This window comes from Nicotiana tomentosiformis, chromosome 11, assembly GCF_000390325.3.
Source record: "Nicotiana tomentosiformis chromosome 11, ASM39032v3, whole genome shotgun sequence".
Lineage (NCBI taxonomy): Eukaryota > Viridiplantae > Streptophyta > Magnoliopsida > Solanales > Solanaceae > Nicotiana > Nicotiana tomentosiformis.
In genome coordinates, this window is record NC_090822.1 from 109,106,623 (window position 1) to 109,178,711 (window position 72,089).

The following is a 72,089-nucleotide window of genomic DNA, read 5'->3' on the forward strand; positions in this document are numbered from 1 at the left end:
GGAAAATGGATAGTGGAACCTTCAAAAGTTGAACAAAAATGCTCCAGCTCATATGATTCATCATGCAAACTCTCATCCACTATATGCTACAGTCCCAAGATCAACCAATTTGGACACCTACAGTGACAAGGCAATTCACTTGTGCTTCTGCATGGGAAGTGATAAGGAACAAGAAGCAACCCAACTTCACCAACAAAGTGACCTGGCACAAAAGGACCGCATTCAAGTGGTCCTTTTGCTTGTGGAGGGACCTCAAAAATAAGTTGCTAACAAATGACAAGGTAATATCATTTGGTAACCCCACTGTTACCAGATGTGTATGTTGTATCAGACCTGCAGCTGAAATAATTGATCATATTTTTAGTAGAGGCAACTTTGCAACATTTGTCTGGAAGAAATATGGAGGGCCAGCTGGAATCAAAACTGAAAATATGCCACTAAGACTGCTTCTTATGAACTGGTGGCTACAGAAAAGATGAGGTTCAGAAGGTAATCCCAGATACAGTTCCTATCATCATTTGTTGGAACTTGTGGAAGAATAGATGCTCTGCAAAGTATGGAGGAAATAAGTCTTCTATAAATAGAGCCCCTTTTCCCATTAATTCTGACATTCACCTGTTGCTTCATGCAACTTACCCTGCTATTAGATGGCCTAAAATATGGGTGGATCTTTATTCTATCATTGAGGATATCAAGCATTGCACTACCACTCAACAGGTTGTTTGGACTAAACCAAATTCCAATTTTGTTAAAGTCAACTCTAATGGTAGTGCACTGACTAATCCAGGAAAGATAGGTGGTGGGGCCATCATTAGAAATCACCTAGGGGAGTTTCTTCAGAAACAGAAGCTGCTTGTTCTTTTGTGTAGGTTCTCTAAGACACTTCTAGCAATCCAATGTTATGAAAAGTGTTGTACTTTGATCCTCTCACACCTAATAGTCACCCAACCCATATACTTTAACCTACCACACCTACATCCACCAGTACACTACTCCAACAATAACACGCAGCCTTCATTTCATCCTCATCCCTTCCAGTCTTATAAGTTCAACTACAAAAGTAGTAGAGACCATTTCCTTCTTCCAGACTCCCCCCTTCCCTTATTTTTAAAAACCCCTTACAGAATCCAAAGAAAAATGCAAACATATAGCCATCACCACAAAAACATTTTTTTTAATAACTTTGCTTCATTTTTTGCAGGTACAATCCACTATGGTATACTCAATCATTTGACTTACACTCAGTGTCTGGTATTAGCAATCTCAAGGCTCATCCTACTGAGTGTTAGTCAAAGGTTCACAATATTCCATAAACCTCGTGCAATTTGGAAGAGAGGATTCTATAGCATCTATCTGCATAAGAAACTATCTCATCCTACCAACTATAACTCCACTAGACAAGCCTTTAGATGCCACAAGAACCTGAGATCAACACTCCATACTCATACACACAGGAACAACAACAACAACAACAATGGTCATAGAATACAATAATCCTCCTATACTGTCAGCAATGCCACATCCATTCATTGGAAGCAAGACAATGGTGCCCCTTTACTACTAATCTGTTTGTCGATTTTTGCAGGTACAATCAATAGGTCCATATCACTGATGCAGTTCCAAGGTATGGTATTAGCATCCTAGATGCTCAATCTATTAGAAATACATCAGTCTTTTAGGGTCTGTCTTGGTAATCCTTCCAATGCCACACACATATTTGGGTACAACAGGTCCACTCTCAGGCTTCAAATGTTAGGGACTCATAAGAACACAACTAGGGGCTCAAACCTTGGCCATCATACCACTATTATTACCAGAGTTCAGCTCCAGAAGTCTACATACTGCATCAATCTATCTTACATTGGAGAATGAAGTGTCTGGTTTCTACACTAATTATCATCTGTTACAAGTCCATTTCCTCTCCACTATTTTCTGGATAAAGACACCAAGGATAAGCTCAATCTCTTCTGTCAGTTGCATTCTTCAGAGGCAGCAAGATCAATCAACTACAAAGATTTCAGTCATCACTGTCTTCAAATTGGCTTTCTTTGCTCTCATTGTCAAAGCTAAATTGAAGACAGATTGTACCATACACATCTGGGTTTTGTCATGTTTCAAAGGGAGAATATATTTACCTTCTTGATGTAGGTTCTTTTGTTTCTGGAAGATGTATTCCCAAACTGCTTACATAATTGCCTTGGAATCAATTATTTGTATAGTTGACCTAGATTCATTTCACACTGTTTTTGTATACCCAATTGTCTGCCAACTATGGATAGGCAATTGGCATTTCATTATAGGTCTAACTTCACTCATTGTACATGATTCAATTGATTGTCTCTTTTGGATAATCAATTGTTTATCCACCATATATTTGGAGGTAAGGTCAATGTCCCCCTCCTTTGTTGTTCTAGTTGTTATTTTATTTATAAAAACTACTTCTAGGCACAAGGCTTAGTGGATTTGACCAAAAAACAACCCCTTTGATCTGCTTACAGGAACCTCTAGTAGACAGTGGTAAAATGGATAGATACATAAGAAAACTAGGCATGAATCATGGTCTTTTCAACTGATCAAACAAAATATGGATACTCTAGACTACTGAAGTGGATGTTACTATAATCCAAGTGTCACGGCCCAAATTTCCCTCCATGGGATATCGTGATGACATCTAGTCTCTAAGACTAGGTAAGCCTAACACTTACTGAATTAATAGAAGAATTTAACCAATAATTAATAATGATAAAATAGAACCTTATTACACAACTTACAATTCCCATAATCGGTAGTACAAGTCATAAGCTCTAATGAGTTTACTAGGAAAATCCCTAAATATAACTGTTTGAAATGGAAGTTAAACAGTACAAATACAAAATCAGAGGGTGACTCCAAGGCATGCGAATGCGACAACAGGTTTACCTTTAGTCTCCACAGCTCGACCAGCCAGCTAATAATCAACAACAACCATGGCACCTGGATCTGCACAAAAATGTGCAGAAGCGTAGTATGAGTACACCACAGCGGTAACCAGTAAGTATCAAGACTAACCTCGGTGAAGTAGTGACGAGGGACAGTCAAGACACCTACCGGACTAAATATCCTAAACAAGTGTGAAGGTGAACTAGCAGAGAAACAATATTAATATAAAGCTAAGCAGGACAAGAAACACAAAACAATACTTGCAATGATACACTAATAACAATAATATTTAACGGGAAGCAGTCAAGTAGTAATACCGTAGAGTAAGATGGACACAATCTAAGTCAAGTGAAACCAAATAAAGGAAACCCAGCAACAACTCAATAAGAACAACCGCTTTCTCATCATATATGTTCGAGCATTTCCACGAGGTACCAGACCTCAAAATCACAGCTCACGGATCCCAATTCTTGAACCCTAATCATTTGGCATCTTGTGTCCACATTCTAATTCATAACCACATGGATGACTCACGTGCCAAGAGAACAACTCTCACGCAGAAGGCAAATAGACGAGAGTACATACAACGGTCAACAACGTCAGGAATCCTCTTCTTAAATCGATAGGGCGATTTAACTACGTGTATGCTTGTGCAAGTGTGCTACCACAGTTCAAGTCAACCGATAGGAGTAGAGACAATGAATGGCACATGAGAAACGATCACCACAAAATGTACAGAGTACTAAAAGCAGCAATGAAGTTGAAACAACGACTAGCACAACAAAGTTAGCTACACAGAACCAAACAAATAATGTAACACGGAGCAAGACAATTAATAGTATGCTAAGAAAACAATAAACAAATACAAGTGCACAGAAAAAGGGGAAATGAAAATAGAGCCCTCCCAAGGTACCGTCTCATAGTTTCAAATCGTAAATGAATCACAACGGCACAGCAGAAACCTCGTGCAAACAATAATAACTGCACGGCAGAAACCTCGTCCCACAATAACATTCGCATGATAGAAACCTCATGCCACAATAACATTCGCACGGCAGAAACCTCGTGCCACAACAATATTCGCACGGCGGTAACCTTGTGCCACAATAACATCCGCACGGCCGAAACCTCGTGCCACAATAACATCCGCACGGCCGAAACCTCGTGCCACAATAACTTCCGTACGGCAGTAACCTCGTGCCACAATAACATCCGCACGACAGAAACCTCATGCCATAATAACATCCGCACGGCAGAAACCTCGTGCCACACAACACTGAATACCACAACAATAACAATAATAACACAAGCGTACAACAAGTAATTCAACTCAGGAACTCCAAAACACAAAAAGATGGAAGAACGAACTCACAAGGAAAGACACAACAGGAGATAATGATACAACATAGCAATAGCTCAACAAGGAAGAGTTAATGTGTAGCAATGATCCCACATAAGTACAATTCAACGATAATAGGGATAACATGAATCAATGACTTCAATTAAGGGTAAGTCAACAATGATAAGGAATAACAAATCTTCACTTGGGGTGGAGCAATTACGGAAGAGATTCAGCAAATTCAATTAAGGATAAGCATATTATGAAAAAGATAATAATAACTTCAATCAAGGATAAACAATTACGAGAAGGATAGCATAGCACTAAAAGAGGCAACAATTTCAGTCAAGGCACATAAGAGTTTAATCGGCAATAAGGGTAAAACATGGAGCAATTAATTCCAATTAAGACACATAAAGGGTGAATTTAGTAAATGGGGGATTTAACATAACAAAACAACTTCATATCTAATGAACATAAGAACCTAAGGGCCCTAAACGATCAAATTTCCACAAATAAGCCCGAGCACGTACTCGTCACCTCGCGTACGCGGACTTCACATGACACAATTATCACCAAAGACTCAAATCCTAAGGGGTAGTTTCTCCCACACAACGTTAGGGAATATACATACCTCGAAGAAAATAGACCGTTACTCTAAAAGACCTGCTCGAGTGAAAAATCTTCGGACGGCTCAAATCTAGCCAAAATAACTTTAATTCATAAATAAAACTCATAGAAAACAATTCTGAATAATAAAGCTTCAATCTTTAACAAGATCTAAAAGTCGAACTCCGAGCCTGCACCTTGGAAAACGATAAAATTTACAAAACCCGAACACCCATTCCGATACGAGTTCAACCATACCATAGTTATAAATTTCCGACATCAATTCATCCTTTAAATCATCAATTTATATTTTGAAAGATTTCTTCAAAAATTTCCATTTTTCTCAACCCAAAACACTAATTATAAGATAAAAATAAAGATGGAATCATGGAATATAATAAAATATGGGTAAAAAATACTTACCCCAATGATTGGCTTGAAAAACCTACGGAGAATCTCTCAAAACCAAGGTCTACAACTCAAAATATGGTGAAAATAGCCAAACCCTCGACTTATATAATTCTGCCCAGAACTTCCGCATTTGCGGACAAGGAAGCGCAACTGCGCTCTCGCATTTGCGAGAAAATGTTTGCATCCGCGAACTCAACTGGACAGCCCAGTGGCCGCACCTGCGCAAAAGAAAGCCGCACATGCGACTCCGCAAAAGCGCCCAAGCAGCTGCAGAAACGGACATCTTCGCATTTGCGATCGCTGGGCCGCAAAAGCGGCCATCGCACCTGCGTCAATTACTCCGCAAAAGCGAAGTTCCCCCAAGGCCTCAACATCGCAGAAGCGACAAAAACTTTGCATAAGCGACTCCGCATCTGCAATCAAACCTCCGCAGATGCGGATACACCAGAACACTGCCCAGCACCAAGATTGACCAAAATTGCCAAAACGATCTGAACCTCATCCAAAACTCATCCGAGCTACTTGAAACCCCGTCCGAATATACCATCAAGTCCCATAACATAACGCGGACCTACTCGGGGACTCAAATCATATCAAGCAACGTCGGAACTACGAATCACACCATGAATCGAACTTATGAAATTTCGAATATTCTAACTTCTAAAACTAGTGCTGAAACATATAAAAACAACCTGGAATGACGTCAAATTTTGCATGCAAATTCCAAATGACATAACGGAGCTAATCCAATGCTCAGAATAGCATTTCGAATCAGATAGCACCAAAGTCAACTCTCGGTCAAACGTAAGGTTGGCAAGTAGGCCGATCCAGTCCCGGGACCGGCCCGGGACCGCGGGCCAAACGGGCCAGGACCATTAAGATCGGATTTAATGGTCCTGGGCCGGTCTCGTGGGCTGGTCCTATGCTTTGGGCCCGCCAGGACCGGGACCATTTGGCCCGCCAGGGCTCGGGACCGAACCGGTCCTTTCGCGGGCCAAACGGTTCCAACGTTCAACTTAAAAAAAAAAATAGCCGTTTAAAATATATATATATATATATATATATATATATATATATATATATATATATATATATATATATATATATATATATATGTATGTGTGTGTGTGTGTGTGTGTGTGTGTGTGTATTTTTTTTAATTAGTTATATATGTGTGTATGTATTTTTTTAATTACTTATAATAATATAATAATATAACCCCTTTATTCTCCATTACTTCTTGTCCCCTTTATATAATATATAATAAAATAACCCCTTTATTCTCCATTACTCCTTGTCCCCTTTATATAATAAAATAACCCCTTTATTCTTCATTACTTTTTGTCCCCTATATATAATAATATAATAATATAATAAGATAACCCATATTTAATTTTTTTTTTAAATCTGGTGGGCCCACTTAGCCCATTTAGCCCGCGGGCCGGGACCGTTTAGCCCGGGACCAAACGGGCCCGGTCCCGGGCCGGTCTCTACAAAAAGACCGTTTAGTCTGTGCCCGTTTAATTTGGGACCGGCCCGGAACCGGGCCCGAGACCGTTTGGCCCGGCCCGTTTGGCCCGTTTAGGCCCGGGACCGGCCCACTTGTCACCCATAGTCAAACCCCTCAACCTCCCAAAACTTTAACTTTCCAATTTTTCGCCGAAATGCTTCAAGTTACCCTATGGACCTCCAAATCCAAATCAGGACGCACGCATAAGTCCAAAATCGCCATAAGAGGCTATTGAAACCGTAAAAATCCCATTCCGGAGTTATTTACACAAAATTCAAATTCCGGTCAACTCTTACCGCTTAAGCTTCTAAAATAAGAATCCTTCTTCCAAATTGACCCCGAATCATCCCAAAACTAAACTCGGCCGTACATGAAAGTTATAACATATAATACGAAACTTTTCGAGACCTTATGCCTCCGAACGGGACTTTAATTCTTAAAATGACCGGTCTGGTTGTTACACCAAGATAAGGAGCAACATGTCCTAATTAGTGCAAAACATTTCGACCACCCTTCTATCTTCTTAGTAGTTATCTATGCTAAATGCACTGAGGAAAGTAGAAGAGAGATATGGAAAGACCTGAAGAATATATCCAATAACATTCAAGGAGCTTGGGGTGTCATTGGCGACTTTAATGTTAGCACCTCCAATGAAGAAAAAAAGGGGTAGAAGCTACAAATTGGAGGAAAGCCTAGACTTCATTGAATGCCTTAATGAGTGTGGTCTTCAAGATGCAAGTTTCTTAGGATCAATATATACATAGTGTGATAACAGAGACCCTCACATAACTATCTAGAAGAGACTGGATAGACTTGTCTACAATAGTACATGGTTTGATACTATCTCCAGTACTTCAGTTACTCACCTGTCAAGAGCCTGCTCAGGCCATGCCCCTATTTTTGTCAAAATGAGTAAATGAGGTTACCAACCATATCAAATATTTCAAATTCCTTAATTTTTGGACTGAACACCAAGACTATATCCAGTACTTCAATAGAAGAAACTGGATAGACTTGTCTACAATAGTGCATGGTTTGATACTATCTCCAGTACTTTAGTTACTCACCTGTCAAGAGCCTGCTCAGGCATGCCTCTCTTCTTGTCAAAATGAGTAATGAGGTTACCAACCATATCAAATATTTCAAATTCCTTAATTTTTGGACTGAAACCAAGACTATATCAAGACAGTGAAGGATGCTTGGGAAGAGGAAGTGTATGGGAACCCTCTGTATACACTCCATCAGAAAATCAAACATGTGTGTAAAGCTCTTAGTGTATGGTCCAGATAGGTATTTGGTGATATCTATGGGAACCCTCTGTATCAAGATAGTGAAGGATGCTTAGGAAGAGGAAGTGTATGGGAATCCTTTGTATACACTCTATCAGAAAATCAAACGTGTGTGTAAAGCTCTTAGTGTGTGGTTCAGATAGGTATTTGGTGATATCTATGAGGTTCCCAAAAGTTTGGAAGCAGAAATGAGAATACTGGAGGATAACTGTGTTAGTGATAACTCATCTGAAAACAGAAGTTCTCTCTCTAGATATAGAGCTGAATTCACAGGATACCTCAAGATTCAAGAGAGTATTCTGAGACAAAAAGCTAGAGACAAGTGGTTTAAAGAGGGTGATACCAACACAGCCTATTTTCAAAGTGTTATAAAGGAAATGAGAAGAAGATTGACCATTACTAAGATTATAGATGACCAAAATCAATGGTTGGAAGGAAATGATAGTATTGCAGAAGCAGTTGTGAGACACTTTCAAGGGATGCTCACTCAGAAATCTTAGACCACTAATTTCAGTGCTCTTAACTGTATAGAGAGGTGTATCACTAATGAACACAACAATATGCTTATTGTCATCCCTACTATTCATGAAATTAAAGAAGTTATTTTTATTATGGACAAGGGCAGTGCTCCAGGACCTAATGGACTAAGTGACTATTTCTATCAATCTACCTAGGATATTATATGCAATGATCTTCATAGAAAATGAAATTTTTCTTTCAAGGTGCTAAACTGCCTAAGTTTTTCACACACACATGCTTGGTGATGATTCCCAAAATAGACCACCCTAAAATATTATCTGATCTCAAGTGTATTAGTCTTTGCAACTCCTATAGTAAAATCATCTCCAAAATCCTCAATAGTAGAATATCAAACATCCTTCCCAAACTTATCTCCAGAAATCAGTCTGGTTTTATAAATGGGAGAGCTATTATAGAAAATATTCTTTTGGCACAAAAAATTATCAATGATATTAAGAAGCCCTCTAGAGGTGAAAATATTATAATTAAGCTAGATATGGATAAAGCTTATGACAGAGTCTCTTAGGACTTCTTATGCATGGCTCTTAAGACTTTTGGTTTCTCTGAGTGGTGGATACATCTTATTCACAACTACATATCCAACAATTAGTACTCTGTTATTGTAAATGGAAGAAGGTATAGTTTCTTTAAATCTAGTAGGGATCTGAGACAAGGAGACCCTATCTCACCATCTCTTTTTATCATCAATGTTGAACTCATATTCAAGATGCTGAATAATCTTCATGACAGATAAGGGTACAAAGGTTTCTACATGAGTGTCAATGGTCCCAAAAAAAATTACCTTCATTTGCTGATGACACCATCCTCTTTTGTAATGGTAGTAAAAAGCATCTTGAAATGATCTTAAAAACTCTTGAAATCTATGAGGAAGTCTCTCGCCAACTCATCAATAAGGAAAAAAATTGCTTTGATGTAGCTGACAATACTAATGCTACTACGATTAATAAACTAAAGACCATCACATGAACCATCAATATTTTTCTATCAAATATCTTGGGTGCCCTCTTATTACCGAAAGGAAGAAAATATGCTACTACTCTGATATTGTCAACAAGATTATCAATAAAATAAGAGGTTGGCAAATAAATTTTCTATCTACAGGAGGAAGAGCCATTTTGATTAGAAGTGTGTTACTTACCTTACCTGTACATCTTCTTGCTGCCACAAACTCTCCCAAAGGTACCATTGATATCATAGAAAAATATATTGCAAGGTATTTTTTTGTCAAGGAATGATACAGGTGGTAAACACTATTGGACCTCTTGGAACAAATTGTGCTATCCTTATAATAAAGGAGGTACCAACTTCAGGTGTCTATCTGACATTTGCCATGCTTTTTAGAGCAAGCAATGGTAGACACTGAGAACTACAAACTCACTATGGAAAGATTTCATGCAAGGAATTTTTTTTACAATACTCATCCATCTATTGCTCAATGGACTTCTGACCAATCTCAGACCTGGAAAACTCTGTGCAGTATTAAAGAGGAGGTGGATAACAACATCTTACGGAGCATTAGTGTAGGAGAGGTGTCCTTTTGGTACGACAAGTGGTCAAACTTAGGTCCTCTCTATCTACCCCTTCAAGACAGGAATACACAAAACTATATCAGAGTAAATGAAGTCCTCATTAATGGGACTTAGGACTAGAGCAGATTTCAAGAGCAGCCTGATGAAGAAACTAAAAGGGTGATCAAGAATATGTACATCAAGCTATGCAGAAATAGGATGGACAAAGCCATATGGATGCCAAGCAATACATGACAATTTACAGTTAGCTCTGCCCGGGAGACCTTTAGACAGAGAAAGGAATTGAACATATATATCAGTGGGGTATGGCACAAAAAAGTTCCTTTCAAGATCTCTTTCCTCACTTGGACAACTATCTAAGATAAACTGTCTACAGAGGATAGATTTGCAAGATTTGGGGTTGATATTGATCCTATAAGCCACTGTTGCAACAATAACAATCAAAATTCTATTACTGAGAATGTTGATCATCTCTTCTGATTAGGAGAACATGCTAAGAAGATACGTAGATTCTTTGCTGGTCCTCTGTGAATTGACTATAATAACATGAACCTCAAAATGCTCTTTCTCAAATGGTGGAACTTCAAGGCTCGCAATTGTACTGCAAAACTCATTACTAGAATTCTTCCTCTGATTATTTGCTAGGAGTTATGGAAGTCAAGATGTAGCAAAAAATTTGAGAACATTAGACCCTCTTTTTATAGAACCAAAACTATATTTTTGTTTACTCTTGTGCAAATACTAAACAACAGTTTTGGTAGAGCAAGACTAAGAGAATATTGGCAAACAATATGTGTGGCGTGTGAAGCAGTGATAAAGCAGAGGATATCAAACATTGTCAAGTGGAACAAACCCCAACTCCAAGTTGTTAAACTTAATAGAGATGGGAGTTGTATTCAAGAAATGTGTGGTGGAGGAGGCTTGGTCAATGATAATCAGGAAATAGTTATTTTTGCCTACTCTATTCCTTTAGGACCAGGGACTAGCAACTTAGCAGAAGCAACGTTAATAATCTTTGGAATCAAATGGTGTGCTGCAAATGGTTATAGGCTAGCCTTGAGAGAGATTGACTTAATGCTCATCACTAGATGCATTAGAAGAAAATGGAAAGTCCCTCAGAAGATTAAGAGCATCATCACTGAGATCCAGAATATAGTTGAAGAGCATGGATTTGTTATCAACCATTGTTTAAGTGAAGCGAACAGACATGCTGATAAACTAGCAAGTCTCAGCCATAGTAGTGATATGATCCATGACTTCAACTCTTTTGTTGATCTCCTAATCAAGTCAAAGGACTCGTCAACATGAATAGATGGGATCTACCATCATTTAGGATTAAAAAAAGCCATATGAGGGCATGCCATATATGACCCACCATAGATTTTGTAAAATCATATACAATTTTAGTTAGGACTAACAACAGTTGTGTCATCTCAATGATCATGTACAAAGTTTGGGATGCCAAACTCAATATGTAACTTTTTGCATATAAATGATCAATGGGGACAATGTTTTAACCAAAAAAAGAAGCAAATCTAGTTAATCCTTTCTATTAGGAGTATACTCCTAATTTGATTTTAAACTTGTTGGTTGCTGATTCAGCCTTAGAAAAGTTTTTATTTGAATTTCTTTTTTAAAAAAAAAGAATTGACTCCGTATAATTTGTAAGAAAACTTTTTTAATATTATTTTTAGCTATACGAAAGATTGTACTTGGTATCATGTGAAGTATTTTTAATGTATATATAAAATATGTAAGAAAACTTTGCAGATATTTTGGAGAAGTAAAATTAGACAGCTACTATTACGGAATCATGTGAACTCTATCAAAATAGTAGGCTTTGCGTGGTAAATTGAAAGCCTTACCTGGCTCCTATTTAGTTGTGGCAAAATAATGTCCAATTTCTCAAAAAGAAAAAAGGTTTCCAAAAATATATATTCACAAAAAACATTCACATGAGATCTACTTTACCGTTTTTCTACTTTAGTTTTTTCTCTTTTTATTCCTAAAATAATATTTAGGTATAGTCTCATATGTTATGCCAACAAATGGCAAACAATTCGGAATTTTCAACTATTGACTAAACTCCGAGCAAACTCAAAAGGCGATGATCATAAATGTTGGATGCTAAAATCTTGATTAGGTGATAAAGTCAACTTTTTTCTTAAATCATGATTAAAGTGAAGCGTATTATTAAATCATGTTTAGGTGATAATATATAAATAAAATATATGTATTTCGTATTTGTTGGTTTGATATAAATATGGTGGATATGATGATGGATAGTTCGATTAAACAAAGTTTAGCTTTCCAATTTATTTATTTTTGTCCATAATGAGTAACATATTTGTTGACAATAAAATTGCATCAAGAAAATAAGATCAACACCGAAAAATATTTCAACAATCGTAGTATTTTATTTCAAATAATATGAGTGTACAATCTCTATGAATCATCAGATTCTTCTTTCTAATAGTAAATAAAAAAGCATTCGAGCTTAATCTTGAATTTTATTTTATTTTAATCTAAGTGCTTGAAGCTTGATCTTGACGTATTTTTAATTCAAGGGCTTGCAGCTTGTTCTTGAATCTTCATCTCGATCTTTTAATCCTTAGAATACTTGCGTGTTTGTAGCTTTTAGAGAAATCTACAGTGTTTGATCCACGAGATCTCTCTTGCTTCTTGTTATAAGTTCTGGTGTCTTTTCTGGGTTATGAATACCCCTATTTATAGTTGTGGGAGGGAAGAGTTATGATAAGAACAAACTCTTTCCGACCAATCAAATTGAAGTGTGACATGACCGTATTTGATTGGCCAGAATGTCACTTGCACACGTGGCGTGGTTTCATTGGCCTTTTGATTTGGCTTTGCATGCCTTGTCACTTTGACACGTGGCACCAAACTAGGCCTATAGAAAGAAGACATGTTGAGCTTAATGAAGTAGGCTCCTCATTTGTAGCTCAATTAAATGGGTTAGCCCAACACATTTGGACTTATTTATTAAATTCATATTTATTAGATTTGAATAATTAATCTAATTATATTAACCCAATAAATTTATTTGGATTAATATATTTTGAATTTAAAATGTAGTCCAAATTAATTTACGAATTTAATTCATAAATTAATTTTATAAGCCTACAAATACCCCTATTTCAAGACTTATCGGGGTGTAGACCTGTCGAGCTTTTAAGACGAGACTTGAAGTATGTAAAAGACAATTACTACTCCATTTGATTGAATTCTTACAATTGCTCAGTTATTCTCCTCACATGTACTTGTTCTATAACGTAACTTGAGAAGAATGGGAATTTAAAAAGATTTGAGCTTTTAAGTGAAATTTCAGTGAAAACAGCCGAAGATAAGCCTACAATCCATAGTGACGATTCCTTTGTATTTCACTTGGACTTTTCACAAATCTTACTGGAATCAAACTGCTTCGATTGATTGGATAATAGCTTGTCCAACTCCAAATGGGTTTGGAAAACTATGCACCGCCTTTACCAAATTGAATCTTTCAAGGAGTTCAGCTATTGCAGTTGTCCCACATCGACATTGGCTCTCAAAAGCCACGACATCTATAAATACCGTACACCCTTCATTACATTAGTATCAATTACATCGCTTGCAAATTACTTTGAGTCTATTTTTGACGACTTGGAGATATTGATGCGAAGATAATTTTTTTTTTTTTGTGCTTTTTTTTACTATGTTATCTCCTTTTTTCTCTTTAGTCTTTTTATTTGACTTTGATTCTGCTGGAACTGGCTGGCTTCTGTTTTTGATGGCGTAACTTTGTCAAACTACGAAGTGCTTTAAAGTTCGAGACGAAGATCTTTAAAAGTTTGCGATGACAACCTTTAAATTTGCGGCGAAGACTCATAAAAGTTTGCGATGAAAACCTTTAAATTTTGTGAAGAAGACCTATAAAAATTCACGCAAAGATCCTTAAAAGCTCGCGGTCATGATCTTTAAAAGTTCACAGTGAAGACCTTTAAAAGTTCGCGGTGAAAACTTTTAAAAGCATGCGATGAATATTGATGATAGACTATAATTACGCATTTTAGTCGCTTATTATACTCTAATTTACTACACTTTAATTGAGTTTGAACTTTAATCGCTAGTGTTTTGCACTAATTGTGTGTTTTATGCCTTGTAGGAGTGATTCCGAGCTTTGTAGATATTATGGAATGAATTCAAGTAATTTGGAGTTTTGAAGTCTGAGTAAAACCCCAAAATAATTAAGTCGGGATCGTATTCGGGGATCAACGGATGATAGTTAAGAACGAACGAAGAATCGAGTAGGCATATTGCGCACTGTCTAGTAAAATACATATAACTTTTCTCTCAGAACTCCATTTGAGCTCCACAATATATGGTTGGAAAGCTAATTCAAAGTTCTACAACTTTCATGTTTTACGTTTTTCCAAATTCTAAACAGAACAGGGTAAAAATCGCGGTCGAATCTGCGGCCGCGGATCTAGCCGCAGATGTGAGGCAGAACACTGGGTAAAATCCGCGGCCGCGGACGTCCTGACCTAGAAAAGTGTCCTTTAAAAGTTCACAGTGAAGATCTTTAAAAGTTTGCGGTGCAGCCTTTTAAAAGCACGCGATGAAGACCTTAAAAATTCGTGGTGAAGACCCTTAAAAGTTCGCGATGACGACCTTTAAATTTGCGGTGAAGACCCATAAAAGTTTGCGATGAATACCTTTAAAATTTGTGGAGAAGACCTGTATAAATTCGCGCAAAGATTCATAAAAGCACACGGTAGAAATCTTTAAAAGTCGGTAATGAGGACCCTTTAAAGTTCACCACGAGTACCTTTAAAAGTTCGAGACGAACACCTTTAAATATTTGCAACGAAAATCTTTTTTAAAAAAATAAACTGACACGTTGATAGTTTTAGATTTGTGCAGCTTCACCAAAAATTTTGTATCTTGAGGTAGAAATGTTGAAATCGTGAACAGCTTGATATTATGGAAACTAGACTTCAAGATCTAAAAGATGTCCAAAATGTAGGATTTAATACTTTAAGGATAGTTTCACATAATATTTCGAAGTTAACATAAAATACCGATACGCTGACGATTTCAAACTTGCGCGACTTCACAAAAACTTTTATATCTTGATGTAAGAATGTCGAAATCACGAACCGTTTGATTTTTTGAAAAAAAAAACTTCCAAATCTAAAACATGTCTAAAATGTAGGATTTAATACCTTAAGGAAAGTTTCAGATAGTATTTTGAAATTAACATCAGATTTTGATATACCGACATTTCTGAATTGGCGCGACTTCTTCAAAATCTTTATGTTTTGGTATGGAAGCCTCAGGATCAAAAGACATTTTTCTTGCTATCAATAGAATTCAAGAGCTCCATTCTCACAAATATATTGGGTTCAAGTCTCACTGAACTTAAAATGTTATTCCAAGCTGTCACGACCCGATTTCTCCCTCTGTGAACCGTCGTGATGGCACCTAGTTTCTACGACTAGGTAAGCCTAATACTTTGCGAAAATAAAATAAAAGCATGAACATTAACTACTAACAGTAACAAATATCTAATAAGCAACTGAATGCCACTCGGCATATACAATTATCACCTCTGAAAAGTACGAAAAATATTTTTCAAAACCCGGAAACCCGCAAGTCACAAGCTACTGAGAAGTCTTAACTATTCTATACATCATTTCTACAGAAGGAAGGAAAAATGAACATAGGTGAATAGAGGGGGACTCCGAGGATCTGCGGGCGCAGGCAGATGTACCTTGAAGTCTCCAATAAGCAGCAACGACTGCAACTAGCGATGAGGCTGGTAAGATGAACCTGGATCTGCACACAAAAAATATGTGCAGTAAAGGGCGTGAGTACACTACAACGGTACCCAATAAGTACCAAGCCTAATCTCGGTCGAGTAGTGACGAGATCAGGTCAGGGCTCAACTGGTATAAATATAATAAAATAAGACATAATGAAATATCGCAATAAAAATAAATACGGATATCTAACAGGAATAGAATCAATGAAAGACAACAGCTCAGAACACAGTGATAACAATAGGGGATCTCCCAGAATACCGTCTCGTAGTCCCAAACGTAAATGTGCAGGGGGGATCTATCGGAATATCGTTCCGTAGTCCCAAAGTAAATATGCAAGACAGGAGGATCTACCGGAATACCGTTTCGTAGTCCCAAAGTAAATATGCTAGACAAGGGGATCTACTGGAATACCGTTCCGTAGTCTCAAAGTAAATATGCAATACAGGGGGGACCTACCGGAATACAGTTTCGTAGTCCCAAAGTAAATATGCAGTGCAAACAATAGAAATACAACTACATCACGAATTCTTACGATTTAGACTAAGTACAAGTCAAGGAAGAAGCAGGAAATTCACTAAGCATGCTGCACAAAGTTCACATAAACAATTAAGACACGTAGACATGTTGTTCTAAACTAAACAAGATAATTACATATGCTAGTGTAGCTCAGTTAAGGAAGACATGTATTTTACTAAATAAAAATGGAGTTTTGCAATAATAGCCCGTGTACGCACTCGTCACCTCACGTACACGGCGCTCATATATCAAAAACAGTACCAAATCCTAAGGGGAGTTCCCCCACACAAGGTTAGGCAAGCCACTTACCTCAAACCAAGCTCAAATCAAATCCGAAATCACGTTCTTGCCACAGGTATCCAACTCCTAGTGGCCCAAATCTAATCAAATCAATTACATAATGTAAATATAGCTACAAGTAACTAATCTAGCTAATGAAATCAAAGCTAAGACAAGAAAATAGAAAAACGCCCAAAAAGCCTCCCCGGGCCCACGTCTCGGAATCGGGTGAAAGTTACCAAATATGAACACCCATTCACTCACTAGTTTAACCATACCAAATTCACTCAAATCCGATACCAAAATTTCGATCAAAACCCCAAAATTTGGTCTAAGAACCTTTCTCAATGTTTTCCAATTTTTCATCCCAAATCTGAAATTAAATGATGAAATCAAGCATAGATTTGTGGGATTTAATCATAAAGGAGTTAGAAATCATTACCCAATATCTTCCTCCGAAAATCTCTCCAAATTTCGCCTTCTACCGAGCTCTCAATCAAATTTTGTGATATGAACCTAAACCCTCATTTTTGAACTTTAAATTCTGCCCAATGGTTCCTTAATCGCGATCGCGAAGAACAACTTCGCTCCCTCAGAAATTTACTCTACGCGAACGCGTAACACCTCACGCGAATGCCATGCACTAGCTTCTCACACCTACGCGATCGCAATAGTCCTCACGCGACCGCGAAGAGTAACACTCAAACTCCACTGCTGCTTCACTTCTTCGCGAATGCGGCCTAGCCTACGCGTTCGCTGTGCACTGCCTGATAACCTTACGCGATCGCGTCTTCAGCTTCGCGAACACGAAGAGTAATTTTAGTTGACCTCTCAGATGACCTACGCAATCGCGAGATCTCCCTCGCGAACGCGATGAAGAAAAATGTCTGCAATAACACCAGAAAATCTACCAACTCCCTAAGTCCAAAAATGACCCGTTGAGCATCCGAAACACGCCCGAGGCCCCCGGGATCTAAACTAAATATACCAACCAATCCTAAAATACCATACGAGTCGAGCCTTCAAATCACGTCGAACAACATCAAAAACACGGATTATGCACGGATTCAAGCCTAATAAACTTTAAAATTTCTAAATTCTACAAATGACGTCGAAACATACCAAATCTCATCTGAATGACCTCAAATTTTGCACACAAGTTATATTCAACACTACGGATCTACTCCAACTTCTGGAATCAGAATCCGACCCCGATATCAAAATTTTCACTACCGGTCCAAATCTCTAAAAATTTGACTTTCGTCATTTCAAGTCTAAATGAGCTACGGACCTCCAAAACCCAATTCGGATACGCTCCTAAGTCCAAAATCACCCAATAGAGCTAACGGAACCAACAAAATTCCATTCTGGAGCCGTCTTCACACAGTTCCGACTACGATCCAAATCCTAAGGCTTAAACCTCCATTTAGGGACTAAGTGTCCCAAAACACTCTGAAACCAAAAATAAAACCTCCCGGCAAGTCATCTAAGTAGAAAAAGGTATGAGAAAAATAGTAAATAAGGGATTGGGGCTATTATTTTCAAAACGACCGGTCGGGTCATTACACAAGCAATCTTTCTTCTTATATTTGTGTTCCCTTTTGATGTCTCTCTTCTCTTCCCCTTTTTTTAGGGCAGTGAGCGGATATGAATACCAATAAACTTAAAGGTTATGCGAACCTGAAGACATAGAGAATCCCCATAATTCAATATAAATACGTTGTAGCCTCCTAAAAGACTGTCATCATTTCATTGAAGACACCAATTTACTATAGCGGCTTGCCCCTTTTAAATCAAATGGGATCCAAAGTTTAATAGAAGAATGGTATCTCAGCTCGATTTTCAAGTGCTGATTGAATAGATTACATTCCATCGTACTTCCTTCGAATAACGATTGGGGCACTATGTATCTTTTGAACTCATACGACTGAACTCAGAATGAAACTCTAAGCTGCCTACGTACCTCGGTGAAGAGGATCAAGTCATACTGTAGTTCAGAATGGGTGTATTTTTATATTTTATTTTTTTATTTTTTATGTCCTAACTTTTGCCTAGGCCGCCTCTTTCGAGGTTTTCAACCTAGCACTCTTTTGTTTTGGTAGGCCTTACACTATTTAGACTCATGCGGGCTAGGAGTGTAGGAACATGCAGTTTAGGCTCATGTGTCAAGGAGAGTTTCCACTTCAAGGATAATACTTCTTAAAAAACTTGCCATTGATAGAGCCGATTCTCATGCCATCTGCATCAACCAACTTATAAGCCCCACTTGAATAAGCTTCTTGCATGACATATGGCCCATCCCATTTTGAAGTGAACTTCCCTACAGGTTTATGGGAAGTAATAATGGGTCCTCGTATGGCAAGGACTTGATCTCCTACTTGAAAGGAACTTGGGTGAACTCTTTTATTGAAGGCGCAAGACAATCGAGCTTGATAAAATTCAAGACTTTGTTGATCTTCCAACCTCTTCTCATCAAGAGCCTCTAACTATGTTAGTCAAAGTCGAGCATTCTCTTCATCAGTGATCCCTTCTTGAATAGCTAATCGTAATTAAGGTATTTAACGCTCGAGTGGCAAGACGGATTCGACTCCATAAACGAAGGGGTCGCTTGTGTTGGCATGCGATGAGTTGTCCTATATGCCCACAAAGCTTCTTCCATACGGTCATGCCAATCTCGTTTGGATTTGGAGATGAATTTCTTTAACAAGTTGCATAGAGTCTTGTTGAATGCCTCAGCTAGGCCATTGGCGGCAGCATTATACATAGAAGAGTTACGTTGCTTAAAGCCAAAGAGATCACAAATCTTGTTCATTAACCTATTGTCAAATGGCTTGCCATTATCCGTTATTATATAAAGAGGAATGCCAAAGCGATAGATTATGTTTACTCGGATGAAACTTGTAACATTTTTCTTATTTACTTCCTTAAGAGCAATGACTTCAGCCCATTTTGAGAAGTAGTCAGTTGCAGCCAAGATATATAAGTGTCCACTAAAGGATTTTGGTAATGGTGCAACAACATCCAGTCCCCAAGCGCCAAATGGACATGATACAACAGTTAGATGTAGCACTTCAGGAGGTTGATGAATAAAATTTGCGTGGAACTGGCAAGCCTTGCATCTTCGAGCATAGTCCAAACAATCTTTTACCATCGTTGGCTAATAATATCTCATCCTTTTTATATGGAAGTGGAGCTTTGATCCAGACTGATGTAATCCACATACCCCAGAATGTGCTTCTTGCAAAGCTTGGAGTGCTTCATCTTCCCCTAAGCATCGCAAGAGTACTACCTCAAATGATCTTTGTATAGGGTATCTTTGTAGTAAAGAAATCGTGGTGCACGACGGCGGATTTCAGTCTTTCTCCTCGGATTTTCTAGAAGTATCCCATAGCTCAAGTAATCGATAATGGGTTGTCTCCATTCTTCCTTCTCAATTTCAGAAATAGCGACAAAATGCCCGAGTTTATTTTTTTCACTTTCACCCTTATTTGGCGGCGGTACTATCCATTTTTGGCAGATAGTAACTTGCGCTTGATCTGGCAGGGTTAACGATAAAGTTAGGGCAGCTAAAGCATCAACCTTCTTGTTTTCCTTCCTAGGCACATGTTGAATAGTTACGTCACCGAGCCACCCCATTAATTTTTTAGCGTAATCATGATATGGGCGTAGTTTAGGTTTCTTAACCTCGTAACTGCCTAAAAGCTGGTTGATCGGTAACTGAGAGTCACCCAAATACTTGCAATTGCAACCACTTCATTTCGACAGCCATTTCAAGCCCAAGTATTAATGCTTGATACTCAGCAACATTGTTAGAGCAGAGTTGTGTCAACGTAAAAGAGTAGGGCAGAACTTCGCCTTGAGAGGCGACAAATACTACGCTAGTACCAATCCTTCGCGATGTGCAGCACCATCAAAGTACATCTTCCATGGAGGTAGTATTTCAATGACCATTGCGTCTTTGTCAGGTAGTTCATCAGTTAGTTCCCAGTTATTAAGTATCAGATGATCTGCTAAGAAGTCTACCAATACTTGTCCTTTTACAGCCTTTTGAGGGACGTACACAATCTCGAATTGTTGAATTTGGGGGTACCATCTTGCTAGTCGATCACTAAGAACAGGTTTTGACATCACGAACTTGATGGGATTTGCTTTAGAAACAAGACGAACAACATGAGCTTGAAAGTAGAGCTTCAAATTTTGAATCGAGAAGACTAACGCCAAACACAACTTTTTAATTGGTGAATAATTCATCTCGTTTGGTATCTTCATCCTGCTCAAGTAGTAAAGAGAGTTCTCTTTTCCCTCACTATTTTCTTGGGCCAACAGTGCTCCAACAGACATTTCTTGTGCTGCAATAGTATCAATGGCTTTACAGGTATAGGGGTTGTTAAAATTGGAGGCTTCATCAAGTAGGATTTAATGCTCTCAAAGGCATTGCTACATGCTTGGTCCCACTTGAAAGGGACACCTTTCTTCATAAGGCGACTGAATGGTTGGTATCTCCCAGATATATTCGATATGAAACTCCTAAGATAAGCTAGCTTTCCTTGCAAGCTTTTCAATTCATGAATATCTCGAGGCTCAGGCATTTTCAAAATTGCATCAACTTTGGCTTGATCAATTTCCATCCCTCGATGTCGGATAATAAAACCAAGGAATTTTCCAGAAGTAACTCCAAAGGTACATTTCAATGGATTCATCCTAAGTTGGTACCTCAGGAGTAACTCAAATACCATTCTCAAGTCTTTTAAGTGGTCGCTCCTCTTTCTCGATTTTACCACCAAGTCGTCAACATAGCATTCAACGTTCTTGTGGAAAAGGTCATCAAAGATATTTTGCATAGCCCTTTGGTAAGTAGCGCCAGCGTTCTTCAAGCCAAAAGGCATTACCTTGTAGCAATAAATACCCTTAGGGGTGCGGAATACAGGAAACTCTTTATCTTTTAGTGCCATGCAAATTTGGTTATAGCCCGATGAATCGTCCATGAAAGACATTGCCTCATAACCAGTAGTAGCGCTGATCATCATCTCTGGAATAGAAAGCGGGAATTCATCTTTGGGACACGCATTGTTGAGGTCCCTGAAGTCAACACACACTCAAATCTGGCTATTCTTCTTCCTTACAGGGACAATACTTGAGACCCACACTTGAGACCCATGTTGGGTATTTAACTTCACGAATAAAGCCAGCTTTAATGAGTTTATTAACTTCACTTTTAATCAAGGGAACCAAGTCCGGCCTAAAGCGCCTTTGAGCTTGCTTAACAGGACGAGCGTCATTCTTGACTGCAAGGTGAACGACTGCTACTTTAGGGTCCAAGCCAGGCATCTCTTTGTAACTCTAAGCAAAGACATTTTTAAACTCCTTGAGTAACTCAATATAAGTGCTTTCTTCATCGGCTACTAGTAAAGCACTTAGATAAGTGGGCCTCGGTTCTTTATTAGTGCCAAGGTTTACTTCTTTCAAAGCGTCCATTGTTGTCTTTACCCCTTCTTCAAGTTCAGGTAGAGCATCTTTTACATCTTCATCTTCTTGAGGGTCCCCATCATTGAAGGATATATGATAACACGGTGATACATCCTCCAATTTTGCATCATCATCCATTGGAGATGGAACACCATTCTCGCCTTGTATAGTAACATCATACGAAGAACCCATGCTTTCTTTATCTTCCTCACGTTCCTTAGTGTAGACCATAGTATATGGCTTTACCTTCAGTACTTCTTTACATAAAATCACAAGTTTTGTTTGTCACCTCATCCTAGAATGAACCAAACTTTGGAAATCCTTAGAGATCTTTTGGATTCTGGGCGAAGCGGGTGTTTTTATGCTTTGATAATTTTTCTGGAACTTGTTCCCCTTCTTTAATGGACCCAATATCTCAAATACTGAAGTACTCACAGTTGATTTTCCAAGTCGATCAAAGACTGAAGGTCTGTTAGAAGCGGTAGATTCATCTTCTATAGTGATATAATTATTGCTTGCCCTTCTTATGGAGATGCGAACTGGTGATGGTTTCTTGTACCCCAAACCTCCACATGGTTGCCTTGCTTCTGATGGGAGCTTCCCTAATTTTGATGGCTCATTGGGATTGTATCCAGCTTTTGCAAATAGCATGTAAGCATTAGGATCAAAGCCTTCATTTGTACGCTTCGTAGGGAGTGCCACATTCTGCGAAGGATTTTGGGCCACAAACCCTGTAAGTAGCGTTGAGGGCAACTTTACTGCCTCAATTCGTTTGATCGGAAGAGTTAACTTCCTTAGCATATTGGTTTGGAGGTTGGCCTATTCTTCATCATCTTTCTTCTTTTTAGGTACATAGCAAAACACAGGAGTTACTTTCTCACCGTGAGACACAATGTTCCCTTTATGAGATTTATTTGAGCTAGGGTACACCTCCTCAGCAACATCTTTGGCTTTGTCGGCAACCACCTCAGCTCTCTTAATTGTGGAAGCATCATTCTTGCCATTCATGACATCATCAACTTTTAGCTCTTTCACAATGCAGTTCTTTAGGTAGAACTTTTCATCGGTAAAGTGTGATTCAGCCTCGGTGAATGGCTCGTCATCAACAACTATCTTCTTCTCGACTCCTCCCTCGTAGTACTTCAAACATTGATGGTAGGTAGATGGAACCACTTTATTCTTATGTATCCAAGGCCTTCCAAGAAAGACATTATATGAAGTCTTTGTATTGATCATATGCAGCCATGCACTTAATTGCATATCTTCAATGGTGATTCCCAACCTGATCGCACCTATGGCTCTTTGCCCCCCTTGGTTCAGTTGAATCCTTGAATCATGACATGACTTTTCAAAAGTTCGTTCATAGGGATACCAAGTTCTTTCATAGTACGAATTGGAAAGATGTTCACTAAGGATCCTCCATCAACTAAAATTCGATTTACCCTTTCATCGCGCATATAGCCAACCAGGTACATCGGTCGGTTATGAGTAGTGTCACCTAGTAGAAGATCATCATTTGTGAACTTAACTTTTTTATCGTAAGAATTAACTTCTTGAGGAATAGACTCGATGAGCTTTTTTGAATACTGTGCCAACAATAGGTCATCACTATTTTCTTCCCTTTTATCAGCATTGCAACAAGAGGCCTCAATACCATAATGGGAAATCTTCATGCGGAACCAACTTGGTAAGAACTCCTCCAAGTTCACTGGATGTCGTGGCTTTTGAGGGTGGTAAACCTCCACTTTTGCCTTTTTCAAATGCTTAACGGGATTCCATTTTCTTGTTATTTTTACCATCATTTTCCTTGTTGGTTGTTCTATCGATTCTTTACGTAGGCTCCTTTTGTGGCGTCTACGACGAGTCACCAACATTCAACCTTTATCATCATCAGGATGATCAACTTCAACTTTAATGTTCTCCAATAATTCTTCATTTTTACTTTTTTTAAAATTACATAATTCATCTGGACTGAATGAGCCAAAGGTGATAGAGACTTGGTTTGTGCTTGCTTTCTCATCTTCAAGCACGATCTTCTTTTCACGAGTCAAGTCCATAACTTGTCCTTGAAGACAAAGCACTTCTCCAGAGAGTGGCTTACAAATCGATGGTATTTGCAGTAATTTGGGTCATTCGTTTTCCCAGCTTCATTTGGATGCTTCATTTTCGGAAGCTCAATGAGATTTAACTCGAAGAGATCTTCAAAAATTGCGGGCACATCAGAATCCACAAATGGGTACTCCTTATCTTGCATTCCTTTTGGAGTCAAATTTCTACTTGGCTTATCTTGAAAAGAAGTGGATTTCATATTCTGCTTCTTGCTCACCTTCGTCGTGAACTTCGCAGGTGATGTATTCACATTCATAGCTTCTTTGCTTTCAGACTTGGGTAAGAACTTGCTCCATTTTCTGACTTCTTGCTTGTTGTTCCCCTTGCAAGGCTTATAGATGGGCAGCCTTTTATTTCCAGCAGAGGCCATGCTTAATTCCATGTTATGGGCACGAGTTGCAAGTTCTTCGAATGTGCTAGGCTTGATACCTTGCAAGATGTAGCGCAGTCCCAAATGCATGCCTTGGATGCACATCTCTATGCCAGAAGCTTCACTAAGCATGTCTTTGCAGTTGAGGCTTGCATTCCTCTAACGATTGATAAAGTCGATAACTGGTTCACCCTTCCGTTGGCGAGTATTTGTAAGTTCCACCATGCTTACAATGCGCATTGTGCTATAAAAGCGATTGAGGAACTCTTACTCTAGTTGATCCCAGCTATCAATAGATCCCGCCTCGAGGTCTGTATATCAACCAAAAGCATTTCCTGTTAGCGAGCGGACAAACTGCTTGACAAGGTAATCTCCATAAGTCCCAGCATTGTTGCACGTCTCAACGAAGTGCGCCACATGTTGTTTTGGATTACCTTTACCATCAAACCGTTGAAACTTTGGAGGTTGATAGCCAGCAGGCATCTTCAACATATCGATCCTTGTAGTATACGGCTTTGCGTATGTAAGAGAGGACTTGGTAGCAACTTCATACTTATTTTTAATAGTTCCTTCATTGAACTCCTTCAATTGATCGATTGGAATCATCCCTTCAGATGAGACAGAGATAGCCTTAGCAGATGCAACTTGTCTTGGGGGAAAATCACTCTCTAGAACTTCTGGGAGCTTGTCAGGTGCATGGGTGGGTTCTTTTTCTATCAAGATTCCCACCCTATCTGTTAACTTATCAATTCTAGAATCTTGATTTTGCATGCACTTGGTCAAGCCAACGATTGCTTCCATCAAGTTTTCCAACTGCTCCTCCACAAATGAAGCGTTTGTCACCATGGCTTGCATGATTGTTGTGGCTGATGGAGAGTAGCACAGATTATCACACATATTGATTCTCGATAGGCTCACGTTATGCGGTGTAAGTAGAGAGGAACCACAGCTTAAAATATCATCATCTTCCTTCACATCAAAGTTCTTGGATCCGGAGAGATCAAGCAGAGCAAGAGTTTTCTTAATCTTTTCAGCAACATTGCTTCCTCCTTCAGGTGCGTTCGTGGAGGATCTTGCTCCTTTTGAGGATGAAGATCCAAAAACAGGGGTTGGTGCGGACGACACTTGGATTACTTGTTGTCCTGAAGAGCTTGCTTTGCTCCTCGTAACTGGTCTGAAGCTTCCAAAGGTAACATCGAGGATGTTTTCCACATCAGCACAAAACCTAGAGTTAGCAGCCTTAGTGGATGTTGATCTGGAGTTGATTTTCTTTGAAGCCATTTCGACGTTCGTGAACTTTGGTGATTGAAAAGTTGAGATGAGAGGTAGAGATTGTCCACTGGGCGTGCCAGAATTTGTAGACAATAAAATTGCATCAAGAAAATAAAAATCAAGACCGAAAAATATTGCAACAATTATAGTATTTTATTTCAAATAATATGAGTGTACAATCTTTATGAATCCTCTGATTCTTCTTTCCAATAGTAAATAAAAGAGCCTTCGAATTTAATCTTGAATTTTATTTTATTTTAATCCAAGTGCTTGATCTTGACGTATTTTTAATCCAAGAGCTTGCAGCTTGTTCTTGAATCTTCGTCTCGATCTTTTAATCCTTAGAACACTTGCATACTTGTAGCTTTTAGAGAAATCTGCGGCGTTTGATCCACGAGCTGTCTCTTTCTTCTTGTTATAACTTCTGGTGTCTTTTCTGGGTTATGAAGACCTCTATTTATAATTGTGGGAGGGAAGAGTTATGTAAGAACAAACTCTTTCCGGCCAATCAAATTGAAGCGTGACATGGCCGCATTTGATTGGCCAGAACATGTCACTTGCACACGTGGCGTGATTTCATTGGCCTTTTGATTTGGCTTTGCATGCCTTGTCATGTTGACACGTGGCGCGAACCTATTGGTTCTTTTGTTTGACTTGGCGTGCCACGTCATTTGACACGTGGCACCAAACTGGGCCTATAGGAAGAAGACATGTTGGGCTTAATGAAGTGGACTTATCATTTGTAGCCCAATTAAATTTGACTTATTTATTAAATCCATATTTATTGGATTTGAATAATTAATCCAATTATATTAACCAATAAATTTTTTTAGACTAATATATCTTGAATTTAAAATATAATTCAAATTAATTTATGAACTTAATTCATACAAGCTTTATATGCCTACAATATTTAACAAAAAAATAATAGATATTTCTCTCTCCGATTGGCACTATTTGCTAATTAATTTCATTTGGCAAAAGAGAATGCTATCGTACAACGTTTAGAAATAAATTAATTTTAGTTCTTTATTTCATGCTTAATGATATATTTTTATAATCATTAAAATAGTATGACAAATTTAATTTCGTACCTAGTTAAATTCTGTCATATAAGCTAAAACAAAAATAGCACATTTTTTAAACCTTAATCAATTCTGTATCCTTATGGGGCAATTAATATAATAATCTTAGCATCTTCCATTAAAAACGCGAACATCCTCATACTAGGAAGTTGGAATGGAGATTTTACCAGCTCACGTGTCTATCTGCATCTAGTCAGATGTTTATCTTGTAGTATTCCCAATAATTTAATCTTTAGTGTAAAATTGTATATTATTCCTTATTACTTATAAAATAATATATTGACATTCGGTGTAAAATAGTGTATAATTAATAGTAGGATTATTATCTAAAATAATGTTGTTAATTTCGTAATAACTTATACAATAATATATGTATTATTTATTATGAATAGAAGGTAAGAAAGAATATCTCGTTTTAGCAATACATCAAGATGAGTTTCTAAACATAATATGCTACATAATAATTCATGTATAATCTTTCATTATTATTTATTACATAATAAGTCTTGCTAGTATATTATTTTTTGTGTATAAAAATTTCTGCCTAAATCAAACGACCTCATAAAGTCTAAAAAACGATCTCTTAATCAAAGTCAAATATATTATTATTCAGTATTAAACAAATCCAATCTACCTAAGTCCAAATAAAATACCTAAAGTTTAAATAATTACATAATAATTTTTACTAGTAAATTATTTACTCTATATAAATAATTTCAACCTAAATCAAACGACCTCGTAAATTTTTAAAAAAAAAGAACGATCTCTTGATCAAAGTCAAAATATATTATTATTCACTATATAAACAATTCCTATCTGTCTAACTCTAAATCAAACACCTTAAGTCTAAAAAAATGCATAATAATTTTTACTAGTATATTAATTTTGTTGTATAAATAGTTTATGCTTAACAACCTCGAAAAGTTAAAAAAAAAAAAAGAAGAACGATCTGTTATTAGAGTCAAAGTATATTATTATTCACTATATAAACAATTTCTGTCTACCTAACTCTAAATCAAACACCTAAAGTCTAAAAAATTACATAATAATTCTTATTAGTATATTACTTTTCCTGTATAAATATTTATGCTTAAATTAAACAACCTCGTAATATCTAAAAAAGAATAATTTTTTATTGGAGTCAAAGTATATTATTATTCACTATATAAACAATTCCTATCTACGTAACTCTAAATCAAACATCTAAAGTCTAAAAAATTACATAATAATTCTTATTAGTATATTATTTTTCATGTTTAAATATTTTATGCTTAGAAGGGAGTCTAGGAACAAACGGTAAAGTCATCTGTGTGACCTATACGTTACGGGTTCGAGCCGTGAAAACATTCACTAATGCTTATATTATGTAGTCTATCAACATCACTCTATTGGGTGCGGCCCTTCCCGAACACCGAATTGCCCAAATAATTTAGTCTTAGAGTCAAAGCATATTATTATTCACTAAATAATTTCTGACTAACTCTAAATCAAACACCTAAATTCAAAAAAACACGGCCTCTTAAAAGTCCTAGTGAAATTAATTAGTACCTTTTTAGGGACAAAGAAAGGCCCCAACTCTAATGTATATCTTACCAGAATTTGCATAATTGCAGTTGCGTCCACAATTTGGATAGTCCAACCACCATAGTTTTTCTTTTGTCAAGTACACATAATCTGGAACTATAAATAAGCATCATTTAGTCATCTTTTTTCCAATTGTTCTCCATTTTCAAGAAACTGTGTGACAATACATACACATAAATAAAAGATATGCATAAATTGTTTGCGGCGAGGTCTTTGACATCTGCTTTGTGCAGAACCAAAAAGCAGCAACAGCTTGCTGCGTTTTCTACTTCATTACTCTTCGATGATACACAAAAACAGGTCCTAACCCATTTATCTATTAATGAAGTTACAATTACTTTGCATGTAATTATAGTTGCCTATCAACTGTGCTTTAATCTCCTCTATATTTTTTTTCCTTTTTTATATGATGGTGGTGTTCGGGCCTGAAGAAATTAGGCTAGCCATTAATATAGTACAATTTCTCTTTTTTGATTATAAATATAGTTGCCTATTTATGGTTTTTACAACTGGGTTGGTAATTCCAGGCTCTGTGATTTGTGTATGACTCTATGTAAGTATTTGGTTTAGGTAATTAATGATTTAATGCTGAATGGGTAGTCTTGTTTTAAATTTTAATGAAGACCCATTTACCTTTACACTCTTCTTTCTGATTTTCTCTCCCTTTTGTGGGCCCCTTCTGTAGCAATTTTGATTGAATTGCTTTTTGTCTTTGATCTCTGTCACTCTTGGTTTGCATCAGTGAAGGAGCCATGAATTCTGACAAGAGGATTCAAAAAGAATAAAAAATGCGGCACCTGGAATTTAAATATGTATTTCTCTTATATTAAGGGGATTCGAAATTCTATTTATGTATAAAAAAATGTTTTTACTCCATTTATGCAGTATTACTTTTCGGCAAAGGGGATTTCAATCGAATACCCTTGATTGCATGTGTCCCCGCCGCTGGTTCACATAGTCATATGTGATGCTCTATAATCTGATTTTTTTATAACCCTAAAATATGAATTATTTGTGAAAGGTGTTATCAAGGTTTTGGATGATTCTTGAAAGATGTCTGCTGAGACTGGGAATTGATAAATTGCTAATTTTATGTGTTCATTCTCTGTGCAAGCTGCATTATGGCTTCAGCAGTAGTCAATCTGCTGAATTGTCAATGAAATTGTGCAACTTTACTGAATCTTTATGAAAGAAAGCTCTTTCATCCTATATACTGTAAAAGGGGTGCTAAAAGGCCTAATTTCTATAAGCTATGCTAATGAGCCATTCCTCTTGCAGTAGGTTCAAAATCTCGCCTCCTATCAGTTGGGGGGGGGGGGGGGGAGGGTTCATGTCACATGGATAAGTTGGAACCAGTTGTGGAGCCAGAAGTTCATCCAAGGGGTTTCAAAATATACAGAATGTCAAACCTAAGATTTGAACCTATGACCAAAAGTAATTTTTGAACCCCCTTTGCCACAACACCAGAATCTTTCCTTATATCAAGGGGATTCAATAGTTTATATATAACCAAAAAAAATCATTTTTACCCTATTTGCGTGGTACAATTTTTCCGCGAAGGGGATTAATTGAACCCCCTTCCCTCCCCCTAGTTCCACCCCTCGTTGGAACCACTATAGAGGTCTGGGAATGGGATTAGAAATTGGTTTAGCATTTTCCTGTGCAATTCAGCGGTTAGTACATCACTGCTGAAAACTTTTCCTATTTACTTAAACCAGTTAAGAATATGTATTACTTTAAGGCAATAGTTTTAGTTGCATCACATGTGAATTTAATCTTTTTCGAATGCAGTATGGCAGTTTTCTAATTCTTCCGTATGCAAATTTACAGTTTAAAGAAAGCGTGGCACAATTTGCTCAAGAGAATATTGCCCCTCATGCTGAAAAGATAGATAAAACAAATTATTTCCCTCAGGTACATGCAATATCTGCTCTTTTTCTCAGGAGTATTCTATTAACAAGAAATGATATTTAAACCTTGATTCTTCTTGCGATATCAGGATGTTAATTTGTGGAAACTAATGGGGGATTTTAATCTCCATGGTATTACAGTGCCAGGTAAGCCTTTGATCATATTCTCTCTATTGATTTTGATGTGATATTATAGGGACAAGAGAGGGCGGAGAAGAAAACTATTAACACTCCTCTAGAGAGCTATATTTTAAAGAAGAACCCAGACACTGATATAGACACCATAGTGTAACCTTCTTGATGTTAAAAGCCGTACTTGCTTTTATACTCTTTCTTGACTTGCATTATTTTCCTGGATTCTGAGAATAAAAAAAGTAACTTAATACTTCATATTATCTTAATTGATTTTTTGTGCACTTACATACACTGTATTGGAGATATTCTGGCTAAACAGTTATCTGTCGGAGGGCTTAATCTGTTCATTAAGATGGACATTTATGCATGGACATTATATCAGCCGAAGCTGTGATAGGGCTAAACAAAATTATTTCATTGAACACTTTTTCCCCAAGTGAATCAACATACTACCAGCTGACAATTACACTCTTTAATAATTGGGCGTGCAAACTTGGAAACAGTATCTCAGCTCTTACTTTTGTATACCTTACATTATCGAAAGTCTGGATCAGTCTATTGTCCACCAGCCTTTCTCTTGTATGGTGTTTGAAACCACTATGTTCGCTGCCTTCAGCACAAATGATCAGCTTGCCATGAAATGGCAAGGACCAATACCGAAAGGGAAATCTCACTTAACTGGGGATGAAGCTGTCACGCGTCAGTTCTTTTATTTCATATAACTAGATCAACCTGTCTTTGCTCTAGGGAAACCTGGTATGGAGGCAGTCATATAGTAAAAGGATTTGTAAAGTAACCTATTTGTAGTTCCAGCTAAAAAAAGGGGAAGATGTAAAATATGATAACTTTCAATGTCTCTCTTATTTTGCTCTTTAGTCTCCCTCTTTTAAGGTTTCACTCCAATATGTGTTTAGCCGTGTGACTAGGAAATGGATTTGCCCTTGAATTGAATTGATGAGGCATCCTCGTTAGCGTGCATCCAATTAGGAACTGAACTACTAATTTATTAATTATGAATTGGGTGCTTCAGCCACTTGCCATGGTGGAAATTGGTTGAAGATAGTATAATGCAAGTGAATGTGTACGAAGAAGCTGTTGTACGATTTCTTTGTTTGCTTCGTTGTGGATCAATCTAGCACTCCATCACTGGCCCTATGATCTTTACAGATTGAGAATAGGGTTTTATCAGTTGCCAATGTAATTTGAAGCTTCAAATTCAGATTAGAGTATAATGTTTTAGTGATCATGAACTTCAATATTCTTAACATGTGTAACAGGAGTTAGGTTCACATAGAGGAAGCGGAAATCGGAATCTCCTGATGTCTTGAATAAAGCGTTAATCAGGATATCTTTTTCTGGTGGTATTGTTTATCTCTGCTGAAGCCCATACTTCTGAGGGACGTTATCTTGTGGGAATTGATTTCATTTGTTGACTTGCGTTAAACAAAGACAGGAGTCTATCCTACTCTTCCTTTGGGTTGCAGAAGCATATAGCTAATAGTATGCTTCATTTCGCTCAAGAGATACTGTTCTTTGCCTTTTGAATTAAGAAATTAACATCCCGTGTCCAAAATATGTTTATGAAAGCAGTTATTTGTAGGGAATGAGTAACCGTGTAGCCCGACTTCTTTCACTTTAGAGCTCTCTTTCTTTTTGTTTTCTTTCCTTTCTTTTTCCTGCTCATAACATTTTACGCATTATGACCTTCAGATTTTCTTCTTCCTTTAGCTATAAATTTCTTTACATACTGGAACTTGTGACAGTGGAGAAAGTTGTATGTCTGAGATTGCTCCTTGCGTCTGTGTAGAGGAATATGGAGGACTTGGCCTTGGTTATCTGTATCACTGCATAGCCATGGAAGAGATTAGTCGAGCATCAGGGTCAGTTGGCCTTTCTTATGGTGCCCACACGAACCTATGCATTAATCAGTTGGTAACTGTTTTACCACTCGTGTTTTTATATATAGGTGGTCTATCTGCGTTGCATGCCACATATTTAACAATTACTGATGATTTTGTAGGTTAGAAATGGATCGCATGAGCAGAAGCAAAAGTATCTACCAAAGGTTATCTTCCATCATCACATTTTGTTTACAGTAGTATATTTACATTTCCTGCGAACTACTGTTTTTTCCAGTATAGGTGATTTACATCCGTGGTCTTTCAATAGACCACCCTTCATATTCAATGAACCAAAAATTACATCATCTCTTTCAGAAAATCACCTGATAATTGAAAGAGGAAATTATTCATGTTAAAAACTCTCCTTTATATCATGTATGTTTTACCATTCGGTCTACTCCTGCCCTGCACAAATTCTATTAAATTTATTGGTTCAGACATGCTATTTTTAGTACAATGGTTGGAGTCTCATGAAAGTTCCTCTTTAGTTTTGTATTCCTTAAGGATATCATGATTCACCAAAATATATCTCATACGTGCTTCAAATCTTTGATGGTGGATCCACAGTCTAGATTACTTGAAACTGTTGGAGTTGATGTTTTATCAGGAAAAAAGGTAAAGAAAGAAAGAAAAGGAAAAAATAAAAAAGACTGTTGGAGCGAGTATTCCATTTGCCCAGGGTAGGCCATAGTTTTATGCACTCAACAACTTCACATAGTAATGGCACAAGCTCGATTCACAAAGAACTAGGTATGAATATACCGACTTACTGAAGATTCAAATACTTAGTCTATTATTTCTTACAAGTCATCAACAACATCCACAACTTAGATAAGTCTTCTCTAGAAATTTTCTGAACTGGATTAGCTCAAATGATCAATGGCAGAAATCACGTGGTACCAAATGTATAATACCAATAAATTACAATTATGAGCTCTAGACTTTTATAGCAAGCAGCTGATATGGATTTATAACTCAGAATATTAGGAAAGATGTAGGCTTCGAGTTATAGATGAAGGTTATTCATATGGTTGGATTTTGTAAATTACTAATATTCTCTTTAAGAAGTTATACGGAGAGCAAGTTGAGCTATGGTTTGCTCAAACATAGCCCAAATTTCTTCTGGCTTTTAATTGGCAAGGATTTGGCTTTAAATATAGGGGGCAAGAAAAGTGGGACATTTGTTATTTTTATTTTTAATATCCTTGTTCAGTTAATTTTAATCCCTTCTTTTTAAAATAAAATGTCTGAATGGCTGACATAGTGGCTAACTCTTTTATGACTTGATTGGATGTAGCTAATCACGGGTGAACATGTGGGGGCTCTAGCTATGAGTGAACCTAATGGTAACTACTGTTAATTCCTTTTTATTTTATTTTTACTTTGGTTATACATAAGAGAAAGGGGACTGGGCATGGGGAAGGGGGGTACATATGGGGATTTGAACCCACACCTACATGGTGGAGGTTGGATAGCTCACCAAGTGAGCTACCCTGAATCCCCAAATACTGTTAATTCAATTTTCATTTTGTGTCTCTCGTCATCATATTAATTTGGTTGTTAAATCTCCATTTCCTTTTTTCATTGAGTGGAGTGGTGGTCAGCTATTACGAGAGAGCGAAAGGCTTGTGAATTTTTATGTGTTGAGTGTCCCTGAATAGTTTCATTTCCTGGTTCAGCTGGGTCAGATGTTGTTAGCATGAAGTGCAAAGCTGATCGTGTTGAGGGTGGTTATGTTCTGAATGGAAATAAAATGTGGTGCACAAATGGTCCAACTGCTCAGACACTGGTACTTTTCTTGAATATCATCTCCTTACTTTTCGATTTTATTACCCAGACCCCACTCATGGGATTACATTGGGTTTGTTGTTGTTGTTGTACTTTTTGATTTTTTTTTTTGGTAACAATGTGAATATTACCATTGACATCACCAAATGATTACACTTATAGAGGACCTAAATCTGACCACAAACTTTTAGGCCTCCAACAACAGAAAAACAACTAATTACAGATAATTTGTCTAACTAAACTCCTACATTTTTGTGCTTTCTTAGACTTCTGAAGTAATTCTATCCTTTCTATAACTTCCCTCTTGATTTGTGTAACTACCTCTGCTCTATTTACAGTTCTTCCTTTTGTCAAGATTTCTTCTCACTTTATATTGTTTGATTGCCATTAGTTCCTGAGAATTTATCTTTTGTATCACATATAATGGATTAAAAAAAGGATACTGTTCTTAATTTGTTTTAGTAGAAATAGTAATTTAATTACCTCATTCTAAAAATAGTCTTAAGAATTTGAATTTTAGATTTGACATACCTAATCTATTAGGTGAGAAAGATGGAAGATGGGCAGAAGTCATATACACCACACGTAAACATAATACCATATGAAAATCAACGGTTGAAAGACAATAAGAGAAAAGACCAACAAGCTCTTTTCCTGCGAAGGTGAAGGGCTGATTTCTGGAGAAGCTCATTTATTATATCGAGGAAGGGTGGAAAGAAATAAATGTTTTTTTTCTTTCAAAATGTTAATTTAAGTGAAGGATAAAATAAAAATAGTTAGATTGTTTTCCTGAGAGTAGTTACTTTCGTTGTGCTATATGAATCATTCAACATGCAATCCTTTATTCTAGTTGAATTTGATTCACTACTTTAGTTCCTGTAATTGAATTTCTCTTTACAGCCTTGGATTATTATTTATTATGCCTAGAGCTCTTTCTTGCACTCTTCATCTATAATTTTCTCATTTATTCGGTTTGTCTGTTGATCAGCTAAATAGAAGTACTCATCTAAATTTGCTTATTGACTGTTAATTTTGTAAGACAGATTGTCTGGTTTCTTTCTAGCAGTATGCCATAATCACTTTTGTCACATGTGCAATCTCAGCAGATTGGCTATTGAAAAGTTACTTTTGAGATATACTATTGATGCACCTGCAAAGTCTATATACTCTTTGGTTTTACAAAAATTTCTCCTCCTCTTTCGAGTTCACCTACCTTTATATGTTTTCTTTTGGCAAATACCTGAACTTTCAGGTGTGAATGGTGTTTGTCTGTGAGATTCTCTTACAAGTTCATTTTTCCTGATATCATTGATAGCTGAAAATGTGCTTTTTTGTTAAAACATGGCTTTAGAAATAGCCATATGTCAATTTTTCTCACATCCTTTGGCTAAGTTTTATCTTTGTGTATCTAGAATTTGTATTTCTGGTCTTTTTCTGAACGACAATTTAATTTAAAGGTTCAGTTTTGAAAATCTATTTCTGGATCAGGTTGTTTATGCAAAAACGGATGTAACAGCTGGTTCGAAAGGAATCACAGCGTTCATTATCGAGAAGGGAGTGCCAGGGTATGCCGCCTGTACTGATACTACTTGCGATAGAAAATGAAAAAGGGAGAGAAAATACTAATTGTTTCTTGTTTTATTTTTCATAGCTGCATGATTGCATGAGACGAATAGTAAAGCATGATTTATTATAACAAAACACTAGATATCCCAGTGAGCTCGGGACATGCTTATCATCTACTTTAACTGAATATACAGATTCTCTACGGCCCAGAAATTAGACAAACTTGGGATGCGAGGGAGTGATACGTATGTACATCTTGCCCAAGTGTTGCTCTGTTTGGATTTATATTTTTGTTACTATACTGAAGGTGGCCTAATAACTTTAATCTTACCTGTAGATGTGAGCTTGTGTTTGAGAACTGTTTCGTCCCTGAAGAAAATGTTTTGGGGCAGGTAGGAAAAGGTACGAGTTCTGAATTAACTTCTATGTTGGCCCAAATATCTTGCCTCATTTCTTCCTTAATATTACACCTTACTTCCACTTTCGGTATCGAAAGTGAAAAAAGAGGGACTAGCTTATCTAACGGAATAAGTAGTGGAGAATCTGAAAAAGAAGGGTAAAAACTTGAAGGGTGTGATCTAATGAGCTACAAAAATTTCAAGCAAAGAGAGTGCAGCATTATCTAATTTTTTAAATACAGCTTATGCTAAAGAATTCTTAATCTTAGAGTTGCACAAAGTTTTTGTCTAGATTTTTATGTATAGATAAAGTTCAAAAGATTTATGTTAAGCTGTCACTAGTTTTGAATTCCAGCTATTTTCTTTATTCTGCTATACTACCCCTACTTATACTATTTCTGAGATAATATCCTTTTTTTTACCTCGCACACTATATATTCATCTTTTTATTTTGGTTGCACCAAGTAGTGTTGCTTTCCCTAAAGAGAAAAAGCTTTTTTGATCGATTGCATAGTACCTTATTGGTATGTAATACAAGGAAGTTACACGGGACTACTATTGGACTCTTTAAAGTTTGTTATTCTTTGTCCTCTCCTGCATATTTATTTACACTAAGATTAAATGGTAGATGTTCTTTAACTTTTGAAAGAGCATGCCAAGTATATGGAGATTTAATTCAGAATACTACAACTCTAACTAAGCCTAATCCTAAACTGTTTTGGTTGGCTATATGAATCGTCAATATTCATTCTGTGCCATCCGGACCTTTTTTATTCCAATAATTAATAATTTGTTTTTTTCAAACAATTAGGGATTCTCCAACAATAGAAATTCTATACAAAAAATCTCTAAAGAACTAAAACTCAGTCGTATGCCAAACCTTTAAGTAGTATAAACCAACGTTACTGAGCTTTAATCCAAACTAGCTGGTAATGCATATGTGGATTCTTTTGCATCTGCTCCTTTTGTTTCAATTTATATGACACTCCTATTTTGGGATTTTCCAAAAAGTTTAAAACCGTTTCATTTCTGTCAACTTCTTCAATTTCCCAGAATTCAGTTCCTTAAATTATCCAAATTTTAAACTTTGATGTGATTTTTCTTTATCAAACGAACTTTTCAACTGTTACTTTACTATTTTCTTCCACCAGCATTAGTTTAATTCATATATAAACCAGTGTTGGTAAAGGCTCATTTGAGGCGTGCTTAAGCCCTGAATCTCAAAAAGCTCAGGGTATGCGCTTCCCCTCACTTAGACTGCGCTTTAGTGTAGGCAAAGCTCTAAGGCCCACGCCTCATTGTCAATAAGTTCTATCTTGAATAGAGTGGTACATACAATAAATATAATTGGCTAAAAGATAGTATTAATTTTTAAGGAAATGATTATGAATGAACTTGTTAGTTTTTTTCTTGCATTACATATATACTTTTATTTTTTTCTTCGTTGCGCCTTTTTTAACTAAAGCCCACACTTTAATTGCACTTTGTGCTTAAAGCCATGATAGACCTGTGTGCTTTTTAACACTTTTCGCCTTTGACAACACTGATATAAACATGAAAATCTTAAACTTCCTGTCCAACACCATCGTATAAATTGAAATGGAGTGAGTATTTAGTTAAGTTCTTCGTAAGTCTGCATAGCTTGTGAGAGATTGTACGTCTTTTGCAGCGACTTCCTTTGATGTTATTTTTGGTTTACCTCGTCTCTTTTTTAATCCTTTATCATAGTGACACACCTAGACGATGCCATTGCTCCTACCTCTCTTAGAAAAGTTTTTCTATTGCTTCAGGTGTTTATGTCCTGATGTCGGGGCTCGATCTAGAGAGACTTGTTTTGGCATCTGGTCCTGTTGGACTTATGCAAGCCTGTCTTGATGTTGTTCTCCCCTATGTTAAACAGCGAGAACAATTTGGGCGACCGATTGGAGAATTTCAATTTATACAGGTTCCTAACTGCCTTCTGGACAAATGAACCTTTATTGCTGTTCTTTGTCTGTCAGAATTCTTAAACTTATCTGGGCTATTGACCTGAAAATATAGGGAAAAGTTGCTGACATGTACACAGCTTTGCAATCTTCAAGGTCAGGTGTTCTTTGTTGTTATACTTCTTCTCTATCGTTTTCGTTACTGATTCTGATCAATGATATCATGTGCTTATTCTTTTTCATTGTTCACAACAGATCTTATGTCTATTCTGTTGCAAGGGAATGTGACAGCGGCAATATTAATACAAAGGTCCTTGCAGCGGAAACTTTCATTTGCCTTCTTCTTGTTCAATTTTAGTGTCCTTACTTTAAAGAAGCTAAACTTAACCAAAGAGACATTTTATTTGTTCAGGATTGTGCTGGTGTTATACTTACTGCTGCTGAAAGAGCAACCCAAGTTGCTCTTCAGGTGAAAAACTTTATTCCTTTCTGTTCGTTTCTGATAATTAATTCTTCTTCGCATGTCTGTGTTCACGCGTCATCTTTAGTTCGGGACTTGCTATTATTATTTCTGACTAGTTTGAGAACATAGAAAATGACTGTCATTTCTGAAAGAATCCCCTAGCAGCAGCTAGCGGATTCTTCACAAATTTCTTTTGTCTTGGCTTATTATGGTAATGCCAACATGTTAATGGAATTAAAGCCACAAAGCTGCTATCATTTAGTAGGAAAGATGATAGGGTAGAGGGGCGGCCTGTAGTCCACCGAATTTCGAACCATGTGTCATTTGGCTCCCGGAAATTTTTCGATTATAAAAGTTTAGTAGGAAAGTTGATGTGCTTACGAGATTGTGCGTGTGGTGCAGGCGATTCAGTGCCTTGGAGGCAACGGCTACGTGAATGAATACCCAACGGGACGCCTTCTGCGAGATGCCAAACTGTATGAGATTGGGGCAGGCACAAGTGAGATCAGAAGAATGATAATAGGCCGTGAACTTTTTAAAGAACAATGACATTGAAATAGATTAAGTCTTGAGCTCCCTGAGAAATAGCACACAGATTAAGCCCCCCCCCCCCTATTTGGAACAAAAGGAAAATAAATGAAGTTGTTCCCTTTAGCTTATATTATTTTTCTTTTCCTTGGCAGAAGCTCTAAATATTGTTCAAATATGTTGTCCTTTTGTTTTTTTCTTCTGGAAAACAAAGAATTTGCCTATGAAAAATGGTTTTAGTGCTTTCATAGCTGGAGTATTAATAAATGAACCATAGGGTTGTCATTGGTGATCCACTTCATCAAAATATTCAAATGGTAAGGCTACATACTTTTAGTGCAACAGTCTGACCTATTTACACTACCAGTGCAATCTATGACACTAACAACCCACCCCCTTCCCCACCAAAAATAATCAGAAAAACATTGTTTTTACAAAGTACTCCTACTGTTAGTTAAAACTGATTTTATGAAATAGGAGTATTAAATTAGAAAGATAATGTCTGTATCATTTGTGTCACTGTTGGTGATAGTGCAATGTACACATCAAACGAAACTAATAAGAAAAAACTTCAAATTATATCACTATCTTTAAGATTTAAGAAGATTAAGACATGTTGGAGTAGGATTTCTTGCAACTCCAACAGTGATAATTCTTTATTTGTCTCCTCTAGGCTCTAGCTAGGACATAGTAGCTCAGTGTCTTGAGATTCAAACAAATATTAGACAAGTAGAAACTAAGCTCCATTGGAAAAAAAAAAAAAAAAACACCCACACATTCCTTAGACATATCAAACTATTTTTTGTTTGTGTCTATATGGTAAAGGAGGTATTTTCTCATTTCACAAGTCTCCACAAAGAGAAACAACTACTTACTGGCCTAGAAAGACGACGACGACAACAACAACCCAGTATAATCTCATTAGTGGGGTATAGGGAGGGTAGTGTGTACGCAGACCTTACCCCTACCCTGGGGTAGAGGGACTGTTTCCGATAGACCCTCGGCTCCTTCCCTCCAAAAACTCCCCACCTTGCTCTTAGAGTGACTCACTCACAACCTCTTGATTGGAAGTGGAGGGTGCTCACCACTAGAGCAACCCACTCTTGTCGGCCTAGAAAGACACCAGAAGAGAAATAAGAATCAGTAGATAATATAAAGCTTACAAGTTACATGAAACATGACAGTGGTTATCTAGACTTGTTAAAAAGGGCAGCCCGGTGCACTAAGCTGCCGCTATGTGCGGGATCCGGGGAAGGATCAGACCACAAGGGTCTATTGTACACAGCCTTACCCTGCATTTTTGCAAGAGGCTATTTCCACGGCTCGAACCCCTAACCTCCTGGTCACATGGCAACAATTTTACCAGTTACGCCAACAACTTCACGGGTTATCTAGACTTGTTACTGGGGAATAAATAGGTATGTCTAGAATAAGTGCCTCAAAACTTTTTAAATATTGAAGTGCTCTAACTTCAACAAAAGCTAGCCCACATTTCCTCTCAATGCATTTTTATCCTCCTACCTCAAGGGTCGTTTGATATGATGGATAAGCAAAAATTATCCTAGATTATAAATTTAGTACCGCTTTATCCCTTGCTTGGTTACTAATCCTTGGATAAGCTATTCCGAGATTAAAAATAGTATCTGGATAACTTATACATGTTAGAGGGTGGAACAATAATTCCAGGATAAAACAGTAAAATTGACAATTCCAGGATTAATACAACAAATCAAACAGTCAATAAGAATAATACCAAAATAATTAATCTCACAATAACTATTCCCAGCATAACTTGTCTTCAAACCAAACGACCCCTAAGAGATTAGACAAGATAAAATAATCTAATGTTCAAATATAAGTAGGTTAAAACAAAGTTAAAGTAGGTGATATAGTTTTTCCAAGGCACAATTGGAGGTGGTTGGGTTGGGCTTGGGGGGTTGGGGGGGGAGAGAATGGAGAGAAGGGTTAGTCATACAATGTTCAATATTATACATAGTGGAACATAATCAGAATACAAAGTTATGGCATATGAGTCACCATATAATTTTATACCTACAAGTCCCATTGTAAGTTGAAAACAGACTTCCAACATAACTTCACAAGTTGACTAAGGAATAACAATTTATTTAACATAACAGGAACATCTAGTAGGTAGAATAGTATCACATATATTTATATATATATAATTTAACATAACAAGCACGACATTCGTAGAATCTCAGCTTCTTCATATCCTGATTACAGTTGGAGAAAAATCAGGCTGGCCAACTGAAGAAGATTTTGAGGCATCCATGAATGCCGGTGCCTCCTCCAAACAACTTTGAGTATCATCACTTATCCCCTCAATTGTCATTTTCTCCACTTCTTCTTGAGTGTATATATGGATCTTGGATACTACCTCACAGAACTCACTACAAGTCATTAGAAAGTACCCGTAAGTATATCGACCAATCAAGGGAAATTATACCTTTTTCAAGAAGGTAAAGGAACCAAACTCCATATTTTGCAAACTCAAATTTTAAAATTATTTAGACAAATGCCACTTAAGATGTGATTTGTTACACAAACAGCCGGCCAGATTCACTGCTTACTTCTTTTAGCAGGTATACATAGAGTATACACTGACTATACACAATTATACACATATTATACATGAAGTTAACATATATTACACATCCGCCGACTATTTTTAGTTTAAGAAATTAGGTGGGCAGCTATTTGGGTTAATTATTCATTGCAAAATACCAATGTCCTAACAAGTTGAGTGGACTTTTTAGCTTAATATGGGAGGAAAAAAGTAAAAGAAAACTCGGATTCCGTAGAGATGATTTAACATTCAAAACTCAAGAAGCTAATTGGAAGAGCAATTTTGGGTGGTTCTCTCTCATGATTCATAGATATAAATCGTTTGAGTAATATCTTTTGAACTTGGTATAAAATAATTGAGACAGCAATGAGAACTCAAATGCATGAAAAAGAGACTTACTGCCATGGATCGTCTCCGACAACCATCATGTCATTCTCACTGTCGGTATACAAGATTCGCCATCCCTTATTGGGATCTCTTAGGAGGTCTTCCATGTTGAAAAGCCTCTCCAACTCAACCAGCAAATCATCATAGCCATTCAACCTTGAGAGATCAATGGCTCGTCCAACCAAGCTGCCTTGTTTGTGAACCTTCACCCATTTATTAAATATTAGCAATAGAGTCTGAAGTGAAAGCATTTCCAATCCGTTACGCGCGCTTATGGAAGCTTACCTTTGTACAGCTCCTCTTACCAGAACTGTGCGAGCTAGGAGTAGAGGGTTCTTTAATCAAGGAAAAGCCAAATAGTTTACAAGAAGCTTGTGCATTTAAGGAGCCACCGTTCTCATTCTTGAAATTTGTCTCTGGAATAGACAATTTGGACATCTCCAGTGGCCTCTGCTCATTTGCAAACTTCTGCATTCCACCTTCTTCCCTCCTAACCCCATTTTGGACTGAATTCTGGTTCAAAGTGGGATTTTCTCTTTGGAAATTATTATTAAAATAGGAATGCACTACAGAATCTTGTCCAGCTCTATACATCGCATTATAAGGTAGAAACACATTCCTCGCCCCTTCAGAAGCAAGAGGATAGAAATTGGTCTTCGGCCTCTGATATGTGCTAAAAACATTGCAACCAAATTCAGGTTTTCCCCAAGCACCAAAATTAACATCACCTTTTCCAGTAAGGGATCTTAACGAGCAAATTTCTTGACCTTGCAAGACCTTTGGAAACCTATTGGATTCCAGAAAGCCTGTGTAGGTTGTGGGAGGCTGAGTTTTCACAAAGTCTCCAACAATTATGTTCTCTATACCAGTTGGCATGAGATTGTGACGAGCTACATTTTGCAGCTCAAAATCCAGTGGGCGGACTGTCTTATCACATCCATAGGGAGGCGATATCAGACCTAAATTTTCTTGACCTTGCAAGACCTTGGAGGATCTTACCGACTCCTCAAAGTCCAAAAGAGCACTCCCTCCTGTGAAAAATAAAAAAGGAAAAAGTACGAGAACGTTGGTGGAATCATGACATAATGACAACATAATTAAAATAATATTCGGAAAGTTTGATCAGTACCAGCAAAATGGCTGTCTAATGATGGAGCCTGCTGACTAGTCCGCAGTTTCTTCAGTCTTGGAGACTGAATGCTCAGTGGTGGTAAGGAAACTGAAGAATCAATTTCCCATGGAGAAACCCGTTCTTGATGATTACTCATGATATCATCATCCCATCTGACCTATTATAGTTGATGCCATGGACACTTAGATCAAAAAGTTTACGAGTTGATCAACGGACACTATACTTATTCTAACAGCTTTGGTTGGAAGAAATTATTTCAAGATGCAATACAAGGATGTATTTGAATATCATGCCCATAGCAAACTTTATCAGTCTTGACAGGAAAAATCTATCAAGCATCTTACAACAACTGAGCATTTAGCAATTTCTCGTTGTAGTTACAATCGAAGCAAGAATAGTTTGATAATTAATCTTAGCCCTGAAGGGCTATACAGGCTTTAATGCACATCCATATTCTAATTATTATTTTTTACCTTTTAATCAACAACAACAACAAACCCAGTGTATTCCCACAAGTGGGGTCTGGGGAGGGTAGTGTGTACACCGACCTTACCCCTACCTTTAAAAAGGCAGAGAGGCTGTTTTCGGTAGACCTTGTGCTCAGGGAAAGAAAAAAGAAAAAAAGAACATATTCAACAAGCAGATCTAGGTGTTAGAAAACCGCCGAGTCTGGATAAAGAGGGTACTGCTACAAGGGAACACTGGCAGAAAATTCAAGAACATAAAGGGGTCTGAAAATAACAAGAAAGAAGATTACCCTAGATAAATAGAACATATTCCAACTGGCTCAAAAACATGAAAGTATAAGTGGAGCATAACAACTTCTATATACAATTTAATGCTAATTATATGCTAGGAGTACCATCAAACATCTCCATTTTGAGTTGGGCCATCTAAAGGGATCCATATCACTTATCCCGGTCACTACACCGCTGTACCTGCATGCAGTAGTGGAAATTTTATAAACTTTCTGCAAAGAAAAGCTGAATATGGGATTTGGTAAGGATACAAGTACCTTCTTTCAGGTGAATCATCCAAATCGAATCTCATTTTAAATCTTGTCCCAACAGGAATCCGACTGTTGATGCTTTTCATGTACTTTTGGTACGGTACAACAAAATCAGCATGACTAGCCCTATATTACAAGCAAAACTTTTTCTCAAAACCATCTATGTAAGCATCAATAATATCTGGAAAATTCATGAATGTAAACTCCTGCAGGCTGCAAAAGTGACTAAAGTAAATTTCACACTTTAACATAAAGGAATTTGATTACAGGATTGCACATAATATGAGACTTTTTCATCCATTAAATTCTTTTTTTTAAAATATTTATAATTCTTTATTGTTCCTTAGATAGGATATAAAAGGTTATATAATTTGGACAAGAATCTTCTTGGGACACATATGAAATGAAGGAAGCAGCAGAAATCACGCTTTGCGCATCTTTTTAACTGAATCGACCCTTCCATATTGTCAAGGGTTTTACCAATTGGTTTTTAAATCATAGGTCTGAATGTTCACAAGCCAAACAGAGACACAAAATGGCAACACAAAAAAGTAAACGATTTAACTTCCAAGAGCATTAACATCTTATACTATTGATTCTATTTTCATAGAGATCTAGCATAGATGCACTTCCTCACAAACTTTATAAGGTCATGTGTTCCTCTCTAAGAAATTTGCTTCTGGGATGTTAAACTGGTTTCCATAATACTGGTATAGTTCACTCCTATGGAGATTTACCTGGAATATTCCTCATGCACCTCAAACTTGAAGAATGCTAAATCAACATCTTTGTGTAGCATATAAACATCACGAAAAAGAAACGGCAGCTCCAATTCATAAATAAGCATGAAAAATGGTCCAGAGAATAAAGAGTTACAAATTAGATATTGTAAAGTTGCGTAGTTATATACATGATAGGATAGAGATGTTCCACTACTGGATTTATTGCAAGACTTTTACCAAACTAAAGATCATCCTTTAGTCCATTGATTGCTTTAGCGAACATGAAAAACAAGACAATAGAGGTACAGACTGCTCGTACACAAGTAAGCTTCCACAGAATTAGTTTACTAGGCAAAACTACTTGACATGCGCCACTGGAGAATGCATGCACCAATTTGAACAGCAAGCACATATGCATCTGAACGACTCATTCTAATTAGGGGAGGGCATAAAATCCGAAAAACCGAATTCCAAACCGGACCGAATTAATTCGGTATTTCGGTTTCGGTATTTCGGTATTACATTTTCGGTATTTCGGTATAACGGTTCGGTCCTCGGTATTAGGATCTTGAAATTTCGGTATACCGAATTTTAAAGAATTTTATGTTGGACCTATATTGCCCAGCCCAACCCAATATGTTGTATCTCTAATTCTCTACACTGCCCTAGTGCCCAGCCCAACCCAATAAGGCCCAACTCTTACCCTCTTTAATCTTTAGTCTTTCCCTAGTTTCACTTCACTACAGAAAATTATAAAGGGAGAAACAGAAACCTAGCCAAAGAGGCAAAGAGCTGTGACTGTGAGAGAGAACTCAGAAAAGTGAGAACCTCGGCGCGATAGAGACGAGTCAGACGACGTCACAGCGACTTCACGACCTCGGCGCCGACGACTCTCAAGTGTGACGGCTGGTTTCCTTATTTTTTACCTTCATTCTTCAATCTTCAACTCTTCAAAAGGTTCATAACTTTTCATTCTTCAATCTTCAGTTTTTTATAATAATTTATGGTAGATTAATTGGTAGTTCTTGGAATAAGGAAAACTCTTTGTTTTGCCACTTGTTTTTTTTTAATGGCTAATCTCTTCATAAACAAGTTCTGGAAAATTCCACTTTGAACCTAAAGTCCTAAAGATTCCAGTGACATGTAAAGAGTGGGATTAGTTTTTTAGTAGAGTTATTAAACTACAAGATTTGAATGAGTGGAAACTAGGGGTGGGCAAGCAAAAAGAATTTATGTGATTATCTTTCACTAGGTGGCGTGCAAAGAGGCATTTTCTTGTTAGGTGGCGTACTTTATTTTGATTATCTTCATTTGATATAATAATGAAATCAGCTAACAAATTCTATATTTGTAAAAGAAAAAAGGAAACTGAACGTCTACATTAATTGTCTAATAGAAGGTTACTAACTTTGACATGAAGACTCACTTCTAGATTCCACTCTTTGCATAATATTATTTTTTCTTGCTCTCAATTACTAGTATTTCTAGTGAAAGATAATCACATAAATATATCTCTAATGAGATTACAAAATTATGTTAGGGAAACAGTAGCCCAGAAACTCGTAGATATCCTTGTCAAATACTTGTCAACCTCCATTTTACACTTTGATTATCTAAACTCAACTCTAGTCTCAATTTGCGTTTATATTTGTTTTAATTTTGTATAGATAGCGGATGAAAGTAGAGTAAGTGATGCCGGTTCAACTGAAAGTTTACCTATTACTGAAGATAGCAACACCAACACAATTGATACTCAAGATTCTAAGAAAAGAAAAGCCATGCAACCTCGATCCGAAGTTTGGCAACATTTTGATAAATTTGAGGTAAATGGGGTCGGTAAAGCAAAGTGTAGATATTGTAAGCAAGCTTATGCTGCTAATACGTCTAGGAATGGAACAACATGATTGAAAAATCATTTGGCTAGATGCAAAGAATACCCACCTTACATTGATAAAGATAATAGTCAAACAAAGATAAATTTTCAATCTTGCCAAAATGATGGAGGATCGCTTTGGAAATTTGATCAAGAAGTGGTTAGGAGGGCCTTAATTGAGATGATAGTTATTGATGAACTACCATTTAGCTTTGTAGAAACAGGAGGCTTTATGAAATTTATGAGAATAACTCAACCATTATTTCGTCTTCCTTCTCGTAGAACAATAACAAGGGATTGTTATGAAATTTACGGTGAATTGAAGCAAAATCTAAGAAGGTCTTTTAGAGAAGCAAAGAATACCCACCTTACATTGATAAAGATAATAGTCAAACAAAGATAAATTTTCAATCTTGCCAAAATGATGGAGGATCGCTTTGGAAATTTGATCAAGAAGTGGTTAGGAGGGCCTTAATTGAGATGATAGTTATTGATGAACTACCATTTAGCTTTGTAGAAAAGGAAGGCTTTATGAAATTTATGAGAATAACTCAACCATTATTTCGTCTTCCTTCTCGTAGAACAATAACAAGGGATTGTTATGAAATTTACGGTGAATTGAAGCAAAATCTAAGAAGGTCTTTTAGAGAAGCACAACCAAAAATTTGCCTCACAACAAACACATGGACTTCATTGCAAAGAATAAATTATATGTGTTTGACAGCCCACTTCATTGATAGGGATTGGAAGTTGCATAAAAGAATACTAAATTTTTGCCCTATCACTAGTCATAAGGGTGAAGAGATGGCTAAAGCTATTTCTAATTGTTTGCTTGAATGGAAATTAGACAAGGTGTTCACTATTACCGTGGACAATGCTTCTTCAAATGATGTCACAGTCAAAAAATTGTCTAAAAAATTAGATATGTGGAAAACTAATATGATGAGTGGTAAACATCTTCATGTGAGATGCATGGCTCATATACTAAATCTAATTGTGCAAGATGGTTTGAAAGAAATTGATGCTTCTGTCACACGTCTTAGAAATATTGTGAGGTATGTGAGATCTTCGCCTGCAAGGACCTTAAAGTTTAAACAGTGTTGTGCACATGTAAAGGTAGAATGTACCAAAACATTATGTTTGGATGTTCCTACTAGGTGGAATTCCACCTATTTTATGTTGGATACGGCACAAAACTTTGAAAAGGCCTTTGACAAGTTTCATCTTTTTCATGATGAATTTTCTGCTAATCTATGTTCTCATCTTTGTGAAGATGGTAGTAGTGCAAGTCCTCTTGAATCTGATGATTGGGTGAATGTGAGGAATGTGAAAGCGTTTCTTGCAAGATTTCACGAGCTCACCAAAAATGTTTCAGGTTCACGTTATGTCACTTGTAATTCTCATTTTGAGGATGTATCTGAACTTTATTGTCATTTGAAAATGTGTTTAATTAGTGAGGATGAGCATTTGAGAAAAATGGCTGAGCGGATGCAAGAAAAGTTCAAGAAGTATTGGGGTGAGCCTGAAAAGATGAATAAAATGATTTTTATTGCTTCCGTCTTGGATCCACGTAACAAATTTGAATATGTTAGCCTTGCACTTGAAGAACTTTTTGGGGAGGAAAAAGGGAAGAAAATAAATGCTGAGGTGTATGCTTATATGAATTCTTTGTTTGAAGAGTATCTAAAAAAGTATTCAACTGGATCTTGTCCTCAATCTTCATCTAGTTCTACTTCATCTAATAATACATCTAATACATCTAGTGGGAGTATTTTAACTGCATCATTAATAAGGACGAAGCTTCACTTGAAGAAACAAAAGAAAGACAATGGAAGTGGGGGTGCTAAATCGGAGTTGGATAAATACATTAGCGAAGAACAAGAGCCTTTTAGTGAAGAATTTGATATTTTAAGTTGGTGGAAAACACATGCTCCTAGATTTCCTATTCTTTCAGAGTTGGCTCGTGATGTGTTGGCCATTCCAATTTCTAGTGTGGCGTCGGAATGTGCGTTTAGCACCGGTGGCCGTATTCTTGATTCATTTAGGAGTTCATTGACTCCTAAATATGTGCAAGTTCTTGTTTGTGTTCAAGATTGGCTTAGAGAAGAGAAGAATCCTATTAGTGTTGAAGAAGACTGGGAGTATCTCGAGGAACTCGAGTTTGGTAAGCTTTAATATTTTGTGTGTATTTTAGTTCAAAATAATATATCATACTTGTTTATTTATTGAACATATTTGGTAGAATTATCTTTAGATATAGAAAATAATGGAAGCACTACTAGCATTGTTTGATGTATAGTTGCAACTTGCAACTTGAGTGGTAAGTTTAATACTCTATTTGTTTGGTGATATACTTTTGTAGTTTTGTTTTATTATCATCAAAAATATAATATTCTAACTTATGATTTATCTTTTTTTTTAGGTTCAAGTGCAATGATGACCCTTGCTCCTAATGTTCATCCAAAGAGGGATGGCACATATTGTTTAAGGAAGCATATTAGGCGTTGTCTTGAGCGTCTTCCTGAAATCCGTATTTAAGAATTAAGACTAAGTTGATTTGAGACTATTAGTGTAAACTTGAATAGAGGGATACCCTCTATGTTTTTGTTGCACTGTGTTTAATTCTGCTGGTTGCTGCTACTCGTTAGTAGTTGTAACTATCTTAGGTTGCTGTGATATTTATTTACTTCTTTTCCCTTTCAAGTACTTGTTAGGAATGTGATAATCAGGTGTGTACTTGCTGTGAATGTGATAATCATGTGCTCTTACACGCCTTTTGTTATTTAGTGTTTCTAGCTTGCTTATTTTATTATTTAGTGTCGCTTCCTTGCTGCCTTTTATTAAGCAGAATAGCAGTTGGCAGATTATTTAGTGTTGTGGTGCTGTCTTACTTACACACCTTTTGTTAGGCAGAATGGCGGATTTGATTACTTAGCACTTGGTAGTACGACACATGAATATGTATTAAACCGACACCGTACCGAAACCGTACCGAACCAAAATAAAAAATACCGAACCGTACCGAAATATTTTGGTACGGTATTTGGTATACACAATTGATAAACCAAATACCGAAATACCGAACCAAAACTCTTAAATACCGAACCGAAATACCGAATGCCCACCCCTAATTCTAATCGAACGAGCCCATTTTTGTCTCACCTAATATTTTTCATCCGACTACTGGAAATCCAGGACTATTAATTAAGGTGATTAACTCTTTTATAAACGAAAAGACCACTACCTAGTTAAATTCAGATCAAATACTTGGGGTGCTCTTATAAGCTACTAGTCTCAATTATGTTTTGTTTCGCAGCTGATGCCACATAATTGAACTAAGAACCCCTAGTTGTTCCTTGATTAAGAAACAACTGACAAATAGAATAAAGGTGGATTGCAATAGAGCCAAATAACTGCCACACCGCCATGCAACCATTCCGCTCTGTTCTGGCGCTCCCACCAATGACAGTCCAAATCTAACCTCATGCTTCTGTGTTATATCACATCATTCTTATTAAAACAACACAATGATTTGTAACAATGAAAACAATGATTGATGTTTCGGTGTCATCTGTCTTATACAGTCGTCTCCGTACTGTCTATGCACTGATATTTATTTCAAGAAATAAAAAAAATAACACTCAAAACCATCTGAAAGGGAGATAGTAAATCAATATATACTTCACTTTGAGATCTATGACCTTGTCAAGTAAATAACAAACATTTAAACTGTAACGTGATTAAAAATAGAACCATCCCTAATCAGCCTAATTTAAATTTTAAAGAAACATCTTTATGTTAAACAAAATTAGTACAATAATATTAGTGGATATCAAACTTCACAACATCAAAAATAATTTAGTTCCCAAGTTTGACCATAAATAGTACAACTTTACTCCTAGAGCAACTATTTCCTTATAGAAAGCTAAGCAAATCTTCTAATACAACTTATCTGCATGTAGAAGGTTACACCATTTGTATCTATTAAGATATTAACTTGAAGCATTATATGGTTGTTATCCAAAACTTAGATACTTCATTTCAATCTTCACCAACAAGAAGTTGGATGGAAACTAGCAATATTTATTTATACATATTTGGTTGTTTTGCCTTCGTCAAATAAATGCAATTAAAATTGAGGCACGTGAATATCAAATCTAATTAACGTCGTACAGCCTTAAATAGTAAAACTGTACAGACATGGGATATTACCACAGATTTTACTATGTCAATTAGGCAACAACTAAACAGAAAACCATACACAGAGATTTAGCGAAATACCTTGGGCTATAGAAAACATGGAATGAACTCTTGGCTGACACAGCGGTAGCAACTGCTGAAAGAACATCAGAATCAGAATATTGACTTTTGATTATCGATTCAGGAAGCCCATTTCTAGGTCTAGCAGCTCTTCTTATTCCCAGCCTGAGATCTCCGCCTTCTCCCCTACAAAGATCATTGGGACTAATTCAATAAAATTTAAACTACTACGGCAACTGAACAAGCTTCAAAAGTTGAATATTGGAACAATTAAAATCTTGGCAATGATGTCCTAACTGGTCATTGCATAGCAAAAAGTAGGAATTGGACCTAATGATTCTGACAGCTTCCTAGCACAATGACTTTATATTTTTCATATGTTCTAGCGCCTTAAAAGTTAATCCCTCTGAGTATACCATTGTGTCAAGATATGTATACCTCAAGAAGAGAACTGCATCCCCTGAGACAAGATTCTTTTGGCTGACAAAAATACTCCATCCAGTAGTGAGCAAATGTCGTCTCGGCTGGCCTGACAGAAAAGCATCACATCATAAGAATCTCAGACTGAGCAAGCATCTAAGCATTTAACTTAATACCTCTATAAATGTGACGAAATTTCCACTCGACTCCGTGCAGATCCTTAGCAATCAGCTCCTGAGATGGCCTTTGCTCTTTGTAATCCTACATTTCATAATGTAGCAACAAGTTAGAAGTAAATTTACCAGACAATACAAGCAATCAGCTTACAATCTCTTCTAGCAAAAATCGCACAATGGAGTCGCACCAGAGGTGGGAAACAGTCTTCAGCTGCTCTACGGGGAACTGAAAAGCCGCCATGGGTACTGGTATCAGAAGCGGTCAGCGTCTTACAGAACATGTGAGAAGCTGATTTTCCTGGATTAATTCCATTCCCTTCCTCATCCACCCCCAAATCTTCATGTTCTTTCCCCTTTAAGCTTATAGCCACTGACTGTGAAAAGTACCAACAAATCATGGAAAACTCAATTCTAGCTCATTGTAAAAGTCATACTAAAAACAAAGACCAGTTCAAGTTAAAAGAACTGAAAAAGGCCCCTTACATTGAAAAAAATGAACAAAAACAACAGCTAAACACAGGAAAGTTAACACCTTTATTCACAAATTGAACATAGAACAACAGCTAAACACAGTAAAGTTAACACCTTTATCCACAAATTGAACATAGAACAGCAAAAATCAAGATTGGACATTAAAATAGCTGCAGTTGCAATTGGTCTTACCTCTGGAAGAGGGAGAAGAGTGAGCTGTGTATAAACCTCATCATTTTCCTTATTTGCCTATAAATTCACAAGATTATAAAAAGAAGCAGCATATTGTAAGGAGTTCACAAGTGAAGATAAAATCTTTTAATCTAAAAGGGGTAAAAATCAAGAACTTACAAGCAACTGAACATCTTCCACTCTACAGAAGATCTGAGGCTGAAGACCAAAAGTTGGAAAATCCATTTTGATGGGTGAAAAAGGAGAGACAGAAGCAGCTTCCTCCATATGACCTTGAGGGAAATAGACAACTACATTTCCTTTCTTTGGTAAGCTTGTTAAAGGGCCAGCACAAGCATGCCAAAGCTCCATGTAAATTGAGGAAAGAGCAAGTGAAGAAGAAGAAGAGGAAGATGCATTTGAGGAACAAGAAGAAGTGGAAGTAGTGGACAAATTGCAATTAACACAACTACCACCAACACCCCTTTTGTCACATTCTCCATTACAACATGCATTCTTCTCCACTTCACTTACTATTGCATGGTTCAGATCAATTTCCATTAAACCAAAAAAAAAAAACGGTTCTTTTTTTTGTTTTTTTGGTTTGGTTTTCTTTGTTCTTAGTTTCGCATTACACCCCTAACAAAACAAAGAAATAGGGAAAAAAGCAGATTAAAAATTGAGACTTGAGAGGAGAGTAATCAAGAGTTTGCCACAAAGTTGAGAAATAGTAATAGAAAATTGGGAAATGAAGTCAAATCATGGCTTAAGAAATGTTAATATTTAAAAAGGGGTTGTCTTTAAAGCAAGAACAGGGAAAAGAGATTGAATAAAAAAGAAGAAGAAAGTCATGTTTTTGGAAGTAACGAGGGAGGAGGAAGCAGTAGGCTAAAAGTTGAGGAGAAGAAAAGAAGTTAAAAGGGTGTCAAATAATAACAAGAAATTCAAAGTATGATTCCTCATCTTCCCATTTGCAGTTCTGAGAAGAGGGAGCAGAAGACATAGACAATTGCTAAGGTAGCACAGAAGCAAAAGTTAGAAAAAAGCCAATGTGCTTAGTGCCCTTTTGGATTCAAGACTCTTGTCTTTTTTTTTTCCTTTTTTTTTTTTGTGAGAAAGATAGCCCCAACAAATACTGTGTTGAGTGGAGGGGACAGGTTAAAGACAGTACAGAACCCACACATCTTCATCAACCTTCTCTCTTTTGCTTTGCATTTTGCCTTTTTCTCTTTGTTTTTTCCTTTTTTAAAAAAACAATATATGTGGAGCATAATCATAGTATTGATTCTCTTTTCCTTTTGTAATTTCTTTTCTACATTGTTAGATTTGGAAAAATAATTCTATTTATATCGGCTTGTTGTTTGACGTTACTTCTTCCTTTTCATTTTCCCGAGCCAAATATTTATTGGAAACAGTTTCTCTATCTCTTTCAGATAGGGGTAAGGTTTGTTAGCAGCTTGTTCATATTGTCTGTCTTAATCCAAATAAAAGATAAAAGTTGAAATAGACTAACCATCATCAAAAAAATTAGTTAATTTCTGGACTTCAACTTATTTGAAATTGAGACATATAGGTCACGGGTTCGAGCAACGGTAAACTTGTTTTCAACTTATTTGAAGAGAAGTCTTAGAGCAACGGTAAATTTATTTTCATGTGATCTATAAGTCACGAGTTCGAACTATGAAAATAGCGGTAAGCTATTTACATTACATCCCTTGGGGTGCGACTCTCTTCCGCATCTTGTGTGAATGACTTGTGCCCTGGACTGTCCATTTAACTTGATATTATTGTAATGTTAAATTTGGAAAAATAATATTTTTATTTTAACTAAGTAGAAGTGAGGTGAGGCCCCCATTTCCATCAACCAAGACAAAAGGGGAGTTTCTAATTGAATGCAAACAAATGCAGCTTTTAACTCCCAAAAAAAGAAGTTGAAAAGAAAAAAAAAAACATTTATTGGTGTTCCATTAGCTAGTAGCACTATCCCTTTTTGGTCACTGAATTTAATTATGCTTCTTGCCTTACCAATCTTTTTTGTTGAGTGGGATTTAAAGTTACCCCCAACAGTAATTATCCTTTTTCCTGAAAAAACATAAACAAATACCTATACCAGTACATTATTTAATAGTTAGAACCACTTAAAACTCATGAGCTGTTTTCTTTATCTTTCTTTTTTCTCCTTTAACACTCATGAGCTCAAAAAGCTTTTTGTCTTTCTGACTAGGGTTAGTGAAGTACCCTTCAATTAAAAAACTTTAGTACACTAATTAATAAATGCAACAAATTCAATTTAACCAGTTTTAAAAATGTACTTGTCATAGATTCAGGGTTATTGTTTTTCTTTTGATGAATCCTTGTCATGTACTAAGCTAGCAAATTTTTTTATATATATAAAATTATGTTCTAAACAATGAAAATTTACATAAATAAACACATATTATGTACTTATTGACTTGACATTTATATATCGGATACTAAAAGTTTCTTTCTTCGTGAACTAGACAAATCAAAAAGTGTCGAGATATAGCATAGACGAAATGCGTAAAAGTTAGTATATTTTATTAGATTTAATGTATACGTTATTTTTCCTTTTTAGTTCATTTCAAAAAAAAGTTATACGTTTTAATATCTGAAAACTATTTATTTTGGACAGTCAGTCTTTGTTGTGTTAGGGCTCGTTTGGTAGGAGGGACAAGGAATAATTAATCTCAAGACTATTTAAGAAGAATTTATTCTGTGTTTAGTTGGGAGAAAATTATGATATAATTAATTTAGGGATTAATTATCTCATGATTATAGTTTTTTTTATCCCCATAAAAAGATGAAATAACTAATCCTAAGATAACATCTTTCCAACCAAACGACCCCTTAGAAATCATTAGGTACTGCTAACCAGATGTTCTTTTGTACGTTGTGCGTATTGAATTTCGTATAAAAACTTTCTTCTTCTTTTCCATATTCTGTCAATGAAATGTAACAGATGAAATAAATAACGTTGAGTTAACCATTTAATATTCAAAACTCACTAACCAATAATTAATCTAGATTCTCTCGATACACTCATAAGTAAGAAAAATCCTTCGTTGTGAAAGATTTTTTACATTGAGGCTTAAACTCAAAATCATTAGGATTTTAACTGTCACATCACATTATTTATTATCGATAGTAATAACCATACATAGTTACTTTGATATCAAAAATTTGTTCCTTTAGATATTTATACCATTCCGTATCAATTTGTTATAGCTAAGTAACTTAATGAGATTAAATAAATATATTAATCATACTAGCCAAACGGTGCAAGTAGCACGCGTTGAGGATAAAATTAGAAAAGGTCGCCCTGAGATGGTTGGGTTATATCTTGCGTTGCCCTACAGAGGCATCGGTCAGTAGATGTGAAACTAAGGTAAGAAAAGATATTAAAAGTAGACGAGATAGACCTAAAATTATGTGGAAGGAAGATGCCAAGATCTACAAATATAAATGCAGACTTATAGCCTATTTGGCCAAGCAGCAAAAATCAGTTTATTTTGAGAAGTATTTTTTCTCAAAAGTGCTTTTTCCAAAAGTACTTTTAGTATGAGAAGCATTTGTGTTTGACTAATTAATTTCAAAAATTCTTCTTAGCAGCAATTAGTGTTTAGTTAATTAGTTTGAAAAATTCTTATGAACAGTAATTAGTGTTTTGCCAAGTTTTTAAAAATAACTTTTAAGTGTATTTTTCTCAAAAGTATTTTTCAAAAAAATGCTTTTTGAGAGAAGCTACTTTTTTCTGCTTCTCCAAAACTGCTTCTGTTTCTCCTCAAAAGCAGTTTTTTTTTCTTCTAAAAGTTTGGCCAAACACTTCAACTTTGAAAAAAATATTTTTTTTTGGAAAAAAAAAATTCTTTTGACTTTGAAGAAGGTTAGCCAAACAGGCTATTAGCTAAAGATAAGGTACAAAAGAAGAAAAAATCCATATTTGTGACTAGTTAGGGCTAGGCTTTAAATTTATTAGAGAATTTTTAATGTTACCACTATTTTTATGAGTAAAGTTTATGGGTGGTCATTCAACTTTGTGTTCATTATGCAAAAGTCACTTTTATTCTTTTTGTTACGTAAAAATTATTCAATTTTGTGTTCATTACCCAAAAGTCACTTTTCTTTCTTTTGTTATATAAAAATTATTTTACTTAGCTCTATTTACCACAAAAGTCACATTGGCTAGATTTTATAATACTTTTACTTAAAAAGTCTATTATATCCTTGACATTATAAATCCTCCCATGTATATAATACCTTATATATTATATACTACTCCATATAATATATTTTTACCTAGGTATTTTACTTATAATTAAAATAATTTTAAATTAGTTTATTTATTATTTTTATAATATATTCATACGTTTAATTTTTTCGTGGCACTCAATTTGTTTAATCATATTCAAACATGAACATATTTTAAATATAAAAATGATGGACAAATATTATTTTTTAATATTTTTTTAAATAATAAAAACATATTTGTTTAACAAATGATGGTTTTTATAGTCAATAAAAAAAATTAAAAAAAGTTTCAAAGATATTTGTGTTTAATATTAAGTTTTTTAAAGCTTTATGTGTTAATATTATTTAATTGAAAGTAGTAATTTGAGGTGTCATTTTGCTAAATGTGAGTATTTTATTTATTAAATTAATGATAGCTTGGCTGATAAATCAATGAGCTTTGATTTTTTTAAGTTTCATTAAACATATTTTATTATGCATGATTAAGAATGTGGACTTGAGATTTGTTCACGGTAATGCTACTAACAAATTTAATAATGCTACTTATATATCTTGAAAATTAATATTAAGAAAAAATTAAATGTACGAATATATTATTAAAATAATAAATAAAATTATATTAAATTATTTTAATTATAAGTAGAATATCTGGGTAAAAATATATTATATAGCATAAGGTATTATATAATTGAGAGAATTTATAATGTCAAAGGCATAATAGACTTTTCAAGTGAAAAGTTTTTAAAATCTGGTCAAAGTGATTATTGTGATAACGAGAGCATAGTAAAATGATTTTTGTGTAACAAAAAAATAGACTTTTGATTAATGAACAGTTGAATGACTTTTACGTAACAAAAGAACGAAAATTAAATTTTGGGTAATGAATACATGAATTTACTCTTATTTTTATTATTGTTTTTATTATTATTATTATTATTATTTATTTATTTATTAATATAATTTATTTTTGCTATTACTTTTATTTTATTTTATCGTGATGACAACATGAGTTGATCTAGAAAAGGAAACGAGTATTCATATCGTCGATCCCAATTTTATTTGGGACTAAGGTCTACACAGTTTATTGTATGATTAAGTGACATTGATTTGATATAAACACCTAATGTCATTAGTAAATCAAGAGACACACACCGGCAAGAAAGTTGGTTTACCGGCGGTTGAGGGGTGTAAGGGAACAGGAGGAGGGTGGGGAGTAATGGGCTAAATTAGACAGCAAGTATGGTGGGAGTGGGTGGGGGGTGCCTATCTATATCTGTTTAACTTTAAACGTTTCTCATGTCTCATCACTATATGTCTGCTGTTATACTGTAGCTATCAACAACTAAAAGTATACTCTTACTTACTCTCCTCAGGCGGCGCGTGCTATATCTTTGCTTTATTCTTTTTTGTCGTTTCTCACCCAGTGTCCGATATTCGTATTGGGCTCGACTAAATTCGAATCCGCGCTGGAAAGTGTTATATTTAGGGGGTAGAGGGGTAAAACGCTCCCTAACAAAGGCGATTCCATACCCAGGGTTCGAAATCGAGACATCTAGTTAAGGATGAAGAAGTATTTACTACTCCACCACAACCCATGTTGGTTGCTTTATTCTTTATTTTGTTACAATCTGTGTTACTTAATTTGTTTAAACAATTTTATCCATAATTTTCTTTTAAAATCTTGTTATTTACAAGTTATACAATCATAATTTTAGTTTAATTGTTTATTTTTCCTGAATACGATATTAGATTTTCAGAAAAATTAGTAAGGTAGGGATGAAGTATTAGGAGAAAAATCTAAGTATAAGGTAATTTAATTTCTTCTACGGACAAGAAAAGATGGCGAAATAATAAATCTTAAAACGTTCTAAAAATACTCTTAGAAACGTGCCGCCACGCTCGTGAAAGAGAGTTGAATAAATGGTACAGAGTCTGCAGTGAGCAGAGAAAGTTAAGAGTATCGAATGGCCTGCGCTTTTGGCGCTGCGGTAATTGCCCCACCCCTCCCCACCTACATTCCCCCATTACCATCAGCCTTTTACCCCTCAACTCCCGGGTCCTTCTCTCCGCACCCCACCCCACCCAACCCCATCCCCAAATTTACAATGTATTTTATATCTTATACACGTATTTGTATATGATTGTGTTTACCCTCAAAATCGGATAACAATTAAATTTGTAAGTGATTTTAAGGATACGCGAATTAACTTGACACAAAACGATAAATTAAGTTGCTATTGAGTAAATAAAGATAAGATAAATTCAAATCACACGAGTTGGATAATTTCAGTCTTGATGGAATAATCGCCCTCGAGCCGGGCTGACCACGACCAATGTCAATAAACAGAAGAACAAGAGCTTAAATACAGAGAAAATAATAATGTATTACTTTTGAGTGCGCGTTACAATGTGTCAAAATGAATTATTATAATTCCCCCCTTATATAGTAGGGGAGTCCTATTTTAGGTACAACTCTATAAAAGATAAAAAATCTTCTGATTCACTGATTGCCGGCTCTTTATCGATACGCGCCGAGATCCCTGCCATAATATTTGGCCAGTCCCGGATATTTCGGCCTTATGTTGGCTATACTGGATTGTCTAACAATGTTCTTCGAAGTTGCTCGAGGCTAGGACCGATCCCGGGATCATGGCCTCGATATTCTCGAAGGGAGGCGTCATGCCCCCAGGTTCTAGTCTGGTGGGACTTTGGCTCGATTTCGGTCCCTTATTACCATGTCTCGAGCTTGACTTATCTTGTCGGAGGCTAGAATGCATCATAAGCTCGGTTTCACCCGTATACATATTGATTTAATTTATATAAATTAGTCTAGTAAATAATTTTTTGCATTGTTAGATACAAATGCGTGGCCTAGTGATAATGACTGAGTTGAGAATGGTGAGGTTTCATGTTCAAATTTCAGCAAAGACAAAAAATATTTTTCGTTTTAAAAAAATAAACCTATTATTATTTGGCGGGGTCAAATAAGGTTTTCTTTGATTATACTTTTTGTAAATATTTTAAATTATTAAATATTATGATTTATATTACTTTTTATTTAGTTTCTAAATATGTAAATTTTAGTTCAAAAAACTTAAAGAATATATGTACGAATTCACACCGAAAATTAATCAATTTGACTCTCATACTCCAAAAAATTTCAAACAAATTAAAACTTCTTCTACTATTTAAGTCTCGATGAATAAGTTACAGATAATTTGTTGGTGGGAGCCAGTAGGTATGTAATGAAATGAAATTATTGGAGAGAGTCCAATGAAATTATGGTATAATACATATTCCTCAGTAGTTGCCGTTCAGAAATAGCCTCCTGGTATCAAATTATTACGAAACTGCCAGTGGTCAGTCTCTTTATGACACACAGAGACTATTAACTGACTTTAGCAGTGCACGAGCATTTAAAAAAGCTGTTAAAACATGGGAAGGGTATACTTACTTTTAGTGGGCTCAAAGGTACTGTTTGTTTGCTTTATTTTGGGCTCGACAATCTTACCCTCATGGCCCATCAGGCCCTTAACTATCCTTTTCACCTTTTTAACAGTTCCAAGTGTTCCATATGGGTTAAATTTTCTGAATTTTTATAAAAGATGGGTTTTTATATATATTATTTTTCTTTGACAGTTTAAAGTCTTTTTTATACATTACTTATGTATAAAATCTTTGTGGGTTCACTGAAGTAAAATTAACAAGCAAGGTAATTAAGGCATATGAATGTGGAAAGCTGCCGGAAACCGGCACCACCTACCCGAGCAAGAGTTGTGCTCATAGGGTAAATCCATAGAAGGAGAAAGTCAACTACGAAAGTTATAAGAATAAGAAGAATTGCTTAAATAAAGTAGTCACTTCTTTTTTCGGTATAACGCTATGTTCGTTGAGCGAATGAACATAAGTCAAACCGAATATGAGAAAAGTTATAAGATCGTTGTCCAATATTTATCATCGAATCCCTAAATGTGCATCTTCGAATGCTTCAGCCAATCCTTAATCTCCCAGTATCAATATTTTGGCTGCTCAAGCTGGTACAGGTGTAGAAGTGGCTACAACGGAGCAACTTACTCCTGAGATGAATTTACTACAAAAAAACCGCTCTCGCATGGGAGAATCTTATACATTATATTTTGCATTATTATCCTCTTGTTTGGAAATCAATTCAAGTTGCTATAATAGGAGTGAACAAATCATATACAATTATAACTTCAAACCATTTACTCCTTCAGAGTTCAGAGATAATGATGGAAATCAATTGTATATAGTGGCATTCTTGCAGCCTTTAACAAGAGCTCCCATGCACGAACATGATGATCTCCCCCATCTTGCATTTTCCCATCCGGTGTATCTCTATATATATTGGAATCTCGATTAATCTGAATTCGTATCCTCATAAGCCTTTTTTACTTTTGGAAGGAAGCTTTGCATGTACAAAAATTTCCCCACAAACTAGATTTTCTAATTATTTTTACGGGGAGTGTAGAAAATATTTAACTACACTGACAATGTAAAGAATTTTTTTATTATTAGTGTATTTTAAATTTTACTCTGTTATAGCAAGTTATTTGGCTTATTTCTTAGACCATTAATCTCATATATTATGGACAATTACCTATATATATATATTTAATTTCTAATGAGATAGTGTAAAAATTCACCATTAATATGTAGGAATTAAATCAAGTGACAGAGATATATATATATATATATATATATATATATATATATATATATATATATATATATATATGAAGTAATAAAGAGTTGATCCTAGGGCTTAAAATAAAGAACCCAACATTGCCTAACAATGTTCTTACACAGGAATGCCCGTATTGCATTTTAATTTCCACTGTCTTCATTTCTACCAAAACAAGTAGGCTATGATTCTTAATTCCCTTTGTTCTATTTCTTTTACTTTCTTTCTTTTTGAAGGTGTATAAGTAGGCCAAGATTCTTGCCTTTTTAAAAAGAAATTATCTCTTTCTCTCCCTTTTTCCTTCAATTTTTCTTTTTGGTGTTGCTTTTCCCCCTTGTATACGTTTCAAATACTTTTGTATATAAACAATTATTGAGTCAATCTATTAATCATTTGCATATATAAAAATAGACAGATCGTGGCTCTACAAAAAAAAAACTGGAATTAGATACGAACTTCGTCGCTAATTCGCTTGTAGTTCAAAGAATTTCTTGATAATCTATCACTAATCCGTTATTAAATAAGATTTGCGATGAACATTTTCTATTTAGTTACAAAATTTATCCATTGCTAATTCCTATTTTTTTAGTCGTAGTGTAGCCTATGAGCATTTTTTCTTTTCGGGAATGTGAAGAAAAGAAAAGAGAATGTATAATAATACCAGAACATGAGCTTAGAACTGCCATTTTTCTCTTCTTCTAAACAATTTACAATCATAATACTTCATAGTAAACGTAGAATTTTTTTATTTATTTAAAATGTGTGGTCTAAGTAGAATGAGATTCTTTTCTCTAAAATTATTGGTGTCTCTTTCTGGGCAATAGGAATTTCTGGTTAAAAGAAGTCAAATTTTCAAAATGCTCATTTTTTGAGTGCCCTCCGACCAGACAAAAGATGGACACTTATATAGCCATAATGTTAGTTTGTCTGTGACAACATATATCCTAGATTGTCCACAATTTTGACATCCTCTTTTTTATCACCTTAATATACTTGGGCGATGTTTTGGCGTAATAAACATATATTCATATTCATGTTAATTAGATTATTTGCTTAAATTTCTCTATTGGTAATATACAAGGCTTTATTCACTCAAGACAATTCAAGAGAAACTAAGGTCTACTAATGAAATTGGTAACAAAAATCAAAGAATAAATAGAAGCATAGATTGGCGGATAAGGTTGATCTTGACTTTCACGCCCAAGACTAATATTTCTATTTTTTTTCCTTTTCGTACATTTCATCTTGTCTTTTTTCTTTCTTTTAATTGTTCTGTGTCCAGTGCTATCATTATAATTATACGGTACATTAATTCTATCCCCAAAAATACTTAGCAATGCATGGGAAGAAATTATCAGTCATTTTTTTTTGTCTCTACGGGATATATATTGAACAGAAAAAAGTCAGTTCGGTATACAAGGTATCCACGTTCATGCAAGGTCCGAGAAAGGGCCACAACCTAAAAGGTATGATGTAGACAACATACGCTTAATATAAATATTAGTGTATGGTTTCACGGCTCGAACCCGTGACCTATAAGTCACATGGAAAGAACTTTACTATTGCTCGAAGGCTCTCCTTCTTTGCATGATATTAAACACCGGCAATAATTTTCATCCCATTTTATTGGTCATTAGGACAGACAGTACTCAAGTGTTAATTTTTCTTGATTAAAATGTAAAAATGATTGACTGTAGCATAGGATACATACAAATATGAAATGTCACACCAAGACTTTGTCGAGGCCTATAATGGAGCAACTTTAATAAAGTGAGACTAGGGTAATGTCTTTGTCAAGGATATATATATATATATATATATATATATATATATATATATATATATATGTAAAGACAGTGGCTTTGTGTCTGAGAAGAGCAGTCTGATAGCGAGAGATGGGAAAGGAATGGATCGTTGTAACCAAAGCAAACTCTAAAAAACAAAAAGAAAGATAGGGAAAGAAAAGAAGCCCTCGAACTTCATGCTGTCAACTGTCTTACCCTCTCACTGTTTGATAACCACCACTCATGACTCGACACTTTCTCCCCTTATATACCTCTCTCGATTATCCAACGTGAAAAAAAAAAAAAAGATATATATAATGGATGAAACACGTATTTCAAAAAATAAAATAAAAAACTCTATCCATTTCATTTATTTACTCTAATTTGATTAAGCACGAAATTTAAAAATATTAAAAAGATTGATCGGACTTGATGCAACCTAGGGACTACCATACAACTCTTTTGCTCCTCTTTATCGACCTGATCAACCTCGAGCTATATTTAAATCATCTAAAATTAAAAAAATTATTTAATTTTTGTGATCTTAAACATGTCATAATATTCTTATAAAAGAATGTTATTAAGGATAAATGAAAATATTCGAATTAAAAACTTGTTAAATATAAAAATATAATATTTTCTTAAAAATATTGAAACAAAATACATAAATTAAAATGGAGGGAGTATAAAGGGTAGATTCGAAAAAAATGATGACAGTTGCTACGTTCAAATTACACAAAGACTTGTAATAATAGGAAAATATAAGGAATTTTTTGTCAATTATAAACATTCATATAAATTCTTTTAATTGTATTGGCTGCCCTTGCGCCTGGCTGTTACTAAAAAACACAGACCGAAAAAAGATTACTCCATTTATTACACAGAGCTAGCCATGCATTTACAAAAGAAGTTGCATGGGCCACAAGCAAGAGTACAGTATTCAAACAGGGAAATATGTTTGAGTTCTACCAAAGTACTGTTCAGAGTACTATACATATTTACAGCTATATGGCTATGGCTAACTCTATGAGTTCTACCAAAGTACTGTTCTCATAATCTTATACATGATCCAACTAACTGGCTAGCTTCATAAATCATAAGGGTACGTGATATTCAAGGTGCATCATGTTACTTCACTTCGTAACAGTACCTTAGGATTTAAGTTATATACCTTGTACCTATAATTAGTAGCGAAAAGCCATAATTTTCACTTAGCGATGTCAAAATATAAATAAGTAAATATACGAAAGAGTCAAGGGAGACAATATATGACATATATACAGAAATAAAAAAGAATCTTTACCTAGTTATATAGTGTAATTTTCCGGCAAATACATGATATATTGTGTGTAAGTATTCTTTAAATACGATAAGTGAATTTAACCTATGATGACAACATGTGCGTAATTATTTTTACCAAATTATTAATTTTTAATGCTCACCAAAAAATTAATTATAATTACCTAATAAGTGATACGATTATATAAATATTATTTATATTATCAATGCATATAGCTTGAACTTATGTTCATATTATATTGTCTGCCGTTAACTAGCTAATGCTGCTAATAGTCTGTTTGGCCAAGCTTTTTTGGGCCAAAAGTGCTTTTTTTTATTTTAAAAAAATGAGGTGTTTGGCCAAGCTTTTAGAAGGAACAAAAGTGCTTTTAAGGAGAAGCAAAAACAGTTTTTGAGAAGCAGAAAAAATTAGCTTCTCTCCAAAAACACTTTTATGAGAAGTACTTTTGAGAAAAATACACTTAGAAGCTATTAACACTGGTACTACAGTCCATGCCCAACACAAGCAAAAGCTGCACGACCCATTAGTGGGTCCGTCCGCCAGCCCATCAAGCCACAGTTTTGTAATTAGATCTTTAGCTATTTTAGTTACACTTTTGGACATATTTTGTAATAAGTTAGCTGAATGTTCTAGACTAACCGTCTCTCTCTCTTCTCTCTCTATCTTTAGAAATCTTAGGGTTTTCTCTCAACTTCTTTTGCTCGATAATGGAGTTTGATGATGTTAACATGGTATCAGAGCACGAATTCAGAATCATCACGGCCTGAGCTTCACTCCGATGTAACCCTTGACCGGAGTTTTCGTCTTTTCTGTTTGGTTCGCTGATTTTGGGGTTTTCATCTAAAACGTGAGTTCCTCGAAGAAAAATTGGGGATTTCTACAATTTTGTGTTGAAGCCGTCTTTCCTGGCGATGTATTGCTGGAATCCAGTGGTTATCGACATTTTCTGCTTCATTCGAGTACCGTCCTAGGATTTTCGAATTTTGCTCAGAATTACTTCTCTATTTCAGAAAGCTGGTAACATTCTTCCTATCTCCAACTTTAAAATCTATTTCTCTCCATGTTTGAGGCACATTATGTGATTTGCATGTCGTGTGTGTAGAGATTGTTGTTCGTCTCAAGTTAACTCTGATTTCTGGTGATTGTATATTTTGTGATTGTGTGATTTGACTGAGTCTGCTACCATGGGTAGTCTTCACGATAATGTAGATAATACCACAACCTCCAACTCTGGAAGTTTTGTGCCTTTCTCCTTCTCACCCTCTCACCCTTTATATGTCCACCCCTTCGGACAGTCCTGGCAGTCAATTGGTTTTAATACCTTTTAATGGAACGAGATTTATTTTTTGGAGAAGTAGCATGCTTACTTCCTTGTCTGCCAAGAATAAACTAGGGATCCTAGATGGAAGAATATCTCAACCTAGTACAGACTCATCCTATTACCCCTGTTAGGAAAGATGTAATGATATAGTCAAATCCTGGATCATAAACTTTGTGTCTAGAGAAATTGCTACTAGTGTAATGTGTTTTAAGACTGCCAAAGAGGTCTTGAAAGATATTAATGAAAGGTTTGGGCAGTCCAATGGGTCAAAATATCTACAAATTCAAAGAGAGATAAGTACAATTGTGCAAGGCTATTCAGACATAGCTAATTACTTCACTAAGCTTAGAACACTTTGGGATGAATTAAATTCCTCTTATGTGGGACCTGTCTGCTCATGTGGGGCTCTTCCCAAGTTCATAGAAGATCAGTAGTTGTTTCAATTCCTCAATGGGTTAAATGAATCTTATTTTACTGTCAAAAGCACCATCATGATGATGAATCCCTTGCCACCCATAAGTGAAGTCTATTCTATCCTACAACAAGATGAGAGCCAGAGAGAAGCACCATATGCCCCTAGTTTTTCTGGTGATTCTGCATCTTTTCTGGCCTCTCCTACTTCTTTTAACAACAACAACAACGGGAACTTCACTCAGAGAGTCAACTTTGACTCCAAAAGGAATGCTAATTCTGTGTCTTGAAACTACTACAAGAAAACTCGACATACCATGGACAAATGCTATAGGCTACATGGATTCCCTGCTAATTTTAAGTTCACCAAAAATAAGAAATCAGCCTCTTGTGTCGAGATTGAAGTTTCATATACCTCTCATTCTTGTTCTTCTGCTGCCTCCTCTGATAATTCAGCTCATAGTTTTACCAAGGAGCAATATCAATATCTCCTGAGTATGTTTCAGCAAGTTCAACTCTATATTAGGATGTCTCCTAAAGTTTTCTCCACATAAGACTCTGCCTTTGCTCATTTTGTAGGTTTGTTCAGTGCTTATGCTGTTGATTCTCCTGTTTCACATGCATGTGCATCTTCACATCTAGGTGTACAACCTTGGATTTTGGATTCAGGAGCCACAAACCATATCCACACAAACATCTACTTCAAAATCTCACACCTTTACCTAAACCCTTCCTTGTTACTTTACCTAATGATTATAAGGTATAAGTTATATCAACTGGGCCATTACACCATAGACATGGTATAATATTGCTTAATGTTCTTCTTGTACCTTCTTTCTACTTCAGTTTAATTTCTATTCATCAACTTATCTCACAGTTGGATTGTATAACAGTACTTAGAAAAACCAATTGTCTTTTACAGGGCCCTTCTCTAAAGAGGCCCCTAGTAATTGGTAAGGCTGCTGGGAGATTATACTATCTACATCCAGATGCTGATATGTTTCCATCTTCTTTTACTGCCTCTATAGTTCAACCTAGTTCAATTTCTTGTAATAAGCCAAGTTCATTTACTTCTTGTTTCAATAAACCTTCAATTGTTGTTGATTCTGCTTGTAATCAAACATCCATCATTAATAAAATGGACTTGTTTTGGCATCAAAGGTTAGGTCATATACCTTTTCATAAAATGAGATCTATTTCTTATTTGTCTGACAAAATTTCTTCTAAACACTCTTTTCTTTGTCCAATCTGCCTAATGGCTAGGCAATGGAGGTTACCTTTTCATGACAGTTCTATACATTTTACTGCCCCCTTCCAACTAGTTCACATTGACATTTGGGGACCCTATAACACTAAGACATATAATGGATTCAGATATTTTCTAAATTTAGTTGATTAATATACTAGAGTAACGTGAACACTCCTTCTATCTTGTAAGGCTAATGCCCTATCTCTCCTTAGAGCCTTCACATCCATGGTCAAAGTTCATTTTTAATCCAATGTTCACACCTTTAGGTCAGATAATGTTTTTGAATTGGGTAGTAGTACTGAAGCCATTGCTTTCTTTAGAAATGAGGGTATTCTTCACCAAACAACCATTCCTCACTTTCCACAACAAAATGGTGTTGTGGAAAGAAAACACAAATACCTTTTGGAAGTTTCTAGGGCTCTTCTCTTTCAGTCTAAGCTCCCTATCAAGTTTTGGGGTGAGTGCATACTTACTGCTACTTACCTTGTCAATAGAATGCCTTCACCTCTTCAGATCAACCTCTCTCCTTATGAAAAATTACATGGCAATCTACCCACTTAGGTACACTTAAAATCCTTTGGCTGCCTTTGCTTTGCCACATCTCCTAAGGTTGGCAGGGGCAAATTCTAGTCAAGAACCATCTTATGTTTATTTCTGAGTTACCCCTATGGGAAGAAGGGTTACAAATTGTTGAATCTTTCTAACTTTTCTGTTTTCTACTCTAGATACATGTTTTTCCCTATAAATCATCATCATCATCATCATCATCATCATCATCATCTTCTTCTTCTTCTTTTTCTTCTTCGTGCAACCAATTGTTGAATCCCCATCTCCTGTTTCTTCCACTCCTCCTGATACTAAAGATCTTCCTCCTCCTATTACCAGTCCTCTTGTGTTTCCTTTAGTACCTTCCATTCCTCCTCTAAGTCCTGTCACCTCCAATCTACCTTCTCCTAGTTCTATTGTTTCTACTTCCTCCTCTGACCTTCCTTCTTCTTCTCATATTTCTCTTATTCTTAGGAAATCTTTTAGAACAGTTACCAAACCTACCTACCTAAATGACTATGTTTGCAATTATGCTCTACTTCCTGCTCATCCTCTTGATTCCTCCTTGGTTTCTCCTAGTGATCCTCATATGCGTGAGCCCTAGTTTTACCAGCAGGCAGCATCAAATACTGCTTGGCAGAAGGCTATGCTATAAGAATTTATGGATCTTAAAGCAAACCAGGCCTAGGACATTGTTCCTCTACCACCTAATAAGAAAGCCATTCCTTGTAAGTGGGTCTATAAGATCAAACGAAAGACTGATGATTCTATTGAAAGGTATAAAGCAAGGTTGGTTATTAGGGGTGATGCTCAAAGGGAAGGCATTGATTTCATTGAATTTTTTTTCCTTGTGGTTAAACTGACCACTATTAAATGTCTATTGACCTTGGCTGTCAAGAGAGGTTTGACTGTTTTTCAACTTGATGTGAACAGTGTCTTTCTCCATGGTGACCTAAGTGAGGAAGTCTATATGAAAGTTCCTCCTGGCCTTGACATCTCTTCTTCTTCCACTTCTTCACCACTAGTTTACAGGCTTAAGAAGTCCCTCTATGGCCTCAGGCAGGCTTCCAAATAGTGGTTTTCAAAACTGTTTGAAGCCCTACTCTCTAGGGGCTACATTTCTAGTATTAATAATTATTCTCTCTTTACCAAATCAACTTCTGGTTCTCTGGTGGTTCTTGTTGTATATGTGGATGACATTCTCTTAGCTGGGGATGATGTCTCTGAATTGAATTTCTTAAAGTGCTTCTTGGACTCTCAATTCAAGATAAAGGATCTGGGTATAGTACACTATATTTTGGGGTTGAAAATTTCTCAACATCCTAAGAGCTACCTTATGACTCAACAAAAGTATGTCACTAATCTTCTTGCTGAGTTTAACTGCCAGAATTTCACTCATGTTCTCACTCCTTTGGACCCTTCCTCCAAATTGGTATTGAACATGGGAGAGCCACCCACTGATCCCAGCACCTAGGGATGCTTATCAGGCATATCGGGCGGATAATTACGCTTAACGGTTTGGTTTATCAGTTATCGGATTATAAATATAGTAATCCGCTAGCTATCTAATAAGACAACGGGCGGATTGGTATCGGATTAACAATTATCGGACGGTTAACGGACGGTTTATCGGCTAAACCAAATAGAATATCAAAAATATGTTGTAGAGAAACTATTAGCCAAGTCAAAAATCACAAAGGTGGCAGCTAAAATGAGATCTTTTAGTTACAGTGGAGGAACGAAACAACGACTTAGTGTTGCTATAGCTCTTATTGGAGATCCAAAGTTGGTTATTTTGGTTATCTGAAGCTGAAGGATTCTGCTTTTCTAAGCTCTGGTCGAGAGAAGAGCCAAGCCCAAAAGCTTCAGCCTTCCAGAGAGAGACCAGACTAATGAGTAACGAGTGACGAGCACGAGCATATTCATATTGAGAGAAATTTTGATTAGGGATTTAGGACTTAGGAGAGATGAGTGAATAATGATGACTAGTCGAATTCTCAGTTCTCACCCTCTGGCTGCAGACTTCAATTGGGAATTAGAAATTAGGGATTTAGCCATTTAGGGTTCCAATAGTACTTTATATACATAGGGGTAAAAGTGTAAATATAAAAATTCTTAACGGGTTAACGGTTTATCCGATAACAAAATTGAATAATCCTCCCCCAAACCATTAAGCCGTTAATTATAAAATCTCAATCCGTTCACCATCCATTACCCCGATAATCCGATACCAATAAACCAATAAGCCATCGGTTCGGATAACGGTTTCGGTTCGATTTTGAACAACCCTACCAGCACCTACTTGGGATTGATAGGCAAACTTAATTTCTTGCAACACACCAAGCCAGATATTTCCTTTTATGTGCAGCACTTGAGTCAATTTCTTCAGAAGCCTCAAGTGCCCCACATGCAGGCTGCATTACATGTTCTGAGGTACCTTCTAAATGATCCAGCCCAGGGTATTCTGCTCTCTAACAGTTCTGATTTCTCTCTTCTTGGTTATTCCGACTCTGATTGGGCTGCCTATGCTGTCTCTCGTGAATCTCTATCTAGTTTTTATATCACTTTTGGTGGCAATCATGTTTCACGGAAAAGCAAGAAGCAACTCACTATCTCCTTGCCTTCAGCTGAAGCTGAGTACATGGCCTTGAGGAAAACTGTTGCTGAAGTTTCTTGGTTAGTTCGACTTTTGGGTGATCTTGGTCTGCCCACTTACAGCCCTGTTCCTATTCACTGTGACAGTCAAGCTGCCTTGCATATAGCCAAGAACCCTGTCTTCCATGAACGCACCAAACATATAGAAATTGATTGTCATTATGTACGTGAATGTCTGAATTCTGGCCTTATTTCTTTACATTTTGTTTACAGTTCTGCCCAGCTCGCTCACATCATGACTAAAGCCTTACCTGGGCAGCCTCACTATGGTATTCTTTGCAAACTTGGTATGTTTTCACCCTCTAGCTTGGGGAGGGGGGGAGGGGTGGTGGTGTTAACACTGGTACTACAGTCCAGGCCCAACACCAACAAAAACTGCACGGCCCATTAGTGGATCGGTCCGCCACCCATCAAGCCCACAATTTTGTAATTAGATCTTTAGCTATTTTAGTTACACTTTTGGACATATTTTGTAATAAGTCAGCTGAATGTTCTAGACTGACTGACTCTCTCTTTTCTCTCTATCTTTAGATATCTTAGGATTTTCTCTCAACTTCTTTTGCTCGATAATGGAGTTTGATATTGTTAACAGAAATAATTTTTAAAAGTTTGGTCAAACACTAATTACTGCTCAAAAGTATTTTTTAAATTAATTAGCCAAACACAAATTGTTTATCATTAAAAGTACTTTTTTAAAAATTGCTTTTGAGAAAATAAACTGATTTTAGAAGTTTGGCCAAACAAGCTATAAAATAACAAGAGATTGCCAACTCCATGAGAGTACTGTATTCGACTGAAAGTACTGTAGACTGTAGCAGTCTTCAATTTATATTTATAGTCCAGCTAGCCCCTTCACAAAAAACTCACCGTTATGTCTCTGGCTTCACAAAATTCTTCTTACATGTAAGGTTCATATATAAAAATCCTCCATGGAATTAGACTGTATTTAGTGGTTGAAACTCTGACTTTTGAACTCGTAGAACTAAAATCTTTGATCCCTCTCTATTAAAACGGTGTTCAAATCAACCATCATAGGTTTTAGCTTTGGCTCTATAACTAATGCGATGACAACTTAGAAATATCGCCCGCATACAACGTGCAAAGACTAGTTTAATCATCTGTCCTTATCTGATGATGTCCCTCTTCTTAAATCTCTGTTTGACGAGAAAATGACTTAAGCATGTTGCTTTTGGACCCCTTGCATATTGTCTTCCCACTTTCACCTATACTAGACGTTGTATTCGAGGAAAATATATTTAGGACCTGTCATTTTTTGATTTTACGAATCCTTAACCTATTCCTTTGGTTGGTGCGATCTCATCTCCAGCACCCAACATGTAAATAAGAAACTAGACTAGAATTAGAAAGAAAAAAAAAATTAAAA

The 72,089-nt window shown here is 36.0% G+C and overlaps 2 protein-coding genes across 2 annotated transcripts; one reads left to right on the forward strand and one right to left on the reverse strand.

Moving 5' to 3' along the window:
• Positions 1-28,677: 28,677 nt before the first annotated feature.
• LOC104111776 (isovaleryl-CoA dehydrogenase, mitochondrial) lies at positions 28,678-39,508 on the forward strand. The gene is made up of 15 exons (XM_009621544.4): positions 28,678-28,946; positions 30,477-30,560; positions 30,646-30,703; positions 32,499-32,623; positions 32,712-32,756; positions 33,890-33,938; positions 34,272-34,381; positions 35,869-35,945; positions 36,141-36,191; positions 36,284-36,348; positions 38,135-38,289; positions 38,385-38,425; positions 38,525-38,579; positions 38,682-38,738; positions 39,135-39,508. The coding sequence occupies exons 1-15, from the start codon at positions 28,833-28,835 to the stop codon at positions 39,279-39,281; spliced, it is 1,233 nt and encodes a 410-aa protein (XP_009619839.1). The 5' UTR covers positions 28,678-28,832; the 3' UTR covers positions 39,282-39,508.
• Positions 39,509-41,225: 1,717 nt separating this feature from the next.
• Positions 41,226-53,581, reverse strand: LOC104111775 (auxin response factor 4). Its single transcript, XM_070188201.1, has 12 exons — positions 52,649-53,581; positions 52,490-52,546; positions 52,015-52,200; positions 51,827-51,911; positions 51,669-51,759; positions 51,252-51,416; positions 44,382-44,501; positions 44,229-44,304; positions 43,364-43,523; positions 42,520-43,265; positions 42,247-42,437; positions 41,226-41,671 (listed from the first exon to the last, which is right to left on the reverse strand). The coding sequence occupies exons 1-12, from the start codon at positions 53,027-53,029 to the stop codon at positions 41,488-41,490; spliced, it is 2,442 nt and encodes an 813-aa protein (XP_070044302.1). The 5' UTR covers positions 53,030-53,581; the 3' UTR covers positions 41,226-41,487.
• Positions 53,582-72,089: the final 18,508 nt, after the last annotated feature.

Coding starts and splice junctions, on each gene's coding strand:
- LOC104111776 (XM_009621544.4), top strand. CDS start 28,833: ATGCATAAATTGTTTGCGGCGAGGTCTTTGACATCTGCTTTGTGCAGA. Junction 30,561..30,645: donor AAACAAATTATTTCCCTCAG/GTACATGCAATA, acceptor TTGCGATATCAG/GATGTTAATTTGTGGAAACT. Junction 30,704..32,498: donor CCATGGTATTACAGTGCCAG/GTAAGCCTTTGA, acceptor GCGTCTGTGTAG/AGGAATATGGAGGACTTGGC.
- LOC104111775 (XM_070188201.1), bottom strand. CDS start 53,029: ATGGAAATTGATCTGAACCATGCAATAGTAAGTGAAGTGGAGAAGAAT. Junction 44,502..51,251: donor CATGTTTTCTATAGCCCAAG/GTATTTCGCTAA, acceptor CTTGTAATATAG/GGCTAGTCATGCTGATTTTG. Junction 42,438..42,519: donor GTAAGAGGAGCTGTACAAAG/GTAAGCTTCCAT, acceptor AAATGGGTGAAG/GTTCACAAACAAGGCAGCTT.